This window comes from Toxorhynchites rutilus, chromosome 3, assembly GCF_029784135.1.
Source record: "Toxorhynchites rutilus septentrionalis strain SRP chromosome 3, ASM2978413v1, whole genome shotgun sequence".
NCBI lineage: Eukaryota > Metazoa > Arthropoda > Insecta > Diptera > Culicidae > Toxorhynchites > Toxorhynchites rutilus.
The window spans coordinates 255708373-255780461 of NC_073746.1; the positions used below are offsets into that span (position 1 = coordinate 255708373).

Sequence of the window (72089 nt, forward strand, 5' to 3'; positions counted from 1 at the left end):
TCTCAAAGCCCATCAATATGGGTATCAAATGAAGATGCTCGACTGGTAGAACACAGTAGATCATGAAAAATCCCAACAAACATCGAAACATACTTTTAATTCTACTGTCATTATAAAACTGCGTATTCCATGTTCATGGAAAATTTGATTTGGCCGCCTCTAAAAAATGGCTGAATGGCTTGACTTGGAAAATACACTACACTATGAACAACATAATTTCGAAAAGGTCACCGCTATAAAATGGTCCACTATGTATTTTTTGCAATCCCCTCAATATTAGTATCAAATGAAATGATTTCACTAATAGAATACAGTAAACCATCGAAATATTCCGAAGAAAGTTAGGTAAGAAACAAAAATTGAAAAAACAAATTTTTTGAATGGTTTTAATGTAGAGAAACTAGGAAATAAAATAAGTAAAAAAAACCTTTTTAAGTTAAACGGTTTAATGTACTAAGAGCCAGAAAATAATTTGACAAGTAGCTGTTAGTAATTATCACATCCGTTCTTTCATTGATCTAGGGCAATGATGAGACTAAAATAACATCGTGGGGTATATGATGAAACAACTAACTGTGGATAATGGAAATCCAACGTTTATTTCTTACCTAATTTTCTTCGGAATATTCTCATGATGTATTGTATTCTATTAGTCAAATCATTTTATTTGATACCGATATTGAGGGAATTGCGAAAAATACAGTCGACCATTTAGTGGCGGCGACCTTTTTGAATTTATGTTGTTTATTATGTTTCGTGTTCTTCATGCCAAGTCATTCAGCCATTTTTAGCGAAGGCCAAAATAAATTTTTCAAGGTCATAGAATACGTAGTTTGATAATGGCAGTAGAATTAAAAGTTTGTTCCATATTTCAGATCAATCAGTCAATAGGAACGGGGCAATTTTCTATTAATATGGGACAACCCTACAAACATTCAAACATACATACAAACAGGTCAAGCTGAATGAAACTATTTAAACAGTAATTAGTTGTTTGGGGACTGCGGTCATTTTGGATTTGCATTTTTCATAAATTACTGTCTTCTACTAGTCAATCCCTTTCATTTGATATACATATTGATGGGGTTCTGATAAAATGTGTAATCCGCCATTTTGTAGTGGTCGCCATCATGGATTTGTATTTCTCATGTATAACTGTGTTCTACTAGTTAAGCTCTTTTATCTGATACCCATATTGATGGGGTTTTGAGACAACGTGTAATCAGTCATTTTGTGGTGGCGGCCATTTTTGATTCGCATTTTTCATAAATAACTGTGTTCTACTAGTCAATCTCTTTCATTTGATATCCATATTGATCGGGGTTAAAGAAAATATGTAATCCGCCATTTTGTGGTGGCGGCCATTTTTGATTCGTATTTTTCATAAATAACTGTCAATCCCTTTCATTTGATACCCATATTGATGGGGTTTCGAGAAAATATGTAATCCGTCATTTTGGATTTGCATTCCTCATGAATAATTGTGTTCTACTAGCCAAGCCCTTTCATTTGATACCCATATTGAAGGAGTTTGGGAGAATATGTAATCCGCCATTCTGTAGTGGCAGCCATCTTGGATTTTTAAAATGATGAAATTCCCAGTTTTATAATGACTGCAGAGATAAAGGTGTGTTCCAAATTTTAGATCAATCGGTCAACAGGAAGGGGCTCAAATTTCTATCGATGTGGTAATGCGCTACAGACAAACATGTTACAAACATATAAACGTACAAACATACAAACATGCAAATTACAGGGCAAGCTAAATAAAACCGTTTTAAAACAGTTCCTATCGGTGCTTTATGAGAAAAATCTGTGTTCTTACTGTACAGAACAAAACAAAAAAAACTGAAAAAATATACCTTTCCGCATAAATCTGTACATTTGCCAACACTGGATGGTTCGACGGTACAAGGAACATCAAATTCAATTCCCTCAACGTATACATGGAAGAATCGCCATTCGCGTTGACGGCATTGTGCTTCATGTGTTCGATTTGTGAAGCGAAAATGATAATAGACAATGAAATCATGGAAATATCAGGAAATTTATATAAAAACATGAAGGTTCAGTACGACGTGTTTTAATTAGTAAATTAACAAGAAGTAAAATTTTTCATTCAAATTTTGACAATTTAAAACTGCCTCCGGGCCTACAAAACCGATAAAGATTAGTTTGCCTCCCAAAATGGTTATCGCCACCAGATGTCGCCACTGTCATTCGTCATCGAGGATAAAGTGACAGCCAAGCTGTCCAGTTGCTGAAAATGTGTATTGGGCACCTTACACGATCAAACTGATTGACAATAAGTGTCTTCAATATCGTGACAGCTAGGCTTTCGACATCCGATCTAACCTCAATCAATATTTTGCCACCTTACACGGTCAATATCGCCCTCAACCCGAGACAACGAAAATATCCGCGATGGCTAGTGGCGACATTCGTGTTTGGGATCCAAACTATTCTCCATCAGATTAGAAGGCTAAAAGGCAATTTTCAATTGGTAAAATTTGAATGAAAATATCTACTTGGTATTATTTAATTAGTTGAAGCGCGTAGTCCTAACTCTGACTTAACCTATTTTCTATGAATTTTCAGATATTCCTACTAAAATTTATTATTATTATATAACGTCAGTTTCAGATACAATTTTTGTATGGGATTTTCTCACCACTTGCAGAAAAAAAGTGATTTGCATTCACATAGAATACTAATTTGATTTGGAAAAGTTAATTATCATTAATAATTTACACTTTAAAACTCGTTTTTCCTTCTCAAAAACACATCATAATACTCGCTTCACAAATACAGACTGATCCTTTCAGTTTCAGGGATGCCAGATTATTTTAGATTGCGAAAATATAAAATATATTATCTGCAAGCAAATGTTTTTATTCGATAAATAAGACTATGACAGTAGAACCCTGATTATCTGTATCTGTATCTGTACCTCGATTATCTGTATCTGTATCTATTTCTGTATTGATAAAATATAGTTTCTATGTTTAAACATCATCCCGACTATTCGTGGATAATCGGGATTCTACTGTAACTTCAATTAACACGTGATTTTTTTTCACCTGTGATTTTCCCAGATCTTCTCATTCTCCAAATTTTATAGCGGAGTGTGAAGAAACACACAACTTAGACCCCGCTCGCTAGCGCAAAAAATGACATTCACTCTCTCACCATCACATTGTCAGTTTACTTTGAGGTTTCGATTTGTATCGCGAAAAGTACTGTATTTTGCTATTTTAGGTACAGTAATTTACATTTAATGCGACATTTTTCTAATTGTATGCGACACGTTTAGTTAGACATTTTTGTAAACATCGAGTTCGGGCCCAAATTATGGCCCCACATTGAAATTCGCCGCCAGACGTCGACGCTGTACCACTCTCATCTTCAATGTCCAATTACAGGTCAAATCGCCTCCAATGCGACACTGAGTGGTTCCTCGGCATGTCGCATTAAATGTAAATTACTGTATCAGTTTTCCAAACCGAAAGCTTTCATTTATGATTCCTACAATTTCAGAAGTTTATTAATTTTAATTGCAATCGCAAAAAAGACTAACAAACATTAAATGTCCGCTTGCAAATCTGGCAACTCAGTCTGGAAGTCCGTGAGGTAAAACGTCATCATCATGCATCCATATGAAACGTCACGATATTGATGCCCGAAAATCAGAAAATCCGGATTTCTGCGTTGTCGGCCATGTTCAGCTGTCATTATGCTCTCAAATGTCATCATATTGTCAATAAATTTGACCGTGTAAGGTCCGCTTATAAACGCACAGCACCAGTCAACTGGTGATCTAAATATGGCGTGCCGTTGACGTTCAAGTAACTGGCGCCAATTACTGGTCATTGTGTAAATCAGCTATTATTTTTCTTTTGATAATCAACACTATTAAAAAGGTATTGTTATCAAAGGCAAAAATAATTAAACTTATAAAATGAACAAACTACATTTTTCCGTCAATTTTTTAATTGTCCATTGCATCTCTGAAAGAGCATCTTATATTGCAAGGTATCAGAACCTGACAGAATATAAACAACTTATGAATAACGCTTAGTTCACTCCAAGATTTTAATGTGGGAGCAAAATTCGACATTGGCGAATTTCGATACGTACATACATAGCAACAGTTAAATGTTTTAGAGACGTTTTTCTAACGTCGATGAAAATAGCTTTGCTGGTGAAGCTGACCGAATGAAATCCGCTTAATTATGATCCGCTAGTCCTGGTGATGAATATAACGGTAAAGCAATCTGCGCTTCGTGTTGATGATGGACGTAATCTTCTGAGTCAACTACCGGCTTAATTGTGGAGAAGACATTACGGTTTCTCACGAGGTTTCTATTCCGGTTGAAATGTAATGATGTATTTGTAACCTGTAAATGTGTTTGAAAGGTTTGCTACCCTTTTGGTTTTCAATAATTGAAACCTCGTACTTACTCCACCGATACGGGGACCCTTATTCGGAACTACCCAGCAAACATTAAATCGCATAACAAGCGTATATATAACATCATATGCCCTAAAATTTGGTTGGCATATAATGCGCCTAACTGACATATGCATGCAAAAGTGGAGGCCATATACATACATGGCAAATGCTTACCGAATTTGTTTGGATGAATATGCAACTTTGACCGGCTATAATAGCGATTATGTTGGAATTGAATTGCGATCTAATATGAATATATTCATGAATTGTCAAAGCACCAAATACGACATTTGCCATACTTATATACGATATATTACAGACATAGAAAAAAACTAATGGCGCAAAATATTTTCGTGAAACGTTTATTACAACCTCACGAATCGCCATTTTTACATATGAGTATTTATGTTCGTAGAAATAATAATTGTTTGATTGACTTGTGTTGGGAGTGGAATATGTTTAAAATGCCACAGAATGATGTTTGGTGAAAACTGCTCCTATGTGGGTTCGAACTCCGGTCGTCTGGATTATCATCCACCAGCTATCTCGCGCGGCTATCTGAAATTTAATTCAACGGTTAAACGGTTAAAACTTTCGAGTGCATCAGCATTTCAATGACATTTCAATATGATGTAATATGTTCTTTATTAGGATTTAATATGATTTACTATTTCATGATTTTCTTCAGCATGCAACACGATTTACTGCAGTACTGAATCGATTTAAATTATACGCTTATGCGACACACAAACTGCATCAGCGTAATATACGCATATAATGCGGATTAAATATATTTTACGACAATGTACATCATAAATCTGATGTTTGTTATACCGAATTGCGACTTAATTTGATAATGGTATATAAAATCGAGTTTTTGCATTTTATGCGATTTCAAATATACACGACACATACTTTGATTGATATTATATGCGATTATGATTTATTCGGATTTCTTGTAAGACTTGGCACGTGCAAAATTATACGATTTAATGTTTGCTGGGTAGTTTGTCGTCTCCGCAAAAATCGACCCAGCGCGTCTGTACATACGTTTCCGAGGGTATACGATGAAAGCTAACGCGAACATTTTCACTCGTATTCGGGCAGTCTTTCACTGAGCAACGCATTTTTAATGTCCACTTTCCTCGATATAACATTTCTCCGAACGAAATAAAAACAAACGAAGTCACAGTCACGTAAATGTTTACTCTTGCGATTTGAAAACATTTGATGAAAAGTGGAACGAAGAGTTGCCAGATGATTTTTGAAAAAAGGCTGTAAAAATATGTGAAAGTCTGTTAAAAATGTGGAAATGTCTGTAAAAGTGTGCGGATCTGTCTTTTGACGTTAATTTTCATAGATTCATTAATATTTTGTACATTGCGATGCACGTAAGATTGTCTTTTGTATATTATTGTATATTTTGTATATATACAGTCATTCCATGCCAAACCGATATAGTGGTTCTCAGTGGTAGTTTTGTTCTTTATCGCAAAACATTAGACCCGTATTTTTTAATTTTTTCGTTAGGGTGACCATTTCCATTTCAGGGTGGTCCGTTTTCCAAAAACTGACTTTTTTCAAATTCATAACTTCAGAACCACTGAACCGATTTATATGAGCGACATATCTAAATGAAGCCAATGAGCTAGCTTTTTTATTTAAAAATATTGAACTTGCAAAAAAAATGGATTTTATTTTCGTAATTATCGATTGTATTTGTTTTTATTGTTTTCATGGCTTTTGACTAGAGGGCGCTATATTTTTAATATTTTTCTTGAAAGATGAGGATGTTTCACATAACATATCTCGATTTTAGAGATGCTATTTTTTTCGTTTTTGAGATATGATATTTCAAAAATCATTTTTCCCCTTGAGAACGCATGGAATGGCTGTATATATGTATACTAGCTGACCCGGCGAACTTCGTCCCGCCCAAAATTATTGTTTTGATATGAATTCTTTAGAACGAATTTCTAAACTTTTGACGTAGGACTACGTCTTTCATTTCTATACCGGGGTGTAAAATCAAAGTTTCGAAAACGAAAGCGTTACGCCGGACACCGAGATTCTGGGCGTTAATAGCTCTTAAACAACTGAACTAAATGGTATGATACACACTTCATTCGAAAGACAAAATGTCTACGCGTTCTATACTTGTTACTTTTTCATCCAAAAACTTGTTTCAATAGCATTAAAATTGCTTTCAAAACAGGCTATTGAAATCACCAATCGGTATATAAGCGAGCGCCGCTCGGAAATCCACTCATTTATAATTGAACAGCGATTGGAGCATGTTATCGCTGTTGTGGTGAAGCTCTTCGTTTATCATGAAAGCGCGGATGAACGGTGTCACCAAGAGCCTGTTTGTGCACCTTAGGCCAGAAGAAAATCCATCAGGAGGAGAGTGATGCCACAAACGGTTCCCCGGGAAGAGATCGGAGCAGCCGCCACACACACACACATACACGCGCGGAACTCTTCGTTTGGGTGCCATTCAGCATCGAGAAAATTCCGGAAAGATTCAATCGTTGCTGAAAAATAATCTGCCAGTTCCCCTGGGAACTGAAAAATACATTCATGCGAAAGAGTTTATTTTAATGTTTTCTAATCATATAACACAGCGACCAAATACAATTGGTTTTGTGATTTTTCAATCAAGTTCTATTAACAGGTGGTTATCGAGTTAGCATTAACCACTGGTGGGCTTCGAGTATCGATGAAAATCTGGAAAGAACTAATCGTTGCTGAAAAATACTCTGCCAGTTCCCATGGGAATTGAAAAATACATTGATGCGAAAGAGTTTATTCTAATGTTTTCTATCCATACAACACTGCAACCAAAAACATTTGGTTTTGTGATTTTTCAATCAATCGCAACTAACAGGAAAGCTTCTGAAAATTATTCTTCCCCATCAGTAGAAAATTTTCGTATCCAATATTGTATGCGCGCGCAACGGAAAATGTTTCGCATCGCAAAAATTATATAATTTTCAATCGATTATTGCTCAGTTGTCGAAAGTTTCAAACTCAGAGAGTTCATTCCCCTCTAGTTTGCCTTCCAAATTGCCATCGTAAACCACACCTTCTCTTGATTCAATCACGCACAAAAAGCATACTTAAGCAATATTCTGGTGGTGAAACGCATTCATTTTTCGTGAGGACATCGACAAGACAACATCGTTATCGAGCGAGCTGAACGGCGAGGGATCGAGGGATTCATTACCTGGCCTGACTTGACCTGAAACGCATTCATTCATTCCCTTGGAATTGAAAATTACATTCAAGCGAAACAGTTTATTATGTTTTCTATCCATATAATATTGCGACCAAATACATTTGGTTTTGTGATTTTTCAATCAAGTGCGACCAACGTAAGACCACGTCTTTCGGCAATTTATTAGAGGTGCAATGAATCCTAAAAAGGAATTCCCGTTCTACGCGCACTGGCAAACGATGTTTGCTCAACAATTTCTCAAACGAGAAATATGAAAACAATTTCTCGCAAAAAATATGTAGACTGATTTGATGCAACAGTTATTCTGTCTATTGGAAATGGAATACAAATCATATCACAATACAAGCAATGTATTATGTATTATACAACTTTCGTGTGATTGCTTTTTTGGCTGAATATTGTGCCTTCAACATAACGCTCTCGTTTTCGAAGTCCCCCAGATATTCATATATTCATTCATTCAGAATTGATTCAGAAGCAACTAAGAACGAATGATCACTAAATCAAAGATAGTCATACGTCACCCTTGCGGTTATACCACAGATATAACCCACTTCCTGTTTTTCTCAATATAACATTATTCTATGGGCAGAATACAACAAATACAACGAAATGAAGATGGCTCAAAAGGGAACTTTTCTTCAATGGATTTTGCGATTAACAACACATTTGGTTTTCCATTTTTATTTATATAGATAGACAGATAGAAGATAGCGGAATGCATTGTTCTGCCTGAAAATGCATTTCCACTTTCGAACAAAGATCAACTTCGCTAGCACAAATATCGAATGGCCTAACAACGCTTATCATGATGTAATTTTTGATCATATGCGAATTCAATTCTCCAAATTTTCCGACATTCCTTCAGAGTTTTCCGAAAATTCTCCGATTTTGCTCTCCACTATGTTGATCTACGGGAAGAGATGAATACAACAAAATAAAGAAGGCTGAAATCGGGCCGTCCCTTCTTCGGGTTTTCCGCTTACGAACAGATTCGGCTTTCCATTTTTATATGTATATATGGATAGATAAAGGCTAACAGTGCGATGTTGAAGGGATGCTCATGAACTGGGAGTAAACGATCTCCGTTATCGCTTGGATGTAGTCAATCTTAATACTACTCAAAGATGTTCAGTGAGGGCTCTGAGAATCAACTCATTGTCGTTTACTCAAAAGAGACCCCTCTAGGAGAGTGATTTTTAAGGAAATTAGCGACGCACATGTTGCCGTCCACACGTTTGCTAAAAAATGATTCGCTTGGCGCCGGAGGGCTAATTCGGTTTACTTGGGTTGTCGCCGGCCGTTCTTGACATTATCGGGAAATTACAATCTGTTAAGTTTTACCAATCTCATCGATAGATTCTCATAAGTTCTCGACTCTGTTCCCTCACTGTCATGAAATTTCGAAGTGTAGTATAGTAAATGTATAGTATGTATAGTAAATTAATGCAATTTTCAATCATCGTGAAGAATCGTATTGTCTTTTTCGTCTGCAATTATGTCAGGGCAAAAGTAATTATGAAATCATAAAAAACGTTGACGTGTACAAGTTATTGTTACCAAACAAAACACCAACAGAATGCAAAAGATACTGAAATACTGTCGTCGGCCACTGAGCAATACTATGCTCACGACATCACTGCGGTGCGACATATTTTGCGAACGTAACCACTTTAGTTACGCCGGACGCCAAAGTGTTAATGAATGACTCAAAAAATAGGTCTAACGTCATGTGTATTGATATAAACTAAATATGAAAACGTTTGATATATTAAAACTATGGAAATATGTCATACGGTGAGTCTAATATCATTGATGTGATGAATAGAGCCTCTCATTTTTCATAAACCTGTGAAATATTGTTATATCCAAAAAGTCTGCAGTATTTTACAGATATGTCTGTGAATTTACAAGCATATTTGTAAATCTGGCATCTCTGGTGGTTTGAGAATATATTGCAAGAAATCGCTTGAAAAAATGCACGAATTTGCTTGGAAATGAAGTGAATTGAGTCCGCACCACTTAGGGCAAAACAGTTCACTTTGATGAACGGTTGACTCATTAATCGTTCATCTAAGTGAATCAGTTTTTTTTTAACCGTTCTTTCGCTCTTTCGTTCAGCGGTATTAAGAACAACATAGAATGTTAGCAGGAACCCAACATCAATAGACAGCTATTAATTGAGGGGCTTAGAATGAAAGGGGTGTAAGTGATTTGATCGATTTCTCTACATCGACTCTCTCTTTTGGTCATAACTTAGCTGCAAACTCATTCCGAGCTGTATTTGACAATGTGGAAGGTAGGTCAGAACCTTATCTATCAGATTCTATAGCAAACTCAAATTGGAACGTTTTTGCAGTTGAGTTAGTAATCAAAGAAAAAGTTGACGAAGAGAAATCGATCAAGTCACTTACACCCCTTGCATTCTGAGCCCCTCAATTGATATCGTTGGATTGGACAGTGTACGTATGGGATTTATATTTTTGAAGTTTAGTGGGGAAAGATAAGCTGCTTCTTCTTTGAAAGTCGCTAACTGTATGTGAAAATATGTTTATCGGTCGACAAAAGTTTATGTAATAATTTGATGCGCACAAAATATGTGCAATTTTTCATATTCTCTTTTTGGACAACACACCGGTTCCATGTAAGATCATGTTTCATAATGTTCATTTGGGGGAAAAAATCAGCAGTGATTTTCACTAACAATCAATCATACGAACAATCACGATAACACGTACACGCAATAGGCCAAACAATGAATTGAAAGCAACGAAAAAACGTCCTCACTATGAGATTTCATGTTTACCTAATCCATGAATCGCCCCAGCTTCCCCCAGATTTTTTTTTCCGACAATCAGGAAATATATAAATGTTACGCGGAATTGAAAGAATACATGAAATTGAAAATATATAGTTTTGCTTTTAAAACTACGAAAATCTAATTTAATTTTTAACACAAAATTGAGTATACATTAACGAAATAAACCCTGCATTAGATGCATTTTGCTCACCATGACAATATCGTTTTATTTTCCTTAAGCAGCCCTTATACGATCAGTAGCATTGACATTATCAGTAATGACAATATTGGCAAGAATTGCTCCATTCCGCAATCACCTTATTCTTCAACCTTACACGATCATTCTTATGCCTTGCAGGAATGCAGCAACTCTGGCCTTCATAGTTGTAAGAGAAATCAACACATTTTCGAAATGAAAATTATCAATGAGAAACAATTTATTTTGTCAAATAAACATCCCCGTTAAAAATTTGAAAGGTTTTCTGCAAACAATGAAAAAATCTTAAACGGAACATGTTTCTAATAATGATATCTAATTATAATTTCAACAATTTGATCTGTTCTTGTAATGTTTTTCAGTAAAGCAAGGCGCAAATTAAGACGCATATAGCGCGAGTAACTTGGCGTGATATAGCGCCTGTTTTTGTGGCTAATGGAAACAGATAGAACGGCGCAAATTGGCCAGATGACGCGAGATTGTGGAGCGCTCGTGAGACACGACTCGCGCGACGCTGTGGCTGAACCACAGTTTCTCGTGCTGGTCATGCCGGTTGTGGTAGTTGTGTTGGTGAACAATCATATAGCGCCGTGGGTTTGACACTGTATGGCTGTACTGGTCGGGTGATTGTGTTAGTAAATAAATATATCGCACAACTCTGTGTTAATCAGTCATTGTATGCGAGTGGCATGTTATTTACACCAAACTGCGACTCGATATGCGCTCCATCACGCTACGTTTGTGGCACGTATGAGTCGTGTTGGTAGTCTCGCGTTCGTTTACGAGCGCTATACGCTTCTCAATTTGCGCCTAGCCTAAAGGCCCATTTATACGTTGCTAGTAGCTGACTTGTCAATGAGCAGCTACTGACCCGGTGAACTCGCTTGACAATTGGTTTATTCGCCTTGTCCGTTCACACAGTGTGAGCTGTTGGCGAGAAACTAGATATGACGGCACGGGTTTACCAGGGATGCCAGGCGATTTTTCAAAAGTCCATCAAATAGTCAGAAACAGCAATCAGGTCCGAATTTGTCAGATGATTGATCCGAAATCTATTTCTCTATTGGCAGTTTTCTTCTTAGGTTTTCAGTTGAATGTATCATTACACAATTTTATAGCGAAACAGAAGCTGATCGTGATTAAAAATACATACTTTGTGCTGAATTTCTTTGAACTGAAGGTACTATCCGAAAAAACAGAAAGAAAAAAGGGATTCGGGCCAGGAATTGGATGCAAAGAAAAGGAACAACAAATACAATATTGAAGGAACTCTGCGATGAGGATCCCCGAGATTACAAAGCAGTGTTGAGAATAACACCTGAACAGGTGGAAAAACTATTGGGTTTAATTGCTCCACAAATACAACGCCAAGATACACTCATGAGGGATGCTGTACCTGCAAGAGTGAAATTAGAAATGACATTGATGTGCCTTTTTTCTGGAATATCGTTCAGATTGTTATTGATATTTTTTTAGAATCTCGAAAGCATCCATAGCTAAGATAATTCCGGAGGTATGTGATGCTATAAATGGCAGTCTGAAAGATTTTTTTAAATTTTTTTTTTTTAATTTATTTCGCCTTGCCAGCAGCTTCGTATACCAATTTGTGAAATGAAAATGATAGTAGATTTGCAGTTGGAATAAATATTCATCAAAAATTAAAATAATGAATGAAAATGTACTTTTTTAAATCGAGTAAGTATTCTGTTTCTTAGAACAATACTTTTTTTTGCAAGTTATGAGTGAATTTTGAATGAAAATTGTGCCTGATAATGATTCTATATTAGAGATTCTCAAGAAAACTATCTCAAAAAGAAAGCGTGCCCCGCCAGCGTGCAAAACGAAATAACAACGATTTCATTTAGAAACTATGAGGGTTTTATTTGTTTTTCCAATAATTCTCAAGTCTTTAAATATCTTCGCATATTTTCAAATATCTTAAAAATAGAGACATTTCTTTATATTTGGCATCCATGATTCGAACGCTAAATTCTGTTTTTGACGTTTTGAGGGATGCGAGTGCAAGTAAATTCAAAAAACTTTGAAGTAGCTCGCACGCCGGATTACACATGACACTAACTGGCATGATGTGTTCACACGGTGTGAGTAGCTTCAAAGTTTTTTGAATTTACTCGCACTCGCATCGCTCAAAACGTCAAAAACAGAATTTAGCGCTCGAATCATGGATGCCAAATCTTTACATTGTCTTTACATGTCTCTATTTTTAAGATATTTTAAAATATGCGAAGATATTTATAGACTTGAAAATTATTGGAAAAACTAATAAAACCCTCATAGTTTCTAAACGGAATCGTTGTTATTTTGTTTTGCACGCTGGCGGGGCACGTTTTCTTTTTGAGATAGTTTTATTGGGAATCTTAATATAAAATCATTATCGGACACAATTTTCATTCAGAATTCTCGCTTAACTTTTGAAAAGGTCCTATGTAACAAAAGTAAACAAATCGAGTTAATGGATGCACGCTCTTAGTTTTCAATCATTGAATGCATTACAAAAACAATCGTTCATGTATCTATCTTCTTCATCTTTTTATCGCCGATACAAAAAATATCCAATGTGCAGATTCGTATTTTAAGCACTCGGCTGTTACTTCGGACGCCACTTTCCTCCGACGCTCGGAACGTCCGAAGTAACAAAGCAGTCAAAACAACACAAAGTCGTACTTCGGTCGTTTTGGGTTTTTGTTTCTTACAGGCGTTGTTAGCGATTTCAGTGCAATTCAACGAGTGATAACAACAATAATAAGTCTTTAGAACGAAATGCTGATATTTGAATTGCTGTTTAGTAGTTAGTTTCAGATTCGCATCGTGCAACGTAATATGTCCAATGTGCAAATGCGGGCAGTCAAAAGGTCCAATGTAACATTTTTCGCTCCTAGTCTTCAACTTTAATCTCAAATCACGGAACAACAGTTACGATTGGTTTTTCAGAGTTATTCTTGACTGCTAGTGGTGAAAGTAGCGATAGAGATCGATACCTTTAATACAATTCGCAGATTAATGTTCGGGTCTTCAACTTCGTTTTTCTCGAGTTGACGAAAATGTTACATTGGACCTTTTCAAAAGTTACGCGAGAATTCACTCACAACTTGCAAAAAAAGTATTGTTCTAAGAAACAGAATACATATTCGATTTAAAAAAGTAGATTTTCTTTCATTATTTTAGTTTTGAGGCGTATTTATTCCTCCTGCAAATCTACTATCATTTTCATTTCACAAATTGATACACGAAGCTGCTGTCAAGGGGAAATAAATCAAATTTTGAGAAATCTTTTAGACTGCCATTTGTAGCACCACATACTTTCGGAATTAATTTAGCTATGGATGCTTCCGAGATTCTAAAAAATATCGACAATAATCTGAACGATATTCCAGAGTATTTGTAAACAGGGTCAGCGTGTGTTTCGCGATAAAATTGTGTAATGATAAATTCAACTGAAAACCTAAAGCCGGGTTCAGACGGTGCGAGTAAGCATACGAGTCGGTCTAGTCAGTTACTGCAGTACAGCTACTCACACCGTGTGAACACATCATGCCAGTTATTGTCATGTGTGATCCGGCGTGCGAGCTACTTCAAAGTTTTTTGAATTTACTCGCACTCGCATGCTTCAAAACGTCAAAAACAGAATTTAGCGTTCGAATCAGGGATGCCAAATGTAAAGAAATGTCTCTATTTTTAAGATATTTGAAAATATGCGAAGATATTTATAGACTTGAAAATTATTGGAAAAACAAATAAAACCCTCATAGTTTCTTAACGAAATCATTGTTATTCTGTTTTGCACGCTGGCGGGGCACGCTTTCTTTTTGAGATAGTTTTCTGGAGAATGTCTAATATAGAATCATTATCAGGCACAATTTTCATTCAAAATTCACTCACAACTTGCGAAAAAAAGTAAGGTTCTAAGAAACAGAATACATATTCGATTTAAAAAAGTACATTTTCATTCATTATTTTAATTTTTGACGCGTGTGAATAAAATTTTAAAAAGTCTTCTAGACTATCATTTAAAGCATCACATACTTCCGGAATTATCTTAGCTATGGATGCTTTCGAGATTCTAAAAAATATCGACAACAATCTGAACAATATTCCAGAAGAAAGGCATATCAATGTCATTTATATTATCACTCTTGCAGGTACAGCATCCTTCATGAGTGTATCTTGGCGTTGTATTTGTGGAGCAATTAAATTCAACAGTTTTTCCACTTGTTCAGGTGTTATTCTCAACACTGCTCTGTAATCTCTATAAAATTGTGTAATGATACATTCAACTGAAAACCTAAGATGAAAACTACCAATAAAGAAGTCGATTTCGGACCAATCATTTGACAAATTCGGACCTGATTGCTGTTTCTGACTATTTGATGGACATTTGAAAAATCGCCTGGCATCCCAGGTAAACCCGTGCCGTAGTATCTAGTTTCTCGCCAGCAGCTCACACTATGTGAACGGACAAGGCGAGTCAACCAATTGTCAAGCGAGTCCACCGGGTCAGTAGCTGCTCATTGTCAAGTCAGCTACTAGCAACGTATAAATGGGCCTTAAGACGAAAACTGCCAATAAAGAAGTCGATTTCGGATCAATCATCTGACAAATTCGGACCTAATTGCTGTTTCTGACTATTTGATGGGCATTTGAAAAATCGTCTGGCATCTATGGTGAACCCGTGCCGTAGTATCTAGTTTCTTGCCAGCAGCTCACATTGTGTGAACGGACAAGGCGAGTCAACCATTTGTCAAGCGAGTTCACCGGGTCAGCAGCTACTCATTGTGAAGTCAGCTACTAGCAACGTATAAATGGGCCTTAATGGATGAAGAATGATCAGAATAATATGTTATGAACATTCAATAAAACATTTTGAAATGATTTTCATTGATCTATTAACAATTCAAAACTGTATTTCATCATAGTAATCCTGATAGATTAAGCTTGATTCATTACCATTTAATACCTTCGTAGATGTCGACACCGTATCTTACCCGTGTGAAATGGACAAACTTTTAAAATCAAATAATATAAATGAAAATCACTTTCTTCGCATCAAATATGTTGCTCTATGTAGTAGAATAACAGATTTTCCGCAAATGGTGAAAAAACCTTCAACTAAAATAATATCTGGGTATATTTTTACTTTATAATTATGAGTTTTAGTAGGGATTTCAGAAAAATTATAAAAAATTGATTATGTAAGGTTCAGTGCTACGTGTTCTATGCATTCAAGTAACAAAAAGCAATAACTTTCATTCAAATTTTAGAGATTGAAAATTCTCTTGGGTCCAGTAACCTCATAGAGAGCAAATTTCCTCACAAACATAAGGTGGCCATACACTGTTTGCCCGGAGGTCAAATATTTGATATATTTTGACAGATAAAGTTTGATTTGATATTTGTACAAACACTATTTTGTTTGCCACTCTTAAATATTCAACAGTGTTAAACAATGTCAAACACCGAACATGGATAAAATCGACTGAAATATTCAAGGTAACCTAACCATGTACCGACAGGTTCGAAGAACAGACTAAAAAAGTATTGAATATTTGCTTGTTGTGTTTTGTGTAGCATATATTTGATCAGTACACGTCGACCAAATTTTATCTGTCAAAAAGAGTCAAATATTTGGCTTCGGTCAAACAGTGTATGAGCATCCATAGATTTTAACACAAGATGTCGCACAGTATCCTAGACACCACGAATGATAGTGTCCCTGCTCTATTACAGAAATGATGGAGCGAGATCAGAAAATCCGGATATGCATCATTATTGCCCGTCATTTCAATTTTGTCAACCTTACACGATCAATTTTATTGTCATTCTGATGAAGTAATGTCATTATTATTTATCGTGTACGGGACCCTTTATGATTGATGATAGTATCGTTAGCAAAATCTCATGCAGAACTGTCAATGGGATTCCCAATTCATGTAAAAAAAAAAAGGCAGTGAGATTCTCAATATGTTGGCTCCTGTCAGTTCAATAGGGATTCTCTAAAGACGTCACCCGGGTGGAGTTTTCTGATTTTAATAGCTTGCTTTCAAAGCAATCTTATTATCAAAGCTTTACTTATTGATCCAAAATTTTGTTTTAATAGCTCAAATATTATTTATTGGAACAAGTTTTTGAATCAATAAGTAGCAAGTATATAGCGCGTAAAAATTTTATCTTTTCGTTATCATACAATTTTGTTCAGTTGGTTAGGATGTATTGACGCTCAAAATCTTGTTGTAAAACGTTTTTACATAGTTTGGAATATTTTCACAAAATCAAATATCTTTAAAAAGTCTTCACATCTGGCATCTCTGCTGAAGTTGATCTTCTGAATCTTCTGACACTTGCAGCTGCTCAACCATCTTTTTCTGCTGGATCGGAACACTTGCGTGATAAAATTAGTCTTTTAACAGCCGAGCAAAGTAATTATTTCCGATAGCCTAAATATGCTTTCGAGAGCCGCTGTCCTTGCTGGTGAGTGAATAGTGAATAAAACCGTGAATTCTGAACTAGATTGAGGCAAATCAATGTTTCAATAATCATGAATACTTTTGTCACAGGAAGGTTTATGTAATCGTTTTTCGAATGGCATTAACAAGCATTCGTTACGCGAACGTTAGCATGTTTATACAAAATCCTGTCAACTGATTGGAGAATTGTTCGTTTTTATGAACGATTCTGCAACAATTTTTAAGTGTGCCAAGTTCTAAAACCAATCAAGTGCATTCAAGTTTTCTGACAAAAGCATAACCTCCTTTTTACCTTTCAGCCGCGAAAAAACCAGCCGCACTGGTTCTAGTCCGTGGATCAGCTTCTTCGACGGATCGGCCAGTGAGACCCGAGCATCCAGGAAAAGTACGCCTCGGCTTCTTGCCGGAGGAATGGTTCACTTTCTTCTACAATAAGACCGGTGTCACTGGTCCATACGTATTCGGCGCTGGTTTGTTGACTTATTTGTGTTCGAAGGAAATCTACATCATGGAACACGAGTACTATAATGGTCTATCACTGGCTATTATGGCAATCTACGCTGTTAAAAAATTCGGACCGGCCGTGGCAGCTTATTGCGATAAAGAAATCGATGTACTGCGAACATTCTCGCATTCAGTCGTGTTATTCTCACTGAAGTTATGTTTATTCTAGAAAATTGAGGGTGAATGGAAACAAGGTCGTGAAGACAATATCAAAGCACTTGGCCAGGCTATTGAGGACGAAAAAATTGAACAATGGCGTGCCGAAGGACAGACTATGTTGATGCAAGCTAAGAAGGAAAATGTTGCCCTGCAACTGGAAGCTGCTTTCCGTGAGCGGGCTATGACCGTCTTCAACGAAGTAAAAAAGCGTTTGGATTACCAAGTCGAGCGCCAGAATGTCGACCGACGTATTTCCCAAAAGCATATGGTGGATTGGATTGTGAGCAATGTCGTGAAATCAATTACACCGGATCAAGAGAAAGAGACTCTCAGTCGATGCATTGCTGATCTTAGTGCCATCGCGGCTAAGTCCAAGTAATCAGGGGAAGGAAGTCATATATTTTGCTTGTAGCAAGAGTATAGTGGGAAGTGCGTCATATTAAAGAACAAAAATGTACACTACTTTGTGCTCATTTCAATGGACATACGAATAAAGATATCCACGATGTGAAATAGAAATTTGAAGTTAGTTTTGCATTACTAATAACAGACGATGGCCCTTATTCCCGTATACACTTCACGGTGAAAACGAAATGAACTGCTCGCCATTGAACTTTGTTTTACGAGTTAGTGTTATCACACAATAGCCTACACCTCGCAGTTGACAGTATAACAGTGATGTTATATCATAGCAGCAGTAGGAGGCCATATTTTTTTGACATCATTTCCTCTTCCAGCAGACAACAATCGAATAGGAAAGTCAAACTAAATATTTCCTTCCTGTGCAGGTGATTTCACAGTAGGTTCATATTGACGACATCGAAGAATCCTTTCGGTAATATTTGAATGCTTCATACCCGAAATTCTAATAACATATCCCGCCCATCGCAATCATCCTGCCCTGGCAAGTTTCTGAATACTATATTCGCCATTTATTTGTGACAGTTCGTGGTTTATTCTCGTTCTCCAAACCACGTTTTCCTGTACACCACCATATACTGTTCTGAGCGTTCTCGGCGTTCGAAAACACTAAGGTCCTCTTCGTATCAGGGATTTGTACACTTCGTACGGGATCGGAGTTTGTTGAACGTATTGGACGCATTGATCCCATGCTCAATCAGTCCTACTTCATGTTCAATCGTATGCAGTGGCGCCGACACGAGGAGGGGGGGGGGGGGGGGAGGTGGCGAAGAAGGTGTTACGTATGGACATGTTCTTGAAGGCAACAAAGTTAATAAGTCTTAGTACATTTCCGTTGGTTCACGAACGGGCGCTTACCTGAAAATACCAATTACTGGTCTGAACACCTCCTATTGACATGCATTTTGAGCACTCAAATCTCCGATGACGGTTTTGTTAAAGTGTTTTGGGCAGCGAATTCTTCATTATCATCTGCTGCCTATCGTATGCGTGATAATGTTTGCACCAATGTCAAAATTTTAAAAATTCTCAAAAATTTCGATTTCAATTTTTTTTATTTATTCAAGAAATTGTAAGGGGTTGTATCTAGGACACGACCGCATATTTTCGACGTAGAACTACGAAATTATATTGTGGAATCCACTTGTTTACCACTTCGAATATTATTTTAGAATGCAACAAAAATGTTGTAATAAATTATGTTCTTCGTTACAAATAAATTTGATGAACGTCCGTTTACGTTTGATATGATGCCTAGGACTACCAAAATATATGAACGGAAAATTAGTCAAACGATCAATGTATTTTACATTTCCTTCTGAAATCATTGCATTATCTCATGTTTACGTAGTTCTCGAACCGCGAAAGTTCATTCACCTCTAGTATCTGAAATGACGATTTTCCCAGGCTTCTCATTACAAAGCGAGTACAAAAGTACTCAACACCAAAAATTACCCGACTTGCATGTAGAGACGTCGGTTAATCGTTCGATTAATTCAAATAATCGAATATCTGAAATTATAATCGATTAATTTTGTATCGAATAATTTTAAATCAAAATATAAATACATCGAATAATTGTCACTGTAATCGCATTTAATTAAAAAAGGAATCTATCTCAAAGTTAATGCATTTTTAGGCTAAGAATTAGGCTATATAATTTTTTTATCCAACCATCTAACATCGACAACCCGATAGACCACGCGACCAGAATGACTACGTGATACGTGATTATTTCAAGAAAATAATATTTATTCGATTAATCGAATATTGAAAGACAATTATTCGAATGAAACGAATATTGAAAAATGTCCCAAAGATTAATCGATAATCGATTAAATGAAAAAAAAAATAGACATCACTACTTGCATGTATACAGTAATTTACATTTAATGCGACATTTTTTTAATTGGACATACCTGTAATGCGACACATTTAATTGGACATGTTTACATCTAATTGGACAGAGAAAAATCCGCACTGACAGTGGTTAGTGTCGATGTCTGGTGGCAACTTTCGATTTGGGACAAAACTCGATAGTGTAATCTCTATCAGATTAGAAGGCACGAATCCAGTTTTCAAATGTTAAAATTTGAATGAAAATTTCTACATCATGTTATTTAATTACTTTAAACACGTATTTTTGACTCTTATTTAACCGTTTGTCTATACATTTCTGATATTTTGACTGAAACTTTTCATTATATATAATATAAAATTATCTTCAAACACGATTTTCGTATGAGATTTTTTCACCACCTGTAAAAAAGTGTTTTTCATTTAAATAGAATACTAATTTGATACGGATAAGTTAATTTTTATTCATAATTTTTTTTTTGAAAACATGCTCATTCCGCCTGAAAATTAATTACTATCTTTGACGTTCCCGAAATCGTGACACGAAGCTCAGTGCCGTCATCGCAAATATCAACAAACACAGCACAAACGAAAAACAGAATGTGAAAAACAAGTTAGAACCAGAAAAGAAAAACATCAAAATGGACTCAGATAACATTTTGATAAATCGTGGTGAGAGTGTTCTACAAGTGGCTGACGAAACGGGCTTTCCACCGTCGAGAATTTACGGAATCGAGAAGCAAGAAATAGCATTGAGGCATTGCAAGGCGTTGGCCAACAAAACTATCCACTGATTTCGAGATAGTAATGGGAAATATAAAGGTGAAGAAACCAGATGCCGAAATCGACACAACTATCGTTAAGGAAGGATACGATGTGAAACTTAAAAATACGAATGCAATCGCTCAGCCCATGGCGCCGAAGGAATTAACCAAGAACATTCATAAACTTATCAAAAAAGGTTTAGATGGATATTTTAATGCTATTTCCGCGTGTTCTTATCTATATTAATTCATTACAGCCTCAAAACACAAATCTTATTTATGTTATGGATTAAGGGATGTTCAAGTGCGTCCGCGGAATAATGAAACAGGGTAAGCAATGTGTATATTGTGTGTTGAAATGGGTGTTGCAATTTACAAAAAAGTCTAATAAAGTCATATATCTAATCGGAAGTCTCTAATTCGCATCTCAATTTTTACAGGATTGTTATTTTCGCTGCAGAAAAGTGGAAATCATGTGTCGCTTGCCAACTGTTCCCATATCCCATATTGCTATACGCCGAGTCGGAAAGACTCGGGAGCAGCAATGGGTGTGAAACGAGGCACAGTTACAATGCTAATCCGAGAGCAGCCCTATTATCAAGAACAGTTCGATAAACTAAAAGTGAAAAATCAATGCCGTCAACACGAATATACCATTGTGCGAGTTTTTACAACACGATAAATTTTTAAGAGTGTTTCAACCATTTTTCCAATCAAGACAACTTATGGTGTTACAATCAATTATTTTGTATTTTTGTTATCATGCCATATACCTAATTACAATTCACTATTGTTATTCGCCAAGAAGGCGAATAATTTCATTTTCATATTCGTTTTTCCATTTTTCGACTTCCACTAATTTATGGTCATCACCAACAGCAATAAGAACATTTTTAAGTACATCCATGATGCTGATAGCCTTCTTATAATCATTGCGTTTTTCGGATTGACTGCTCCAAGAGTACATTTAACCCGAAGTACTAAGATCACCCTCAGCACTTTCGTTAGCATCGCAATCTTGCTCTTTATGGTCGGCCTCGAAAAAGTCACCACCAGAGGCAATATACTGGGTCAATTGCTCGTCGGTATATATTTGCGCTACATCTATGTTGTCTGAGTTGCTTAGCCATTCTTGAACTTCTTCTTCGGTCAGTACGTAGTTTGGATCAACGAGTTGCACTACTTTAGAAAGCAACACGCGGGGGTCACTTGTTGGTGATGAAATTGTGAAATCGTTGAACGAGTTATAGTTTTGATCTTGACTGACACTTAAGAGATTGCGCCAACAGTTAGCAATCGTTTCTGGAGTTATAGTGGCCCACGCATCAGTCGCTAGTTGAATAGCGTCATAAAGGCTAAATGATTTGATAACTTCTGTGACTGGACAATCGCTGTCAGTTTCCAACAGAACACGGTGCAGAAAATTCGATTTGTAGATAACTAAAAAATAAAAATAATATTCACTATCTTGGACTCGAAAATGTAATGACATTGTTACCCTTAAAACATTTGATGATGCCTTGATCCATAGGCTGCAGAATGCTTGTCACATTTGGAGGAAGGAAGATCACCTGAATTTCTGCGTCATCCACTTGAAACTTATCTTTACTGCAATGTGCGGTGCAATTATCTAAAATTAGAAGCGCTTTAGCCGGTCTATTCTGTGCAGCTGCCTTCCGTTTGATTTCAGGAACGAAGACGGAGTAGAACCAATCAGTAAACGTCGCACTAGTTTGCCACGCTTTCTTATTTGAAAAATAGTGTATCCCATCAGGCACGCCTTGCGTTTTAAAGCATCTAGGATTTGCTGCGCGGCCAAGCACTTGTAATGGTAATTTGTGGCTACCACTTGCATTGCTGCAAGGTGTAATTGTCAGTCGCTCCTTCAAAGACTTGCGTCCGGGTGCAGTTTTTTCGCTAAAACTAACCAATGACTTTGAAGGCAAGGCCTTTACAACTAATGCCGTCTCATCAGCGTTATAAATATCATCAGCACTATAGTTGTTTGAAGTTATAATCTCCGTCAATTTATTCTTAAACGGTTCAACCGCAGCAATATCCGCGTCAAGTTTCTCTCCAGAGACAGTTAACGTTCTGATCCCGTTTCTAGCTTTGAAGCTACGTAACCAACCATAACTTGCTCTAAATCGACAATCGGGCGTCGTGCACGATGTTTCGTGGAGAAGCTTGCATTTTTCACATAAGAGTGCATCTGATATCGGTATGTGTTTCTGACGTTTTCCGTAGAACCACAATAAGACGGCTTCATTCAGCAATACATGCGTCGGAAGTCTTATCCGTTTGCGAAACTGGATCGTTTTGTTGGCCATCGTCTTGCAATGCCGCAATGCTATTTCTTGCTTCTTGATTCCGTAAACCGTCGACCGTGGAAGGCCCGTTTCGTCAGCCACTTGTAGAACAGTCTTACCACAATTTAGCAGGTCCAAGATTATGTTCTTATCTTTGATGGTGAGGACATTATACTTTCGTCTCTTGTATTTCACTGGACGGTTACGTTTATCGGGCTTGCTGTTAGCTTCACTGGCAGTGATTTGTTCTAAAGCAATAGAACAGCTCGAATGAATGTTGGCCGATAGTACATCTTCTAAATGTTCATCTAAATATTCTGCTTGCATGTATTCTTCACCAATGTCTACGAAAGTTGAGTCCATTTGCTGTTTTTCTTTTCTAGTTCTAACTTGTTTTTCACATTCTGTTTTTCGTTTGTGCTGGTTTGTTGATATTCGCGTTGACGGCACTGAGCTTCGTTTCACGATTTTGGGAGCGTCAAAGATAGTAATTAATTTTCAGGCGGAATGGACACGTTTTCAACATTAAAATAATGAATAAAAATTAACTTATCCGTATCGAATTTGTATTCTTTTGAGATGAAATACACTTTTTTTTACAGGTGGTGAAAAAATCTCGAACGAAAATTGTGTTTGAAGACAATTTCATATTATATATAATGAAAAGTTTCAGTCAAAATATCAGAAATGTATAGACAAACGATTAAATAAGAGTCAAAAATACGTGTTTAAAGTAATTAAATAACATGATGTAGAAATTTTCATTCAAATTTTAACATTTGAAAACTGGATTCGTGCCTTCTAATCTGATAGAGATTACACTATCTAGTTCGGGACCCGAATTGAAAGTCGCCACCAGAAGTCGACACTGACCACTGTCAGCGCGAATGTCCAATTACAGGTCACAATCTCCTCCAATGCGACACTGAGTGGTGCCTCGGCATGTCGCATTAAATGTAAATTACTGTTTTGCAAAGCGGATTCCCCTACACTGGAGACAAACATTAGTAAATGAAGCTACCAAATCTTTAGTAGTTGAAACATTGGTAAAATGTACAAATTTTTTGTACATATTACCAAAATCCGGTAAAACTGATGTCAGATGTAATGTACATCCCTACCAGAGATTCGTACATTTTACTTCATGCCATTTGTAACCTTCAATGTTTTCATTCCTAGCGACTGTGAAGTGCGCACTTCGTAATCGCCATTTTTTTGTGGAAGCGAAGCAATTCGGAGGTAAGCATTTGTTTTTGTTATGTTTCCGTTCTTATCTAATGTTTTCTCTATGTTGGTAAATTCTAGATATTCCGAAATATACTCATTTTGGACAACGTTTCTTCTATTCTACTACTGATAGAAGCATTTCCATTTGCGATCAATCGTAAACGAACATTTTACAACAGCCATGATTCGATGCTAATATTTGGCGATACAAACTAGGGAAAGGAAGAACCAATAACGATTCACCATCGGTCCGTGCAAACGGTATCAAATGAGCGTATCTTTTCGTCGACCAACGGCAGCGACCAGCGAATCAACAAGTGCAGCTGATTCCAGCACGAATAGCTCTTCTGTTTCTTCACTGGAGCATCGAAAATCCCTATCAGGCTCAGGTGCAGGCAAGAATCAATGAAGGAGGAGCAAGCTACGCTACCGCAAGTATAGTCATTTGCTCATAAAATTTACAAGGTATGGCCTTCCGATGAACGAAAGTAGATTTTTCGATCATCTTTTCATTCGTTTTCCAGATGTATCGAAACTCTCCAGGAAAAGTGTCGTTATTCGTTTTTTCTACAAACTGATAACCTCTGCGTGATAATGATGTGTCAGGAAGATCCAATCAACTGCTTTTCTCAACCGGAGGATGACATGGAACATGAAGAACGTCAGAACCGACTACGTGCTCTGTGCAATCATCAGGATCTGTTCCAGGAGGAGAGTGTTGAATTTGATACTGGAAAGCATCGACAAAATCAATGTCATATCGTCACTAGGTTTCATGATTTCCTCCTGGCTAGTGATGAAAAAGTTGGGAGTCGATATCCGGATATCTGTTCCAACTACTAGCGGTTGTCATCAAGGAAAACTCAGTTTGCTAACTCAAATCATTTTAATTGGATGATTTTGTATGTGTTTTGTTCACTGTGCGTTGGTAATGGTCGGTATGGTTGGTTGGTCGGTAATCCTAATATCCTCGTTCATGGTGTTGAGGAATCTAGGGTGTACCAGAAATGTTACTTTGAAATTACTATGGACCATAACGGACAAACGTGCACAAACATGACACCGCGTTTGCGAATTAATTGGGCCAATACTGCTGAATATGTTGAGGATGTAAAAATGGGGCGAAAATGACGTTGGTAATAATTTGCATACTCATGATTCCGGACGTGACAAAACTATTCATCGCAAAAGGAATGGAATTGCATGCTAGATCTCAGCGTCTCGGTGATACGGTTTATGTTCAATGGAGAGCCAATGTATGTTTGATTTTAATCTAACTTGAATGTTTTTTTTTTTCCGGTGATGAGCTGCTCGTCGAAGCTAAGTTGTCAATTTTATTTTGGTTTCCGCGTTTCTGTCTGCGATGTTGAACCCTAAGATGGAAGAATTCGGCGATATGCTGGTCGAGAGCACTCACAACTTGTGAGACAAAGAGCGAATTCAACAAAGTTAAACAAAGACAACGGAAACCATCGTAGCTCCCATTCAGTTCCGTACAGCATATACGGCTATGGCGACTATCAGAAAGCTGTTGATCTATGGATACAATTCGGACCAACAAACTGGTGAGACGAATGAGCCCCTTGCGGCGGAAGCATTCAGACAGAACTTCGCAACCATCAGAACGCACCTAGCGGAGAAGACGTATGCTGTTATGTCAAGAAAGACATACTTTTAGTTTGAGGTACGGACTGTGGGACTGATGAGGGTTTGTAAAAGTAGTTTTTTGTTAACAATCTGTTTGAATTATTTTTTTTTGTTTCAGCAGGACTGCAATTCCGAAACGATGTTGGGGAATGATGATCCATCGTGTGCTTTTGATGGCTACAATATAAGCATGAGCACAAATATCGAATCCGATTGTTCAATACGAGCAATCACGACCCCTCAATCCAATGTAGTCGTTCTGTTACAAGAAAACAAGCCCCAAATTCCTACTGAAGACACATTTCCACTGCCTCATTAAATGGGCAAGTAAACTACACCTGCGCAGGGTCGAAGATTTCGGTAGGCGATACCTGGTCGGAAACGTAATCGTTTTCTTCTTAAATATCCTCGACAAGATCGTAAGTAGACCCATTCTGTAAATCTTAAATTTATATTTTTAATACCATTAATATATCAATATTTCTTTTCTTCTTCAGAGCACGAGAGGAATAAATACGAACTAAGAGTACTGGGTACTGGTGTCATCGACTTCCTGCTAATCAGCGCCCCATTCTCTAGAGACAGCGATGCAGTAGAAGGAGTTATTGCGACGAGAATTATTGTTGTTTTCAAATTTTACATTTTTTTTTATTGTAGAACTATTGAAATTATAGAATAAGTTATTAGTGAAATATTATATAACATGTTATCAAACACAGGATTTTAAATAAAACAAAAAGGAAAAAAAAATATTATTTTAACCCAGATGATTAACTCTTACAATTGAGAAACAACATTTCTACTGATATCGTTCCAAAGGTTAATCAACAAACGCCCTTTATTGAACCGACAAATCACCTTCATTGAGCTGATATTGATCCAACACTGGACCAGTAGTACAGTCCGGATCGTAGTTTCGTTTGACATATAAACCTACCAATCTGTTTTCGTAGAATGTACCAATGATTAGTAGGGTAGAAAATCACTCGGGAATTGGTAACATGTACCAAAAAATTAGTAATATTTACTAATGATTCCTCTCAGTGTAGGCACATTGATTTTGAAGTCCGTGTTGGGGAAACACAGCTCGGTGGGAACAAAAATACCTCCAACTTACATGTATATTTGCAAAACGGATTTCCACAGGTACATCGATTTAGAAGTCTGTGTTGGGGAGACCGTAAATAGGGCCAATCAAAACTTGGCAGTTAGGGTGTTTAGATAACGCTTGACATTTTACAGTTATTCAATTGTTCATCTCATGAAAAATAACATTTTATTCATTGTGACGCGCAGAAATATTTCCTATCACTTTATGCAAACATCTTTCCAATCTGTTAAGAAATGTTCAAGTTATAAGCATTCGAAATACGGGTAGGGTTAGCACACAGATCGGCAGAGCATATGTATGGGAAAATGGAAGTTCTTCCAGTTTTCATGAATTTAAACCGTTTAGAGGTTAGCGAATTGTAATGTATAGCATATCAAACAAATCTTAGAGAATTTCCGATTCGATTGGTATGCAAATCATGAGAATTCGTTCACAGGGAAAATAGTTATTAACGTTAACTTTATTTCATAAAAACGTGACCTGTTTTCTGATTTGCCACCCTTCCTGAAAGACGTAGTTCTACGTCAAAAATTGGAAGATTCTTAGAGTCCTCAACTATTTTATTCATCGATCGAGTTTCCCCTTGCTGCAATTACGATCTCCACATGCTTTCGGAACGCACAGTAGGGACCTAATAAAGTGCACTGGATCCATTTCTCTCTATTTCTCTCGACGGTAAACATGTCGGTAAACAGTAAACAAAACCTTTTTTTCGCTCGAGGAAGTTTAAGCTTTTCTTACATCCGTCGACTCATAGCTCCAGGATGCGGTTGGTAATCATGCGAGTTTTTTTCCGTGCCGTCAACCCGCAATCTACCTTTACGATCTTCTGTGCCGTGAAGTCACTGATGTTCCTTGGCCATTTTTCTCATTGGACGCACTTGATTCGCTCGAATTTTTCTTTTGGCGGCATCGATAACCCTCGGAACCTGTTGACCTGTGATCACCTTCGGGGATAGTTGTCTTTTCTTTTCTCGGCCTAGGACCCTTTTCACGGTCCACCGGGACATTCCCACGACGATTGAAATGTCTTTCTGCAACATTTGCGCGTGGGACAATACGCTGCCACTAATAGCGAATTCGTTTTTAAAACTGAATTAGTTCCAAACTGACTTTGTCGTTTTCAGGTCCACGAATGCGGCGGTTTGTTGATGTGCATGAACATTTTTTTTTTTTTTTTATCTGTATTATAGTGACTTTCAACTCATTTGGCTGGTTCGTCACTTTTTACTTCCATTTTTGGAAGAATGTCGGGAGTGAGAGTTGAACTCGTGACCTTTAGCGTGAGAGGCATGGATGTTACCACTACGCCAGATCGCCTCCCTGCATGAACATGCGGGAAAAGGAATAATCAAAATACGATACAACATCGATGAATGTCGAGAACGACACAACTCTCTTCTCCACCCCATCACAGAAGCAATTAACGCACATTTTCGATGTACCACAATCCTTTTCCGTATGATACCCGTAACGTTATATTGTGGGAAAAGATTTATGAATACCTTCCCAGTCTACTTTGTTGTACCGAATTGGTTACAAAAATGGTGCCGACAACGGTGCCGATACCGTGCCATTTTGCAATGATTTTGTCGACCTACCCTTCGTATTTGACAACAAATTACGAGCCAACACTGTGCCAATCTGGCACCGTGACGACCGAAAACAAAACTGTTCGATTTTTATTATAGTTTCTTGTGTTTACATGATTTATTAAACGATAAAACAAAAACTCACAGAGACCACGGTCATCATTAGTTTTATTTAATATATAAATATACATTATAAATTACATATCATTGTATTACGTGATTGCATTAAATTATAAATTTACTTCATATGATTCTAAATAAAATATTCCTCGCAGCCGGAATAGCGTCCATAATCACAATCAGGTCTAAACCTAAGTGGTGCGGACTCAATCCACTTCATTTTCAAGCAAATTCATGCATGTTTTCAAGCGATTTCTTGCAATAAATTCTTAGACCACCAGAGATGCCAGATTTACAAATATGTTTGTGAATTTACAGACATATCTGTAAAACACTTTTTATTTTTGTTGTAGACTTTGGATATAATAATATTTCACAGGTTTTTGAAAAATAAAAGGGCTCTATTCATCACATCAAAGATATTTGACTCGCCATATGCCATTTTTCCATAGTTTTAATACAGAAAAGTTATTATATTTAGTTTATATCAATACACATGACGTTAGACCAGCGATACTCAACCTGCGGCCCGGCAGTCTTTCTGGTTGGCCCATCTGGTGTGTATGAAGTTTGGAACTCATACACATAAGTACTTTTGCCCTGACATCATTGCAGACGAAAGAGAGGATACGGTTATTCACAATTAATGAAAAATTGCATTCTCTGCAGGTAACGAAAAACCTTGAACGAAAATTGTCTCTGATAATTATTTTTTGTTCTAGATAAGATTGTTTTGCTGAAATGCAAGGAGATTTATTGAAAAATAGTTAAGCTAGGGTCAGGACTTTGTCTTCTAAGTATTAAAACAAAATCGAATAAAAATTTTCATTCTATTCTCAACAATTTACATTCGCTTTCGGGTCTGCTTATGACGAAATATGGGTTACTGTTCGTTATTGTTACCACAGACATGGTTCATGGCCGTGTGGGGATCTAAAACTTGTATAGCCTTGCATGGCGGATGGAAAATATACACTGTATTTTCTTATAAATTTCATCAACGACAAGACCGCAAGCCTTGGTGGATGTCCAATATATCAACGAAGAAATACTGATTTTTATAAAAATTAACAACGCGAATGTATGTGTATGTATGTATGTGTAGATCGTTGAAACATTTAAACACACTTACGACACATAAGTTATTAAGTGGTCCGAAATATCAATTTTTCCACTTTTTCCCAAAATTGACAAATGAAAATTAATAACTTTTGAATCACTGAATCGATTTAGATGATCGACATATAAAATTGAAACTATTGACTTAGCCTTTTATTAAAAAATATTTAACATGCGAAAAAAATAATTATATTGACGTAGGACTACGTCTAACCGGAAGATATAGGGGGTGAAATGGAAATCTAGGCACTGAACAAGAAGGAAAAAATGCAAGATATGGAACGCTTATAACTCGAGCATTTCTCAATAGATCGCAAAGGTTTTTGCATCAATTGATAGGAAATATATCTACGCATCTATCATAACGAATAACATTTCATTTTTCATGAGATAAATAATTGAATAATTGTGAAATATCAAGCATTGCCAAAATGCACTATGTGCCCATTTTTGATTGGTCCATTTTGTGCTCCTCAAATCGTACCGACCAAAACGGGCAACCAGAGCAGCAGCGAAATAGAATGAAGCACGATTGGAAAGGAAAAAGGAAAAAAAGAAAGAAACATTGGTCGCAGTCTCACACATGCGTAATTCTCGAGCCAGCCAGTCAGCTTAAAAATCCCCGCTCCGCTGCCGTAACGATCATTCTCATTCAAACCGTACACCACATCGGTTCGCATCACAACCCATCAACAAACCAACCCAAGCAGCCATGTCTGGACATGGTAAAGGAGGAAAAGTGAAGGAAAAGGCAAAATCCCGCTCGAACCGTGTTGATCTGGAGTTCCTCGCAGGGGTTGCTAGGCCGAGCGCGTTAGTACCAGTGCACCAGTCCACCTAGCCGGCGTTATATAGTTTCGGCCGCCGAAGTGATCGAGTTAGCTGCTCGCGACGATAAGAAAACCCGCATTCGGAACAGAACACATTCGGTTCGGTGGACATCAAGACAACAGGCAGTTGCAGCGAGTGGCGAGTGCGGTTGTCATCAAGGAAAACTCAGTTTGCTAACTCAAATCATTTTAATTGGATGATTTTGTATGTGTTTTGTTCACTGTGCGTTGGTAATGGTCGGTATGGTTGGTTGGTCGGTAATCCTAATATCCTCGTTCATGGTGTTGAGGAATCTAGGGTGTACCAGAAATGTTACTTTGAAATTACTATGGACCATAACGGACAAACGTGCACAAACATGACACCGCGTTTGCGAATTAATTGGGCCAATACTGCTGAATATGTTGAGGATGTAAAAATGGGGCGAAAATGACGTTGGTAATAATTTGCATACTCATGATTCCGGACGTGACAAAACTATTCATCGCAAAAGGAATGGAATTGCATGCTAGATCTCAGCGTCTCGGTGATACGGTTTATGTTCAATGGAGAGCCAATGTATGTTTGATTTTAATCTAACTTGAATGTTTTTTTTTTCCGGTGATGAGCTGCTCGTCGAAGCTAAGTTGTCAATTTTATTTTGGTTTCCGCGTTTCTGTCTGCGATGTTGAACCCTAAGATGGAAGAATTCGGCGATATGCTGGTCGAGAGCACTCACAACTTGTGAGACAAAGAGCGAATTCAACAAAGTTAAACAAAGACAACGGAAACCATCGTAGCTCCCATTCAGTTCCGTACAGCATATACGGCTATGGCGACTATCAGAAAGCTGTTGATCTATGGATACAATTCGGACCAACAAACTGGTGAGACGAATGAGCCCCTTGCGGCGGAAGCATTCAGACAGAACTTCGCAACCATCAGAACGCACCTAGCGGAGAAGACGTATGCTGTTATGTCAAGAAAGACATACTTTTAGTTTGAGGTACGGACTGTGGGACTGATGAGGGTTTGTAAAAGTAGTTTTTTGTTAACAATCTGTTTGAATTATTTTTTTTTGTTTCAGCAGGACTGCAATTCCGAAACGATGTTGGGGAATGATGATCCATCGTGTGCTTTTGATGGCTACAATATAAGCATGAGCACAAATATCGAATCCGATTGTTCAATACGAGCAATCACGACCCCTCAATCCAATGTAGTCGTTCTGTTACAAGAAAACAAGCCCCAAATTCCTACTGAAGACACATTTCCACTGCCTCATTAAATGGGCAAGTAAACTACACCTGCGCAGGGTCGAAGATTTCGGTAGGCGATACCTGGTCGGAAACGTAATCGTTTTCTTCTTAAATATCCTCGACAAGATCGTAAGTAGACCCATTCTGTAAATCTTAAATTTATATTTTTAATACCATTAATATATCAATATTTCTTTTCTTCTTCAGAGCACGAGAGGAATAAATACGAACTAAGAGTACTGGGTACTGGTGTCATCGACTTCCTGCTAATCAGCGCCCCATTCTCTAGAGACAGCGATGCAGTAGAAGGAGTTATTGCGACGAGAATTATTGTTGTTTTCAAATTTTACATTTTTTTTTATTGTAGAACTATTGAAATTATAGAATAAGTTATTAGTGAAATATTATATAACATGTTATCAAACACAGGATTTTAAATAAAACAAAAAGGAAAAAAAAATATTATTTTAACCCAGATGATTAACTCTTACAATTGAGAAACAACATTTCTACTGATATCGTTCCAAAGGTTAATCAACAAACGCCCTTTATTGAACCGACAAATCACCTTCATTGAGCTGATATTGATCCAACACTGGACCAGTAGTACAGTCCGGATCGTAGTTTCGTTTGACATATAAACCTACCAATCTGTTTTCGTAGAATGTACCAATGATTAGTAGGGTAGAAAATCACTCGGGAATTGGTAACATGTACCAAAAAATTAGTAATATTTACTAATGATTCCTCTCAGTGTAGGCACATTGATTTTGAAGTCCGTGTTGGGGAAACACAGCTCGGTGGGAACAAAAATACCTCCAACTTACATGTATATTTGCAAAACGGATTTCCACAGGTACATCGATTTAGAAGTCTGTGTTGGGGAGACCGTAAATAGGGCCAATCAAAACTTGGCAGTTAGGGTGTTTAGATAACGCTTGACATTTTACAGTTATTCAATTGTTCATCTCATGAAAAATAACATTTTATTCATTGTGACGCGCAGAAATATTTCCTATCACTTTATGCAAACATCTTTCCAATCTGTTAAGAAATGTTCAAGTTATAAGCATTCGAAATACGGGTAGGGTTAGCACACAGATCGGCAGAGCATATGTATGGGAAAATGGAAGTTCTTCCAGTTTTCATGAATTTAAACCGTTTAGAGGTTAGCGAATTGTAATGTATAGCATATCAAACAAATCTTAGAGAATTTCCGATTCGATTGGTATGCAAATCATGAGAATTCGTTCACAGGGAAAATAGTTATTAACGTTAACTTTATTTCATAAAAACGTGACCTGTTTTCTGATTTGCCACCCTTCCTGAAAGACGTAGTTCTACGTCAAAAATTGGAAGATTCTTAGAGTCCTCAACTATTTTATTCATCGATCGAGTTTCCCCTTGCTGCAATTACGATCTCCACATGCTTTCGGAACGCACAGTAGGGACCTAATAAAGTGCACTGGATCCATTTCTCTCTATTTCTCTCGACGGTAAACATGTCGGTAAACAGTAAACAAAACCTTTTTTTCGCTCGAGGAAGTTTAAGCTTTTCTTACATCCGTCGACTCATAGCTCCAGGATGCGGTTGGTAATCATGCGAGTTTTTTTCCGTGCCGTCAACCCGCAATCTACCTTTACGATCTTCTGTGCCGTGAAGTCACTGATGTTCCTTGGCCATTTTTCTCATTGGACGCACTTGATTCGCTCGAATTTTTCTTTTGGCGGCATCGATAACCCTCGGAACCTGTTGACCTGTGATCACCTTCGGGGATAGTTGTCTTTTCTTTTCTCGGCCTAGGACCCTTTTCACGGTCCACCGGGACATTCCCACGACGATTGAAATGTCTTTCTGCAACATTTGCGCGTGGGACAATACGCTGCCACTAATAGCGAATTCGTTTTTAAAACTGAATTAGTTCCAAACTGACTTTGTCGTTTTCAGGTCCACGAATGCGGCGGTTTGTTGATGTGCATGAACATTTTTTTTTTTTTTTTATCTGTATTATAGTGACTTTCAACTCATTTGGCTGGTTCGTCACTTTTTACTTCCATTTTTGGAAGAATGTCGGGAGTGAGAGTTGAACTCGTGACCTTTAGCGTGAGAGGCATGGATGTTACCACTACGCCAGATCGCCTCCCTGCATGAACATGCGGGAAAAGGAATAATCAAAATACGATACAACATCGATGAATGTCGAGAACGACACAACTCTCTTCTCCACCCCATCACAGAAGCAATTAACGCACATTTTCGATGTACCACAATCCTTTTCCGTATGATACCCGTAACGTTATATTGTGGGAAAAGATTTATGAATACCTTCCCAGTCTACTTTGTTGTACCGAATTGGTTACAAAAATGGTGCCGACAACGGTGCCGATACCGTGCCATTTTGCAATGATTTTGTCGACCTACCCTTCGTATTTGACAACAAATTACGAGCCAACACTGTGCCAATCTGGCACCGTGACGACCGAAAACAAAACTGTTCGATTTTTATTATAGTTTCTTGTGTTTACATGATTTATTAAACGATAAAACAAAAACTCACAGAGACCACGGTCATCATTAGTTTTATTTAATATATAAATATACATTATAAATTACATATCATTGTATTACGTGATTGCATTAAATTATAAATTTACTTCATATGATTCTAAATAAAATATTCCTCGCAGCCGGAATAGCGTCCATAATCACAATCAGGTCTAAACCTAAGTGGTGCGGACTCAATCCACTTCATTTTCAAGCAAATTCATGCATGTTTTCAAGCGATTTCTTGCAATAAATTCTTAGACCACCAGAGATGCCAGATTTACAAATATGTTTGTGAATTTACAGACATATCTGTAAAACACTTTTTATTTTTGTTGTAGACTTTGGATATAATAATATTTCACAGGTTTTTGAAAAATAAAAGGGCTCTATTCATCACATCAAAGATATTTGACTCGCCATATGCCATTTTTCCATAGTTTTAATACAGAAAAGTTATTATATTTAGTTTATATCAATACACATGACGTTAGACCAGCGATACTCAACCTGCGGCCCGGCAGTCTTTCTGGTTGGCCCATCTGGTGTGTATGAAGTTTGGAACTCATACACATAAGTACTTTTGCCCTGACATCATTGCAGACGAAAGAGAGGATACGGTTATTCACAATTAATGAAAAATTGCATTCTCTGCAGGTAACGAAAAACCTTGAACGAAAATTGTCTCTGATAATTATTTTTTGTTCTAGATAAGATTGTTTTGCTGAAATGCAAGGAGATTTATTGAAAAATAGTTAAGCTAGGGTCAGGACTTTGTCTTCTAAGTATTAAAACAAAATCGAATAAAAATTTTCATTCTATTCTCAACAATTTACATTCGCTTTCGGGTCTGCTTATGACGAAATATGGGTTACTGTTCGTTATTGTTACCACAGACATGGTTCATGGCCGTGTGGGGATCTAAAACTTGTATAGCCTTGCATGGCGGATGGAAAATATACACTGTATTTTCTTATAAATTTCATCAACGACAAGACCGCAAGCCTTGGTGGATGTCCAATATATCAACGAAGAAATACTGATTTTTATAAAAATTAACAACGCGAATGTATGTGTATGTATGTATGTGTAGATCGTTGAAACATTTAAACACACTTACGACACATAAGTTATTAAGTGGTCCGAAATATCAATTTTTCCACTTTTTCCCAAAATTGACAAATGAAAATTAATAACTTTTGAATCACTGAATCGATTTAGATGATCGACATATAAAATTGAAACTATTGACTTAGCCTTTTATTAAAAAATATTTAACATGCGAAAAAAATAATTATATTGACGTAGGACTACGTCTAACCGGAAGATATAGGGGGTGAAATGGAAATCTAGGCACTGAACAAGAAGGAAAAAATGCAAGATATGGAACGCTTATAACTCGAGCATTTCTCAATAGATCGCAAAGGTTTTTGCATCAATTGATAGGAAATATATCTACGCATCTATCATAACGAATAACATTTCATTTTTCATGAGATAAATAATTGAATAATTGTGAAATATCAAGCATTGCCAAAATGCACTATGTGCCCATTTTTGATTGGTCCATTTTGTGCTCCTCAAATCGTACCGACCAAAACGGGCAACCAGAGCAGCAGCGAAATAGAATGAAGCACGATTGGAAAGGAAAAAGGAAAAAAAGAAAGAAACATTGGTCGCAGTCTCACACATGCGTAATTCTCGAGCCAGCCAGTCAGCTTAAAAATCCCCGCTCCGCTGCCGTAACGATCATTCTCATTCAAACCGTACACCACATCGGTTCGCATCACAACCCATCAACAAACCAACCCAAGCAGCCATGTCTGGACATGGTAAAGGAGGAAAAGTGAAGGAAAAGGCAAAATCCCGCTCGAACCGTGTTGATCTGGAGTTCCTCGCAGGGGTTGCTAGGCCGAGCGCGTTAGTACCAGTGCACCAGTCCACCTAGCCGGCGTTATATAGTTTCGGCCGCCGAAGTGATCGAGTTAGCTGCTCGCGACGATAAGAAAACCCGCATTCGGAACAGAACACATTCGGTTCGGTGGACATCAAGACAACAGGCAGTTGCAGCGAGTGGCGAGTGGCAAACGCAATCGCAAAACGGCATCAGGTAGCAGAAGAAAAAAAGTTTGTTCTTTATACAAACTGCTTTGGTGGCAAATCCAGAACAAGGCGGCATCGAGGGCGTTCGAAATGGTTTTTTTCAAAACCACGAGTACAAAGTTTACTAAATTGGAACCTTTCCATAAAACAAGGCGCTTTTCAGGGCCATTAAACCTTCCAAAAAAGAGTTTAGGAAATACAGTTCAATGCTTTCTAAGACATTATCCAAAATAATAATAAAACACAAATTGATTTTTTCATAATTTGTTTGCCAGGATCTGATGAGTATGTGAATTTGGCAGTTGTTCTGAGCTTATTGATAGTTGGGGACTTTCCTGATTATTCAATTTTCACCAATTCTTAAGTTGTTTCCAGATTGAAAGTACAGTAATTTACAATTAGTTCGACATTTAGCTAATTGGACGGACATGTAATGCGACTTATTTAGTTGGACATTTTTGTAAACATAGAGATCCAAATTATGACCCCACATTGAAAGTCGACACTGTACCACTGTCATCGCAAATGTTCAATTACAGGTTAAAATTACCTCCAATCCGACACTGAGTGGTGGTAATGCGACGTGCCATTGAATGTAATTTACTGTAAAATATGTCACAAGCTGGATGGGAAGAAATTTTCCAACTGTGAAAGCTGTGGCGAGTGGCAAATGCAATCGCTAAACAGAAAGGTTTAGCCGAACAAGATGGGGATATCGAGTGATAACAAACAATAAACTCTTTAGATTGAAGATAATTTTGTGATCCTGAAAAGGACCCTTTTTAGCCTGCATGTGAATCCAACGAGCGAACAAATCGTAATGAATGTATTTTTTTGCCATCGCTCCCTTTTAACGCTCATACGTTCGTCTCGTTTGATTCGCCCCTCTGGCTGAGTCTGCCGATTTGTCTCTATCCTGTGAGTGTGTACCGCTAGAGTATAAAACACGCGGACCACAAAAAAATATCTTATTTTCTTTCAAACCGTAAACCCGTGTGGTTGTACGGTATCGGCATCGTGGATGTTACAAAGGAGGACAAGTTAAGGGAAAGGCAAAGTCTCACTCGAACCGTACAGGTCTCCAGTTCCCTGTTGGTCGCATTCACTGATTGCTCCGCAAGGGTAACTAGGCCGAACGGATTGGTGCCGGAGCACCAGTATACCTAACAGCGATTATAGAGTTTCGGCCGTCGGAGTGCTCGAGTTGGCTTGCAAAGCTGCTTACGACAATCAGAAAACCCGCATCAAGAACAGAGCAGCTTCGGTTCGGCGCTCATCAAGGCAACAATCAGTGAGTGACAAAGTGTTTCTCCGGCACGTCGCATTAAATGTAATTTACTGAACAACATGTCACAAGCTGGATGGGAAGAAATTTTCCAACTGTGAAAGCTGTGGCGAGTGGCAAACGCAATAGCTAAACAGGAAGGTTTAACCGAACAAGATGGGAATATCGAGTGATAACAAAAACACAACACCAAAGGTTCTTTTCAGAACCATCAACATATTCATAAAGAGTAAACAGTAAACTAATCCATTTTTCAGGTAGATAGGTAGGTATTCACGTAGGAGAAGAAAATAAAACAATATATTTAAAATATATATTTAACAAAAGCTGTCCCCTTTGTATAGTCCTACGTCACTTCGGTTATGTCCCCGACATTACCCACCCGTCTTTTGTATTAATTATTGATCGTAGTCGTTTTTTATTTTTTTTATGACTTTGGACTAGAGGGCGCTATATTTTTATATTTTTTCTTGAAAGCTGAGGATTTTTGCATAACATATCTCGATATCAGAGATGCTATTTTTATGTTTTTTAGATATGATGTTTCAAAGTAATGGTGGTTCGAAAAATCATGTTTCCCCCTTTGTCCAATTACTTTCTGCAAAAAATCGTAACATTTGAACTACTGAACCGGTTTTGATGATCGATGTATTAAATTGAAGCCAATAAGCAAAATTTGAAAAAATATCACACTTGCGGGAAGGATTCTAGTAGCATAGTTCTAGTTTAGTCACATATGAATATTGATCGAAGACTTAAAACATGTTAAATTTACAAATTTATAACTTAAAAACGATAATTATAACATCTCTGATATCGAGATATGTTAGGTAAATAATCCTCAGCTTTCCATAAAAAATATAAAAAAAATATAGCGCTCCTAACTTTAAACGAGAAAACTATGAAAAAATAAATCAATCAATAATTACAAAAACAAGAATTAAATTTTTTCGCAAAAGTAACATTTTTCCAAAGAAAAATAACTCGTAAGCTTCAATTTGATATGTCGATGATATGAGTCGGTCCAATAGTTCAAGAGTTATATTTTTGTAGTGGGAAAAATGGGGAAAATTTGTTTTTCGAAACATCGATTAGTTTTGAAAAATCATATTTCAAAAACGAAAAAAATAGCATCTCTGATATCGAGATATTTTATGTAAATAATTCTCAGCTTCCAAGAAAAAATATAAAAAAATATAGCGCCCCTAGTCCAAAGCCATGAAAACATTAAAAAACGACTACAATCAATAATTACGAAAATAGGATCCATATTATCTGCAAGTTCAATATTTCTCAATTAAAGCTCATTGGCTTCAATTTGATATGTCGATCATCTAAATCGGTTAAGTGGTTCGAAAGTTATAAATTTTAGAAAAAAGTCATTTTAGGAAAAAGTGGAAAAAAATAATGATTTTTTGGATCACCCTAAAATGGAAATGGACACCCCAATGAAAAAATAAAAAAATACGAGTCTAATGTTTTGCGATAAAGAATAATATTACCACTTTTGACGAAGATCTGAGAACAAAATACAATCTTACGTGCATCACGATGTACAAAGCATTCATGAATATGTGAAAATTAACGTTAAAAGACATTTCTATAGATCTGCACACTTTTACAGACTTTTCCACATTTTTAACAGACATTCACATGTTTTTACAGACTTTTTTTTAAAATAATCTGGCATCTCTTCCTTCCACTTTTTATCGAATATTTTCAAATCGCAGGAGTAAACATTTACGTGACTCTGACTTCGTTTGTTTTTATTTCGTTCGGAAAAACGTTATGTCAAAGAGAGGGGACATTAAAAAGGCGTAGCTCAGTGAAAGGCTGAGATGCTCTTTCAGAGATACAATGGTTAATCAAACAATTGACGGAAAAATGTAGTTCGTTCATTTTGTTATTTTAATTTTTTTTTGCCCCTGACAACAATACCTCTTTTATAGTGTTGATTATCATAAGAAAAATAACACTCCTGATCGTTGGATCTCTTTTGACATTTCAATTGGATATTTTTTGACAGCCGTTTTGATTCAGTCCGCACTACCTAGGTCTAAACTATCTTCATCCTCTCGTATTGAATTGTGAGAAATGCAATTTTTCTTAATTCTAAATCGTTAAAAAAAACCTGAGCCTAACCTGCGCTGATTGAATTATTTCTTTTTGTCTGTTTCTCTCTTTCTGGAGTACTTTACGATACTTTGTCTATAAGAAAATGCTTGGAACTTGTGTATATATTTACACCAAAAACATCCTGTATGCATTGCAAATGGACTAGCTGGCGATGATCGTATTGATGAAATTGAACAAATTTCGCTGAAACAAAACATTAGCCCGTTAGTTTTCTTACTTCCGAATAAAAATACAATGTAAATACCTTAAGTTGTGATCCTTGATGAGTGATTTGTAATTAAATCCTCCCCAGTAATGGCCATATTTATGCCGTGTATTTGCCGTGAAGAATCTTCAGATCAAACAGATAGGATATGATATCTCCTACACAATCCATTATCAGCCAATGAGACATTTCATTTCTTTTTGGGGATCTATTCACATAGTCACAAACTGGAATTACTCCGCTGGCATTGTTTCCTATTATCGTTGCCAAATCAACACGTTTCTCAGCACCATTCATTTTGTCTGCAGCCGCTGCTTCTTCAACTCCTGCTTTTTTTTTGTTTCCTCCAAAATCCGACTAGGAAAGAGCCGGCGATCGAATGTGTCCTGTTTTATGTTTGACGGCCAGCTGTTCATAGAGCTACTGAGCCCTGCCTACTGCAAATGTATTCAGTTCCGTCATAATGTGGGGGATCCTCTCTGGTGGAAGCGCTTTAGAATAGCTGGAAATTAAACATAATTGATGTTATTCAATGTAACGGAAACATCATAGAATGAAGATTAGTATCTTGTAAAGTTTTTAATTATTTAAATAAACTAAATAAATAAAAATTAATGATACTTACATTCTGGGTTCTTCCTCTGTTGTGATTTTTTTTTTTGGCAGTTGTGGAGCAGAAAAGAAGATATTCAATACCAAGGGATTGCTAAGATGGCCGCCTTTTTGTAGCCAGCATAGAAAATCATGAGCATAAAAATCATAACCTGAAATTAAAATTGAAATGCTCCGCATAATGCTTTAGCAGTTATTTTAATTGCAAATCGCCAAGAAAGCTTCCGGATGGGTATCCGAACATCGCTTGCCAAAGGAAACTATCCAACTTAATCAAATATTAACATATATGACTCCAAACATTAAATACGTGAGCCCCCTAAGCGCGAGCCCTGTTTTATGCTGCCTACGCTCAATTTGCATTGGATGGGATAGGGTAGCCAGAGCCCCGTTCAATACAGTGATGCCGTTTCGTTCTAAGCAAGTTATACTATAAAACATGAAACTATAGGTACTGTTGCCTGCGGGGGGCAAGACGGGGTGCCATTCCATCACTTTTGTAGCACTTTTAGTCTCTCGGTCGGCGTTGTGTCTATAACCGCTCGAAAGTATATGAAACTGGGAATTGGCGTTCTTGAACGAGGGTGCATCTGTAACTCTAATTGACAATTCGTTGGCCGAAATGCCGAAATACCGGGTGCCGAAGGAACGAAGGAAAGATTGACTATCCAATGAACGGTCGATAAAACGCGCGTAGGATGAATTTGCTGATTTCAGGACGAAAGTTCCGAAAAATATCAGTTCGGTTAGGACAGTAGAAGACTTGCTTTTACCGAAGCAATCCATAAGCGCAAATGAAATCAGTTGGCGGATGAAGAACCTTCGTGGACTACCGATAGCGTCCTACGAAAATCAACGCCCGGGGTCTGTACCTGAATAACTTAAATGTGATCGCACCACTGTAACTGTAGCGTAATCCGCCTCCTCAGGGTGCAGTCTGGGTAACGCTAAATGGACTATCCGCGCCCCCAATTCCACGGTTTGCAGTAACCATGCCAATGGACGAATGAGGGTGATATAAGTACGAAGTCGTGAACGGTACCTATGGGGTACCAGGGCACTCCCCGACGTTGCCCTTACCGTGTTACTGCAGGGCCCTGACACAGTGGACCGGTGCTCCCCTAGTGACTCCTGGGTTTCGAATGAGTGTTTCTATTGTATCAAAATTCCAAAAGAAGAAGACAATCTATCCCCAGAGGATAGAGAGTAGTGCGAATTCGGTGTGCGTTACCACCATTCTGTTCCTAGAGGCCAAGAATGGGGAGGGGCTTCCTCGGAACCCCTTTACGATCAGTAAGTCACTGGCCCACTTCAGCGAGTATATCGTTGGAGCTAGGGCCAGTGACTGTAGGCAACACTTGCCTGAACGCACATTCCAATCAGATCAGACTTTGGCCAACACGTACTTACAGTGACAGGTAGACCAATACGTCACTGGATGAGTAGAAGCAAACAAAAAAATTGTAATGGGTTGTATCTAGGACACGACCGCAATTTTCGACGTAGAACTACAGAATTATATTGTTCAATCCACTTGTATATTATTTTAAAATGCATCGAAATTTTTTAACGTAGAACTACGTCTTTCAGGAAGGGTGCCAAATCAGGAAACAGGTAACGTTTGTGTGAAATAAAGTTCACGTTGATAACTATTTTCACAGCGAACAAATTCTGATTCTTTGCATACCAATGGAATCGGAAATTCTCTAAGATTCGTTCGAAATACTATACAGAGCAATCCACTAATGTCTAAACAGTTTAAATTAATGAAAACTGAAAGCATTCTAATTTTTCCATGCATTTGTTCTGCCGATTTGTGTGCATTCCCGTACAGGGCTGTCAATAACGAGCAACTGATACATTCGTTTCTGGCCATTTTCAACATATTTGGTTTAAAAAGCCATCCGCGATTTGAAGCAACACCACTTCTCGTTCGATGGTCATCGAAGCAACATGGTTGCCGCTGAGCGTCGAGCGGGAGAGAATTATTTTCTTGTCGGGTGAAAGAGGAGTATGGAATGGAGTTCCTTTCCCCAAGGGCCCTTCTCAGGGCTAGCGGCGGAAACCAAGAACAGAATAGAATGAAAGCACAGATTCGAGTGAGCTAGCATAACACAACGAGCAGATATCATTCATGCTTAATGCTGATTTCACACACATAAACACACAGCTCGATACAAGGAGAGGATGCTCTCTGTATCGAGGTGCGCTACGACAAAGAAGAGCAGCATACGAGAGTTTATTGTGCTAGTGCGGATATGGAAGAGTATCCAGAATTTTGGAATATAGATATACACTGTAAATATTTAGATAAACGTATATTTCATGAAAATATGCTTTCAAATTTCAGCAGGGTAACCTTACTGTTGCATGTTGGGGGGTTCGATCACTTCTCAAGCGGAATATAGGAGCAAAAGGGTCCATAGTTTGTGATCGATATCTGAGTGGGAAGGAGAAAGTCTGATGCGAGTTGAACTAAATAATCTTACTAATTGAACTTGAAATCTTATGAACTGTTAAGTGCTTATATTCTATTAATATTAAAACTACATCTTAAATTTAACTATCTAAAGCGTCTACTATAGGTAAGAGATGAGATTTGTATTAAAAGATACCTAAACCTAAACTTAAACTAATTAGGACTAGGGCTTTTTACATAATTACGAACTACGACTACGGACTACGACTAAGAACTACAATTAGGAACTACGACTAGGGTATACGACTAAGCCTACCGAAGATCTAACATTCGGAAACTTATTAAATTGGGAAAAGGGAAAACTAAACGTAAGTCTAAATCTAGTACTAGTACTGCAGGACCTGTTGAACAGAATAAATTCGGAAAATTCCCGTTGAAATTCATTTCAACAGTGATCACGGGCGGAAATAAATTGTCGAGGTTTCCAACAGGAGCCAATCTGAAAAGCTTGCGAAAGTTGGTAAACTAGGGTAAACTTATCAACAATACAGAGGTCATGTGGTCATTCCACCCCACCCTTAATACGTCCAGGGGGGTGGTATTCTGTCGCGATGCGCGCGGCGTCGGAAGGCGACTTGGAGAGGAAATTGAAACCTCAACAAGTCGTAAAAGTTAAACGAGTTACCAGAAAAGCAGACGAAGTTGTTATGAACACTCCCCTACTCATCCTGACGTTCAATACGTCAATTTTGCTAGAGAGTGTTCGTTTGGGTTTTCTGATCATTAGGACCAGAAAATACATCTCCAAACAAACACAACGTTACAAGTGTTACCAATTCGGACACATATCTGAGAAGTGCGGAAAAGAGGCGGTGTGCTGGAAATGCTTGCAAGAGCACCCAGAAGTCGAAAAGTGCGGAAATGATTTGTTTTGCAGGAATTGCAGAAGCCACGGCCACTGCTTAAACAGCAGAAGTTACCCTGTTTTTCTGAAGGAACAAAACATAAGGATTTTGCGGATGCAAGATGGCATTGCTAGCATCGAAGAATTGCTAGCTTTCTAACCGACAGAACTTTTAAAGTAGCAGTTGGGGATATCCTCTTTAGCGAGAAAATTACTGAAAACGGAGTTTCCCAAGGTCACTATTTTCCTGGTAAAGGTAGGTTTAGAGTTTCCGTGATCGTGAACGCGGAAAAACACTTTTTTGTTAATAATTCATCAGTCCATATATAAAACGCGAGGAAAACATCTTGAAACGATAGGAAGAAACATTTTTTAATTGAAAAACATGTTCAAACACAATTCATATTGATAAAAATGAATTAATTCAATATTTCACAACAATTCTGAATTTTTACCGTAGAATCGAGATGTTGGTGAACTCACCATAGTTCACCCACTTCGGTGAACGTGAACTTGAAAACAGTGGTGAATATAGACGTCAAAATATTTCCACGTTCATGTTCACGTTCGAATGTCCCAAGGCATTCTGAAAATTATTTCACCGCGAACTGTAAAAGGATATGTTTAGCAAGTCTCAAGTTTTCAATGAAATTATGATATGGATGCAATTTCAATCAATCGGATCTCTGCGCAGGTTAAAAAACTTCGTTGGTTTGGGTTGATTCGTGAACAACCGTATATTTTACCCGAATTACTTTGTTGAAGATCGATGTTTATTTACTTCACGTTCACTGTCGAACTTTTAAAATGAACGTGAACGTGAACAAAATCATTCTATTCACCACGATTTTTTGAATTGTTTGTTCGCAATGTAGTTCACCGTGAAATGATCGTCCTATTCCACCGCCTGTTCAAGTTCACGTTCACGGGTACTCTAAACCGGCCTTAAGGTGAAGGTGGAAGCTAGCCATTGTAGTAGTATAGGTAAACCCTCGTGTAAAAATGGGGTAATAGTGTTTGTGAGAGAAGAGCAAAGCACACGTAAATAGATCAATTCACTTATCAGACTGTGTGGCGCTTCATTGACACGAGTCTTTGAATACATTTGAAAAAAAAAACAAATAACAATTCAATACTAAAGTAAAATGTATGAACGATATGTTCCGATGAACAATTGCAAATATAAATATATATAGAAGGTGCATTTGCATATGATTCTGATTATACGCGAGCGTAACATGAGCAAATTTATAACACATGCGAATTGGGGCACTTTTGGTATTAACAAGTTCTTCCGCATAGTAACTCGATGTTGATAATTCCTTAATATTTTCCTTCGTTGATCGTATTGTTTTCACATATTCACGTTGGAAAGCCTTAACCCTTCTCTTCGTTGGCCGAGGCATTTAGATTGAATTTAATACTTTTCCGTTTACTGTTTTTGAAAGCATAGGCAGCCGTGGCAGTGTTCCGAGCTCTACAATACAATTTTCTTACCCAATGTTAAAGTTGCTAAAACTTACATTATAGACCCATTAAACGTAAAAATAATAATTGTATTGATATCAACACAATTTTATTCTATTGATTTTCATGACATGGGTCGCTATGACTCCGGAATAACATTTTATTGAGTGGTTTTTATAGCTGTTTCGATGATGTTGTTTGGCATCAGTGTCGAAAAGATAACGATGCTTCCACCAATACAAACAAAACCATTGCAGAAGATTGAAAAACGAAAATTTAACTTTCAGAGCACTTGCTCGAGTTTTCCGACGTTCTTCACTATACGGTGCGAAAGCAGATGAAAATTTAATATCTTGTGAGTAATCGATTAGAGTTTGGTTGATATTACTTGATGGGAAGTGTGCGAAAACGATCATTTTCTTCACACTGTTTCGCAAAATTATTGATTTTCGGGCGAGAGGTGAGGGAGGGAGATGAAAGAAATGAGCGCCATTGTGGCAGCCATTTGTGGCTAGCTTCCACCTTCACCTTAACGATGAATTCGATTTTCGATTTCATCCCTGATGGAGTGAAGGTTATCCTCTATGCAGTTGACATACTTGTAAAGGTGGGTTTAGAGTTCCCGTGAACGTGAACGCGGACAAACACTTTTTTGTTAATAACTCATCAGTCCATATATAAAACGCGAGTAAAACATCTTAAAACGATAGGAAAAAACATTTTCTACATTGTTGTATAGGAGAAATATTTTCCAAAATTATAAACTCAAACAACGATTTGGTTGTGTAACAGGAGTTATAATTTTTCTGCAATTACATTTTACAAAGTATTATTTTCAATAATTTAGACTCACGTTTAGTTTCAATTTTATAAATTTCATATAAGAACGCGCGGAAATTTTATAAAACTCTTTGATTCCTGTAACTTCTATTGTTTCGTATCCAATTGTTTATTCCTACTAATTATCTTTTTTCTTATTCTTTGCTCATCTTCTTCCCTAACGTTCACTCTTACCAAGGTTGTTCTATGCGAGCGTTGTTTATACTGTGGAGCCAAGTTCATAAATACAGGTGCGCGTTGCGTTGGTACGCAACATACATGTTTGAATGCAATTAAATTGATAAAAGTGGATTAATTCAATATTTCACGATTCTGAATTTCCACCGTGGAATCGAGATGTTGGTGAACTCACCATAGTTCACCGACTTCGGTGAACGTGAACGTGAAAACAGTGGTGAATATAGACGTCAAAATCTTTCCCCGTACATGTTCACGTTCGAATGTCCCAAGGCATTCTGAAAATTATTTCACCGTGAACTGTAAAAGTCTATATTTAGCAATTCTCAAGTTTTCAATTAAAATTTTGATATGGATGCAATTCCATTCAATCGGATCTCTGCACGGGTTGAAAAACTTCGTTGCTTCGGGTTGATTCGTGAACAACTGTATATTTTATCCGAATTACTTTATTGATGCTCGATGTTTATTTACTTCACGTTTACTGCCGAACTTTTAATATGAACGTGAACGTGAACAAAAACGTTCTATTCACCATGATTTCTGAGTTGTTTGTTCGCAGTGTAGTTCACCGTGAAATAATCGTACTATTCCACCACCTGTTCAAGTTCACGGGAACTCTAAACCAGGCTTAGCGTGGAAACACACTAGACGGCTCTCCCGCGCGATTCTCGCAATGACAAGTCGCAGCAGGAGCTCGATGAAAAACACATTCAGCGGCTTTCGACGGCTTCACTAGCGGCCATTATCATATTTTTATAGACGGATGCAAGACGAGTCTATGGTACAAGGTACAACTGTTTGGTCAGTAAGCGGATTAGAGGGGAGGTATATAAAGACAGAATGGTGGAAAACGGAAGAGGGATGTTTACCTGAGCGAGAGGGAGAAAGAAGTTGATCGCACACGTCTGAAATATTGCATTTCGCGATAATTTGGGTAGTATTCGAGAATCCGCAGCTACATGACCGCAGAGTGGTTTTCACGTATTGGCTCACCGATAGTACATTAACTATTACCTTGCTTCATGTGCACCGCATAAACACTAATACTATCACAAAACCGTTGCGGCGCATCATCTCCATCGAGCCACCGCAGAGAATGAGGAACCTTACAACAGTGACTTTAGAACCGGCCGTACCCGCTCCGCCTTGTGTGTTTTATCTCATTCACATTCCATTATCGAGGCCCCGCGGCGGTCTGTCATTGCAAAATCCGCGCGGGGAAGCCGTCCAGTGTGTTCTTACGCTTAATATCATCAGGTTTATGGCAGAAATCCAGGAATCGATTACAAATCGCACTCAAGAGTGTATCAATGTGGGCAGACGAAGTTGGGATCACGATTTCTAGTGAGAAATCAAGTATTTCAGCAATAAGACGACGGGCCAGGGGTGCACAAAGAGCTCGCATGTTTATGAAAGGCAAAACTATCCCCGAGGAATACAGCTCTACACTCCTTGGAATCATGATTGATAGAAACTTGAAGCTCAAGCTCAATGCAAAACTGATCAAGAGAAAGATTGCGGATGACCATCTGGTTATAGTCGCTTATACAAAAAAAAGAAACAAAGTTACTGTTGGAAACTCTTTACTCCATCCGTAAATATTATCAGTCAGGCCATCAAACATAGGCCTTTCGAGGTTACTAGCTTTCGGTTGTTTATATTTACAGGTTTATAAAAACCGATTCTACAAGTTACAATAAAAGAAAGTGGGCTGGCACCATAAGCTCAGGCTGTCCGACATCGCGATTATAGAAAACGTATTTTTGTTCCACGTGTAGATACAGCCTTCCAATGCTTTTTCCACAGTTCTATGCAGAAGAAGAATAAAAAAATATTAATGAAAAAACTATTACTTGAAAAATATTAATCAAAAATTCTTGAAAATCTTCGTCTCAATGATTATTTGTCAGTAACTTTCAGTGACAAAGAGATTCAGCAACCAGTTATCTCTTCCTTAGCGGTTATACGTGATTCCTGCGCCCAACAATCTGTAAGTTTATCGAACTGGTTATGCTTACTGCTTAAATGGTACGGCATAATACCCACATCGCGACTGCGATACTACTTGATCTGCTGTGCTGACGACGGAGGTGCATGGGAAGGTTGCAAAACTGATTGAAAGCTCGCTTTCATTACTCGCTATCTTTTGGCTTCTCCCTGGCATGTGTCCGACTGTGTTTTTTCAGCGCTGAAGAGATCTTAAACGCTTTGGAACAATGTGGACAGGAATATGGACGTTCTCCTGCAAAGGAATGATCCTGTTGAATGGTTCTTCATGGTAAAACTTTCTTTACTCACCCGTATGGACTCGAATGTGCACTTTAAGCGCTGGTCCTTGTGTAAACTTCTTCGGACACTGTGGACAAGAATAGGGACGTTCACCTGCGAATGAATAACCCTGCTGAATGGTTCATTATAGTGAAACATTCATTACCAACCCGTATGGATTCTAATGTGCGGCCGGAGTGTATTTTTATTGCCAAACTTTTTCGGACAATGTGGACAAGAAAAGGGTCGTTCACCTACAAATAAATGACACTGCTTAATAGTTCATTGTTGTAAAACATTTCTCACCAACCCGTATGAGTTTGAATATGTGGATTGAGTGTATTGGGAGTCCTAAAAGTTTTCGGACAATGTGGACACAAAAAGGGACGTTCGTCTGCAAAGAAATGATTCTGCTGAATAGTTTGTTGTAGTGAAACATTCTCTACCCACCCGTATGAATTCGAATGTGATGTTTGAGTGTTGTAGGTTGCGTAAACGCTTTTGAACAATGTGGACAAGGATATGGACGTTCACCTGCAAAGGAAAGACTCTGCTGAATAGTTCATTATAATTGGGTATTCTTTACCAACCGGTATGAGTTCGAATGTGTTCTTTGAGCGTTTTACGATTATTATACGCTTTTGGGCATTGGGGACAAATATAGGGACGCTCACCTGCAACGAAATGATGTAATTGTATTTTGTAGTAAAACTTTATTTACCCACCTGTATGAAGCTGGAGATGGGCTATGAGCGCTGACTTTTGCTTAAATGCTTTCGAACACTGTGAACAAGGATGGGGACGTTCACCTGCAAAGAAATTACCCTGCTGATTTGCTCATTCTTGTAAAAAAGTACTCACCTGTATGAATTACACCGTGGTCCCGGAGTGCTGAAGAGTGCTTAAACGTTTTCAGACAATCTGGACACGAAAAGGGACGTTCGTCTGCAAAGAAATGTCCCGCTGAATAGTTTATTATATAAAAACATTTTTTTACCCACCCGTATGAGTTCGAATGTGATTTCTGAGCGATCCAGTTTGTTTAAACGCCTTCGGACAATGTGGACAAGAATAAGGACGTTCACCTGCAGAGGAATGATCCGGGTGAATAGTGTATTAAAAAGAACTTTTCAACCAACCCGTATGAACTCGAATGTGCACTTTTAAATCGTATCTAGTGGTGAATTTTTTTTCACACTTTTCACATTTGATCCGTTTCTTTCCTGGAATAGATTATCAGTCAATGAGAACAGAAAAATTCACCACATTCTCACCTGTGCGTAAGCGTATGTTGTCTTCCATCACCAATTCATCCGCTGAGTATTTGTTTTGACGATCTGAAGTTGAGTGAACTTCTTTCTGCGAGGTATCCAAAGCACATTTTCTTCGTGGATTTCTTCTAGCAACCGGAACCTGATCTTCTCTTTTGATTTGCATTTCAGCTTTCTGTTTAATTGGCTGAATGTCAGCTATTGAGTCTGTCTCTAAACTGTTATCGTTATCCAACAGCTCGTGGTCATCAATCATTAACTCTGGCTCGATCTTGATGTTAGTCGGTTCGGCGCTAAGCAAAATTTGGAAGCAGCTCTCGGGAATTTTGTGGACGGTTATAAACTCTTGGCGGCATTTGTCGCACGTAGGATAACTGCTCAATTGGGCAGAGAAACTGCTCAACTTTTCCAAGATAATTTTTAGCTTCTGCTCTTCATGATGAGTGGGGATCAGCGCGTGATGAAATTTCTTATTGCACAGATCAGAGCAAAAGCTACATCGGTCACTGTTGAAATGGAATGTGGTCTAACATCAGTGTTATATAGGATATCACCAAAATCTAAGGATGGGTTTAGACTAGTGATATATTCATGTGAAGAAATATGATGAGATTTATAGAAATCGCATCAACCGTTTACACTAGCGTGAACTTCTATAATGAATATATTCATATTTTCGGTGAATTTAATCATCTGAAGTAGAACTGCATCCAACTTTAGTGATTTCTCACCAGTGAGAAATTCACAAGCGTTTACATATGCTAAATTAATTCAAGTTAAATATACCTCGAATAAGTGTATCATGTTTATTCTCACCCGTTTACACCTATTTTCACGTGAATAAATCCATCTATAGCTATAGTCCCTAATGTAAACCCGCCAGAACAATTACGATATGCATACTGATATCAAATGTTGGATCGATTATGAATAAATTATTAGTTAATATACATCGAACCATGCTTTGTTCTTAAACCATTATAGTTCCTGATGATGCATAGTATCCTCATACATCAGCCGGATTAAAATACAGGGAGGCCACGTCGTTGTGAACGTTTCTATTTCCTCCATTGCAAGTTAGCATTGGCTTGCAATGGAGTGGTTTCTTAAATATTTTCTAATAAACTCACAGGTTGTTTCTAACAGGAGCCATTTACTCCCCCAGTAAATCTCGATTTATCCTAATGAATTCAATTATGACACAGAAATGATAGAAATGCTGAAACTATATTTATATTTCAAACGCAAACAAAACTTGATAAACAAAACAAGCTATTTTGTGTATAATCTGCGATGACAGCTGTACAGTGTCGACATCTGGGGGCGACTTTCATTTAGGGCCTATAATTTGCAGGGGTATGACTAATGTGCGATTCACATAGAACGTTACGGAAAAGAACGTCTACGTTCCGTCAACGTCTCCACCAGTTCACACAAGCAGTCAATGCTTCCACCAGCCCGACCCGTCAAATGTCAAACGAATGATTTATTGAATGGTGTCGCCACCTACAAAAATTTTCAATTGCAATGCCCTCTTCCGAATCAGCATGCCTAGAAACAGTTCTAAATTTTGAAAAATTGAATGAAAATCATTGAATTTTAATGCTTGAACCCCGTAGTCCGACCGTTATTCAACAATAATAATATATAGACTGTTTCTTTCAGCTAGTCGCGAATGATTTTCACTCCTATATTTGGATCATACGTACAAAGTACAGTAAGTTACTTATAATGCGACATGCCGAGGCACCAATTAATGTCGCATTGGAGGTGATTTTGACCAGTAATTGGACATTCGCGACTGGTGGCGACTTTCAATGTGGGGCCATAATTTGGACCCCGAACTCAATGTTTACAAAAATGTCCGATTAGAGGTAAACATGTCCAATTAATCGTGTTGCATCACAGGTCTGTTCAATTAGCTAAATGTTGAATTAGATGTAAATTACTGTACAACCAAAATCAAAACAAAAGCCGAGACACAAAGCCCAGACAAAAACCAAACGAGCCGTCCGTCTCCGTCAATTATTCTTTTCTACAAATCCTGCCGGTCGTTTTCGTTGAACGTATGCTGACGGGTCGTTAAGTTGCTGGTGTATTTGAATGTTTTCATGAGAATTGCATGGTAGAATCATTGACGTAACGTGACGTGACGGGACGTGAACGTAACGTGGATGTTGTATGTGAATCGCACTTAAAACGTCAAATCCCTCATATTGCCAGTGTACCCAATATTGCTGCGGTTCGCTGACATTTTGGTTCTGTCAATTACTGTTGTTTACAACTCGGTCTCGTTATATAGTCGAAAAGTGGCTAACTTTAAACTCCATGTTAAATGTGAACATCTCCATTTGAAACCGCAGTTAGATGCAGTTAGAAATAAAGCAGCGCATTTTTCTTTATTTTTACTATCTCCGTGATTTCAACGATTTCAATCCTCGCAAATGATATGTTGGTAAACAAATGACGCCATATTGATTTTTATTTTGTGTAGCCTATATTCAATTGATGTCTAACCCCTGATAATTTGGGTTTCAAATTCGTCAGTGTAATCTGTATCAGATTAGAAAACACGAAGCCAATTTTAAAATGTTAAAATTTGGATGAAAATTTTTACATCATGTTATTCAATGTACATGTTTACAAAAATGTCCAATTAAACGTGTTGCATTACAGGTTTGTCCAATTAGCTAAATGTCGCATTAAATGCAACACACTGTATTATGAATTGAACATTTTCATTCAAAACTTGAACCAGAGAAGAGAAGTGGAACTTGAGAGAAAAAAGTGGCAACGATTTGTGGCAAGAAAATGTAAACAGTGAAAAAATTGACAGATGATTTACGCTCTAAAAATTGAACATAATGTTAAGATGTCTCTAAAAGGGTGGGAGACATCATATATAAAAGGTGGGAGGTTCGTATATAATGTTATTAATGTTACCATCATCATGATAAACACGCGAATGGGATAGAAATTACGAACTGAAAATTGAATAAAATATACATATAGACGCTGAAACACTGTGGATAAATATTATAATGCATTTTTATCGGTTTATGTATAATGCATTATCAAAATAAACCCATATGTATTGTAATCATAACTTGCTATGCTATTCATAACAACATTCATGGTCGTATTCCACCAATAATGACAAATGTGAAATTTACGAATGAAGCTTCGCCATAAAAACTGAACGTTGAATGAAAAAATTAAAATGTGGTAAGAGCATCAGTTGAAATATTTTAAAGCATTCTCATCGGAATAAATTGAATGATACAATAATTATACGACTAAATAATGTATGTGCGCTTAAAAAACAACATAAAAATATTATTCCTGAATAAATTTCTTTTTTTTTCCAGTTTCGAACACACCCCGTAAAAAGCCATTTTCATTTTTTAAAATAACCTATGTTGGTATTGTATCTAGAATTTACGAGGTAATGAAACGTTAACGTCAATCAGTTTCTAGTAATCAGCTTTTTAGTTGCCGGGGAAATTAACACCAAACTATATTTTTTTAGTAGTATATATATTCCATGCCAAACTGACATAGTGTTTCTCAGATTTTCGTGTAAATTGGTATTTTTGTTCCTTATCGTTAAATATTAGATCCCATTTCATTCTAGGGTGGTTCGAAAATTCATATCTTTTGAACTACTAAACCGATTCAGATGAAAAAATAATATACTGGCAAATAAAAATATTTTGTTTTCTTAGTTATTGATCGTAGTTGTTTTTTATAGTTTCATTCAAGGGCGCTATATTTTTTTATATTTTTTCTCGAAAGCTGAGGATTTTTTAGATAACATATCCAAAAATGTGTTCTTCTTCGTTTTTAAATTATGATTTTTCAAATTGGTTCAAAAAATCATTTTCTCCTTTTTTCCAAAAATAACGTTTTTCAAAAATTCATAACTTTTGATCTACTGAACCGATTCAGATAATCGACATACTTAACTTAAGTCGATAATTTCACAATTGCAAAAAATTTTTTTTTATTAATAAAAAACAGATACAATTATTAATCACGAAACCAAAATTAATTTTTTTCCAAAAAATTCTAGGCTTTAATTTGATATAACCATCATCTGAATCGCTCTAGCAGTTCAAATGTTATGAATTTTTGAGAATAGGAACAAGGGGAAAAAAATAATATTCCGAACTATCGGTTAACTTTAAAAAATTATAACTCAAAACAGAAAAAAAAGAACACACCTGATTTTGAGTAAAAAATGTAAGTGTGTAAAAAATCCCCAGTTTTCAAGAAAAAATATAGAAAAATATAGCGCCATTGGTCCCTAAACCATGTAAACTATAAAAACGGATACAATCAAGAATTACGAAAACAAAATTCAAATTTCTTGCAAGTTTGATATTTTTCCAAAAAAAGACTAGCTAATTAACTTCAATTTGATGTATCGATCATCTGAATCGGCTTAGTGGTTCAAAAGTGAGTTTGTGAGTGAGTTTTTGATAAGTCATTTTTGGGAAAAAGTGAAAAAAATCGAATCACCCAAAAAAAATACAGGTTCAATGTTTTACCATTACGAAAACAAGCTACCAAATTTCACGAAAATCTGAAAAAAATATACAATCGAAGACTCTTTTTGTCGTTTATGAGTTTGGTTTATTTAAGTTACTAATAGGCATGTTTGCGGATTAATGGAAAGATATGATATGTTGATCCTTGAAATAAGTTTGAAAGTTAAGAATTGGAAAAAAAATATAAAATTCATGTGAATGGAGACGTCTTTTGTGTACAGCACATGCCACTGGGGCCTTTTGCTGATTAAGTAAGTAAGATTTCTTCCAAAACATCATAACTTTACAACCATTGAGTCAATTTCAAAAATCGTCATATCAAATGAAATCTTATTCTTCTATGAATCAACTTCAATCTGTCATTCAAACAAACTCAAAAATTAAATACTACAGAAAAACTTTAATTATAAAGCTTAGAGAATTTGCGACTAAATTTTCCACAATTCACACTTTTACACCAAATTTCTATCTTGTCGCAATTTTAAACCTCTCAAATTGAACTGTCAAAATGATAGGCCAAAGAACGAAAAGCAGGAAAAATTAACAAACAATGGGGGGTAAATAATAAAGCAAAGGTAATCATGGATTTTTAATAACCAATAACCAATCTCGGAAAAATATTGAAAAAAACATTCCTTTTTTAATTTCTCTTTCATGTTTTGATAAAATTGCACTGAATAGTTAAACAAGGACAATATTAATACTTGAATAAACTAATGTAATTATAAACATGTTTATATAAACCTTCCCATCTTCTCATTCTTCATTAAAGACATTGCGTCAAGACAGCTAGAAATCCATACACTCTCAAATCAAGTGTGCCTGAAGAAAATATATTCTTCACGTAAACAAGCGATGAAAATGTGGACACTTTTTAGTCAGTGAATTGTATGGAGTTCCATTGCTGTGACTTGAACCATTCAATACTGCCTCCGGGTCCGCTAATCGAATAGGGAAGGACGAGACTTCGTTTACAGTGCGCTACACATACAACGTCCCGTCACCGTGAAATCAATGCAAAGGAATGAAATGTCAAACATTCTCCCATGGAAATCGTATGGTAGCATTCACATACACCATCATCGGCAAAATAAGTCCAAGAGAATAGTTGACGGTACGGTGACGGTGACGCTATATGCACAGCGAACTTACAAGTTTAGGGGAACGTCAAAAAATAATTAATTGTTATTTGATTACTTGAAACACGTATTTCTGACTGTTATTAACCTAAGTGGTGCGGACTCAATCCACTTCATTTTCAAGCAAATTTATGGATTTTTTCAAGCGATTTCTTGCAATAAATTCTCAGATCATCAGAGATGCCAGATTAACAGATATGTTTGTAAATTTACAGACATATCTGTAAAATACTTTTTATTTTTGTTGCAGACTTTTTGGATACAACAATATTTCACAGGTTTTTGAAAAATGAGATCTCTATTTATCACATCAAAGATATTTTAATCATCGTATTACATAGTTTAGTTATCATAGTTTTAATACATTAAAAGTTTTTATATTTAGTTTATATCAATACACATGACGTTAGATCTATTTTTTGAGTAATTCATTAACACTTTGTCGTCCGGCGTAACCACAGTGGTTATGTGCGCAAACTAGCGCCTAACTGCCGGTGTCACCACAGTGATTACGTGCGCAAAATAGGTCGCATTGCAGTGATGTCGTGAGCATAGTATCGCTCAGTAGCCGACGACAGTATTTCAGTATCTTTTGCATTCTGTTGGTGTTTTGTTTGGTAACAATAAATTGTACATTCGTCTTCCTAAGTTCGAAGCCGCCGGACGCATATATTTCGTGATCGTGTATCGTTGAAGTGATACCGTTATTCTCGTGACTGGTCAAGTGAGTGTGCGCAATAACGGGATTCCCTAGATTGTAACTGGATTGCATTGAAGCGGACACAACAAGCAGGATGAAGAAGGCCTGCAGCGCGGGCGCTGTGTGCTGGTGAATTTATCGCCTCTCGTCATCGACACCATTATCGTGCTGTGGTGCGATACACCGGTTCAGCTGCACCGAAGGATTGATACGCGTTGGAGATTATCCGCACTGGTGTGGTGTGCATTATAAGTATAAATAATTTTATTAGGTTAAGAAAAAAAAAACAAAAAAAATTTGAAAAATTAACTAAAAAGTGTACATCTGCCACATTAAATGGCAGATGAAGAAGGAACCGTTGACATGGAGATTGAATCCACTGTCTACCCCTCCATATCTACGGGAGCTGGAAAGTCGCTTAAACGCGTTCCCCCCTCGGATGTCTCTTTAGAGGGAGAGTTAAGTCACCTAAACAAGCCCCCCTCAAGAAAATTTGCAAACCTTTCCTCTTCACCCCCTCAATCTCCTGCTCCCGCTTCCGATCAACTCCCGAACTTGCCTCCCAGCCCTACTGTTCCTGATCCCGCTCAACAATCGACCTCGTCCTCCCCCTCAGTTGTTTCCTCTCCTCGTGTCAAGGTCTATCCAGAAGATTCACCTGGATCTGGCCCATGGGTTGTTTTCTTCCGGCCCAAACCAAAAGGAAAATCACTAAATGTCATTCAAATTTCTAAAGATCTGGCAAGATATTATTCCTCCGTGGTCGAAATTAGAAAGGTTAGACCGAACAAACTGCGTGTTGTCGTGGCTAATCGGAAGCACGCTAACGATATTGTTGTCGACAATCGTTTTGTAATAGAATATCGCGTATATGTGCCCTGCCATAACGTAGAAATTGCGGAGGTGATTACAGAAACGGGTCTGACGAGCGAAATAATAAAAGAGGGAGATGGCAGATTTAAACAGCTCCCTTTGAAGCAAATTAAAATTTTGGACTGCCAGCAACTAGGAAAAGTTTCCCAGAATGGGGAAGAAAAAAAATTCACGCCGTCCGACTCGTTTCGAGTAACTTTTGCTGGTTCCTCCCTCCCTGACTACGTTATGGTGGATAAACTAAGGCTTCCAGTGCGACTCTTCGTGCCAAAGCCCATGACTTGCAACAAATGCAAGTCAGTTGGTCATACAGCAGATTATTGCGCCAACAAGGAGCGCTGTGCCACTTGCGGAGAGCAACATGAGGGGAAATCCTGCAGTGCGAGTGAGCATAAACGTCCATATTGCGTAGGATCCCCACATGAGCTCTCAACTTGTGAAACTTACAAGAGTCGCTGGGATAAACAGAAGCGCTCTTTGAAGGAACGCTCGAAGCGCACTTTTGCGGAAATTTTGAAGGGCGCTTCTCCACTGGCTCAAGAGCAACAACCAATCAACACACATAATGTTTTCGCTACGTTGCCAGTTGACGAAATAGAAGCGGACACAGCTAGCGGGGGCACAACGGTTATTTCCAAAGGGAATCCCCGGCGCAAAAATGTGACCACTCCCAAAGTTCAAGGACAAGTCCCTCCGGTGATACCCCCTGTTAGCTTGCCTAAAAAATCGAGTGCAGCGGAAAAGCAAAATCAGGTTCCTCCTGGTTTCCGTGGGAATAGTTCATCTTCGAACGACCCAGCACTCGAGGGGACATCAAAAACCCCAACTGTCCCTATTTTTCCGTCCAGCTCAACTTCCCAATCGGGATTTATAAAGTTGTCTGACCTTTTGGATCAAATCTTCAAGTGTTTTAATGTTTCCGACTCAATCAGAACCATTATCATCTCAATGCTTCCAGTATTGAAGACAATTTTGCAACAATTGATGCAAACATGGCCCCTCCTTGCAATGATTATCTCTCTTGATGTCTAATTTAAATAGAGAGGTCGGAGATATCACTGTTTTACAGTGGAATTGTCGTAGTCTTATCCCTAAATTGGATACATTCAAATTTCTAATTCATAAAGTCAATTGTGATGTTTTTGCACTGTCCGAAACCTGGCTCTCTTCTCAAAATGATCTCTCTTTCCACGATTTTAATATAATACGCTTGGACCGCGATGACAGATACGGAGGGATACGGATGGTAGAATTCTCTCTTGCTCTCCTTTCATGTAACAATTCTGCGCCGGGATCGGATAGAATTAAGTTCAACTTGTTGAAAAACCTCCCTGATGTGGCGAAACATCGCTTGTTGAATTTATTCAATCGGTTTCTGGAGAATAATATTGTTCCAGATGATTGGAGACAAGTACGAGTTATAGCTATTCAAAAACCCGGAAAGCCCGCGTCCGACTTAAATTCGTACCGCCCAATAGCAATGCTGTCTTGTATACGGAAATTGCTGGAGAAAATGATCTTGTTTCGCCTTGATCGTTGGGTTGAAACGAATGGCTTACTCTCAGATACACAATATGGGTTCCGCAGGGGCAAGGGGACGAATGATTGTCTTGCGTTGCTTTCTTCAGAAATTCAAATGGCTTACGCCGGAAAAAAACAAATGGCTTCAGTATTCTTGGACATAAAGGGGGCCTTTGATTCTGTTTCAATAGAGGTTTTGTCAGACAAATTACACTCTCGGGGTCTGCCGCCTCTATTTAATAATATGTTATATAACTTGCTTTGTGAGAAACATTTGAACTTTTCTCAAGGAGATTCGGCAGTAAGTCGGTTCTCTTACATGGGCCTCCCCCAGGGCTCATGTTTAAGCCCCCTTTTGTACAACTTCTATGTAAGCGACATCGACAATTGCCTTACACAAAATTGCAGCCTAAGACAACTTGCAGATGATGGAGTGGTGTCTGTCGTAGGATCAAACGAATCCGACCTGCAAGGACCCTTACAAGATACTTTGAACAATTTTTCAACCTGGGCCATTGGGCTAGGGATCGAGTTCTCCACGGAGAAAACAGAGATTGTGGTTTTTTCTAGGAAGCATAGACCAGCAAAACCAAAGCTTCAACTTTTGGGTAAACCGATCACTCATGCTATGTCATTCAAGTATCTTGGGGTCTGGTTCGACTCCAAATGTACTTGGGGGGCCCATATTAGGTATCTGAGTAAAAAATGTCAACAAAGAATAAACTTTCTCCGTACAATTACCGGCACCTGGTGGGGAGCCAATCCCGAAGATCTTATTATGTTGTATCGAACAACTATTCTCTCAGTGATGGAGTATGGCAGTTTCTGTTTTCAATCAGCTGCCAAAACACACCTCATTAAACTCGAGCGAATTCAGTATCTTTGTCTCCGTATTGCGTTGGGATGTATGCCCTCAACGCATACCATGAGCCTCGAGGTTTTGGCAGGTGTACTCCCACTAAAAGATCGCTTCAATTTAATATCTCTTCGGTTCCTCATCCGGTGTAAGGTTATGAACCCATTGGTGATCGGAAATTTTGAGCAGCTGATCGGGCTAAATTTTCATTCTGGATTCATGACTTCATATCATGAATTCATCTCCATGCAGGTTGATCCTTCTTTGTATATTCCCAACCGTGTTTGTTTTCCTGACTACATCAATTCCTCTGTATTTTTTATCTGTTCATGAAGGAGAAAATCCATGGGATTCCAGATTATCATCGATCGGGGATCGTTCCTACGATCTTCAATGCAAAGTATGGGCGTATCAATTGTGATAATATGTACTTCACTGATGGGTCCTCTATGAATGAGTCCACAGGATTTGGAGTGTTCAACGAATTTTTTAGCACCTCCCACAGTCTTCAGAATCCTTGCTCAGTGTATATTGCTGAATTGGCAGCAATACACTGGGCGCTGGACAGCGACGCCTCACGACCTGTTGAACACTATTACATTGTAACGGATAGTCTTAGCTCTGTCGAAGCTATCCGTTCAGTGAGGCCGGAAAAGCACTCGCCGTACTTCCTTGAGAGAATACGAGAAATTTTGAGTGCTTTAACCAGACGCTGTTATGTCATTACCTTTGTCTGGGTCCCTTCACATTGCTCAATTCCGGGTAATGAGAGGGCTGACTCATTAGCAAAGGTAGGTGCAATTGAAGGCGAAATTTATCAGCGTCAAATCGCCTTCAATGAATTTTATTCTTTAGTTCGTAAAAATACCATCGTTAACTGGCAACACAAATGGAACGAAGATGAATTGGGCCGGTGGCTCCACTCAATTATCCCTAAGGTTAGCCTCAAACCATGGTTCAAAAGTCTGGACTTGAGTCGGGACTTTATTCGCACCTTCTCCCGACTCATGTCCAATCACTGTTCGTTAAACGCGCTACTCTTTCGTTTTGATCTTGCCGACAGCAATATCTGTGCCTGCGGCCAAGGTTACCACGACGTCGAACACGTTGTTTGGTCGTGCGAGGAGTATCTTGTTGCCAGATCGAATTTAGAAAACTCTCTTCGGGCTAGAGGAAGGCATCCCAATGTGCCGGTGAGAGATGTGTTGGCTGGTTTAGATCTTGATTACATGTCCCAAATATATGTCTTCCTAAAAGTTATCGATCTTCGTGTCTGATTGTCCTTATATCCTTATATTCTCCTTTTCCTTTTCCTTCGCGAGAAATCAAATCCCTTCTTATTAACAATAGAATAAGGTGAAATGTAAAAACATATTAGATATAAGATAGGCTTAAGAATTGAGTGTAATGAATGTGAGTGTGAATGTGAGAGTGAACATTGTCAACATATCCTTTTATCCCTTCCTTTTCCTGAAGAAAATATGTCACCCTTCTAAACTCGAGTAGACCGCGAGTAATCGGTTTTCTACACCATTAACATTAGAATTAAGGAAAAATGTTTATATATACTTGCAACAATACAGTCAGGAGTTTGGCTCCTTTAAACTTATGTAACTGAGCCTGTAAAAATAAACGATTTAATAAAAAAAAAATCAAAAATAAATTGTATACTGTGGGAAATAAAGCTGACATAAAATAATATACAGCTATATATGACAGCTTTAATAATTAATTTCTTCAGTTTGCACTGAAATTAACCCATTTCATGTACACTCTAAATAACAGTGTCGGAAACGCAGTTTCTTAAACATAAAGGCCCATTTATACGTTGCTAGTAGCTGACTTGACAATGAGCAGCTACTGACCCGGTGGACTCGCTTGACAATTGGTTGACTCGCCTTGTCCGTTCACACAGTGTGAGCTGCTGGCGAGAAACTAGATACTACGGCACGGGTTTACCAGGGATGCCAGGCGACTTTTCAAATGTCCATCAAATAGTCAGAAACAGCAATCAGGTCCGAATTTGTCAAATGATTGGTCCAAAATCGACTTCTTTATTGGCAGTTTTCATCTTAGGTTTTCAGTTGAATGTATCATCACACAATTTTATAGCAAAACAAACGCTGATCGTGTTTAAAAATACATACTTTGTGCTGAATTTCTTTGAACTGAAGGTACTATCCGAAAAAGCAGAAAGAGAAAAGGATTCGGGCCAGGAATTAGATGCAAAGAAAAGGAGCAACAAATACAATATTGAAGGAACTCTACGATGAGGATCCCCGAGATTACAGAGCAGTGTTGATAATAACACCTGAACAAGTGAAAAAACTGTTGGATTTAATTGCTCCACGAATACAACGCCAAGATACAGTCATGAGGGATGCTGTACCTGCAAGAGTTAAATTAGAAATGACATTGATGTGCCTTTGTTTTGGAATATCGTTGGGATTGTTGTCGATATTTTTTAGAATCTCGAAAACATCCATAGCTCAGATAATTCCGAAAGGATGTGATGTTATAAATGGTAGTCTAAAAGATTTTTTTTTTTAATTTTATTTATTTTGTGAAATGAAAATGATAGTCGATTTGCAGGTGCAATAAATACGCTTCAAAAATTTTAATAATGAATGAAAATGTACTTTTTTAAATCGAATATGTATTCTGTTTCTTAGAACAATACTTTTTTTTGTAAGTTGTGATCTGATAATGATTCTATATTAGAGATTCTCAAGAAAACTATCTCAAAAAGAAAGCGTGCCCCGCCAGCGTGCAAAACGAAATAACAATTATTTCGTTTAGAAACTATGAGGGTTTTATTTGTTTTTCCAATAATTTTCAAGTCTATAAATATCTTCACATATTTTCAAATATCTTAAAAATAGAGACATTTCATTACATTTGGCATCACTGATTCGAACGCTAAATTCTGTTTTTGACGTTGTGAAGCATGCAAGTGCGAGTAAATTCAAAAAACTTTGAAGTAGCTCGCACGCCGGATCACACATGACAATAACTGGCATGATGTGTTCACACGGTGTGAGTAGCTGCACTGCAGTAACTGACTAGACCGACTCGTATGCTTACTCGCACCGTCTGAACCCGGCTTAAGATATACCGGAAGGAGAGAAGTTCGAAGAGAACGATGATTGCCGAAGGCCGAGCCGAAGAGAAGAGAATGATTCTCTTTACTCCGATGTGAGAACAGAGAGTTCAGATTTTGACGGACTTTCCCCATAGATGTTAAAAATATTGAAAATGATGAACGACAAGGGTTTCAGAGAGCTCCATTTATGTTTAGAAAGGAATTTTATTGGGTACGAAGATAAACGAAATAAAATCCCGTGCAATAAAAGGAAAACACAATAACATTGAAGATTGTCTTCAAGTACCAGCTTCTACAATATACGGTCACATTTCGAATATTTACGAGTTGCCGTAAATCTGGCATCACTTCAGGAAAACGAGAGCCCTGAGAGATAATTAAGCGCGAGAGAATTTGATTCTCGAGGTTGGATGATGCATTGCATCGAGTTGAGAATTCATTCTGTGTACGATTTTTGGTGTGGAAAGTGCCTTTCAGGTCGAAGCAACCTAAATTTGAAGATGGCGTCCAAATTGCGGGACCCTGGTCACGACAATGGCGTGGTCGACGCTCCTCCGAAGTAAGTATGCTGAAGAGATGAAAATTAAATATTGTGGTGAAAATGTGACACGGTTACGATAGCGGTGCAGTTTTCTGGCGAGCAAGAGTAACGTCGAAGTACGTTAAATATGAATAGACAATAGAAATTGGCAAAAGAAAAGGTAAGCCAAGATCACCTTCGGCAAAAAAAAATGGAGGTAAGCCGGAAGGAGAGAAACTATAACAGCATGGTAAGCATTGTTGGCAAAAAAAAGATACAGGAGGGTTGTGTCCGAGACACGACCGCATAGTTGACGTAGGATTCCGTTAGGCTATCTGTTGATTTTGGATATGTTTAAAGAATTACATAGTTAAACTCTTTGATAATGATTTGGTGGCCCTGAAAACGGTCGTTTTGTTTGGTTGTTGGGTATTGTTTGTTCACTATACCAGTGTTTACATGAAGGACAGTAAACCGTCGTTGGATGGTGCGTATCAGATGAAAGATACCAAAGTGGAACGAGATATGATGAAAACCACCCTCCGTGATCTTAGACGAAATGCCTCCAGTGTTATGTATGGATGACATAAAGAAAAAAAAATCACCAATGTATGATAATTGCCAATACCGAACACAATTATCAATTTTTCTCATCAGTAAAAACATATTACTTTAATATAGAGAAAACATATTTGAAATAGAAAAGGTAATTTTCTGTTATAATTTTTACTTTCTGAGTGTTTATTCAACCCAATGCGAATTTTAATTGGACTAACAACACCTAATACTATATGTAGAAATCACATCACGCTTTTATTTATGAAAATTAAATTTTCATATATCAAGTCATTTTTAACACAACTGTGACAATATACAATTTTACATTACACTTGTGCTGAATTTTCCACAATACACGATCGGTCATTGATGTGAAATTTCTCGAAGCAACAAACATTCAAGTTCCAAATTTAAATTTTATTTGCTAGAATTAATCATATCACTCACCTTACTTGCAATATAAAAAAATTAGTGGGTTATATCTATGATATAACCGCAAGGTTCACGTGGAACTACCTTAGCTTAGCAATCATTCGTTTGTATTGATTAAATTCTTGATTGAATGAAACAGTTTCCAAATTCAATTGAGTTCAATATATTTGCTCTGTGAGTGAAAAAAATGAACAAATGCCGTGTAAAGTCAATTCATTTATTGTGATTGATGGTTCTTCGTTACAAGTAAATTTAATGACGGACCTTTTACGTTTGGTATGATGACTAGAACAAAATATACGGAAGAATTATTAAACGTTTGATGAACCAGCCTAAGGCTGAAAATCTTTCCAATAAAGACAAAAAAAAAATTATCAAACGATTATTTTATTTTACATTTCCCTCTGAAGTTTACATCCCAAAAGTGTACATACTTCTCGAATCTCGAATTTGCTTGAAACTGGGAAGTTCATTCGCTTCTAGTGGCTGCACGATTTTCCCAGGTTCCTAAGTTTAGAAGATCATGTTAGGACAGACATATTCCACTCTGCACAAAGGCAAGCGAGGACAAAAGTACTCGCAGTTTGCATTTATTTGCAGAGCCGATTTCCCCAGAAACCTCGGTTTTGAAGTCTGTGTTAGGGAAACACATTTCAATCGGAACAAAAATACTCCCGATTTGTATGAATTCGCAATGCCGATTTCCCCACGCTTCATGGATTTGAAGTCTGTGTTAGGGAAACACATTCCAGTCGGAACAAAAATACCCCCGACTTGCATGAATTTGAAATACCGATTTCAAATTCATGCCGATTGTGTTCTTTTTCTTCTTTTTGGCTTTAAGAGGGTTTAAACTTTTCAGTTCACTCGCCTCTAGGCTCTTTCGTGTGTTTCTTCTTCTTCTTCTTTTTCTTTGTTTACGGAGACTTTAAATCTAACAATTCATTCGTCTCCGATCGTGTGTTTGCAATGCCGATTTCGCTGCTTGGTTTTAAAGTCTGTGTTAGGGAACATTTTTCGATGAGAACAAAAGTCCCCCTACTTTCATGTATTTGCAATGCCGATTTCCCCAAGGTTGCTTGGTTTTGATGGCTGTGTTAGGGAAACCGTAAATCGGGCCAATCAAAACGATGCAGTTAGGGCGTTTAGATAACGCCTAATATTTTACAGTTATTCAATTGTGTATCTAATGAAAAACAACATTTTGTTAGTTGCGATAGAAATATTCCCTATCAAGTGATGCAAACATCTCTCCTATCCAGTACGAAATGTTCGAGCTATAAGCATTCGAAATCTTTCATTTTTTCCTGCATGTTCTGTGTTTAGTTTTTCATTTTACCCTCCATATATTCCGGTTAGACGTAGTCCCACGTCAAAACTATGGATGGATTATACCTATGATATAACCGCAAGGGTGACGTAGGACTGCCGTTGGCTTACTAATCATTTGTGTTTTTTCAATTAGCAATGATCGCACTTCGAATGTTCCTCATTGGGTACGATATCGCCGCTGCGCAAAGCTGTTGGTTAAATTATTGATCAAACTAGCGAATGAATGAAACAATTCACGAATTCAATTGCAAACAAATTCAAATTCAAGGCTATTTGGAAAAACGCAAGCGAGTACAAAAGTACTCGCAGCTTGCATTTTATTTGCAATGCCAATTTCCCCATGCCGATTTCCCCAGGCTCCATGGTTTTAAAGTCTGTGTTAGGGAAACATTCCTATTTGCTAAAACACAAACGAGTACAAAAGTACCCGCTGCTTGTACCTATTTTGAAATACCGATTTCCCCAGGCTCCATGGTTTCGAAGTCTGTGTTAGGGAAACATCCATTCATTCCTGCGATGGTACCTCAATCGCTGTTCAATTATAACTGAGTGGATTTCCGAGTGGCGCTTGCTTATATACCGATTGGTGATTCCAATAGCCTGTTGTGAAAGCAAATTTAAGACTATTGAAACAAGTTTTTGGATCAAAAAATAACAAGTATATAACGCGTAAACATTTTATCTTTCAAATGAAGTGTTTATCATATCATTTCGTTCAGTTGTTTAGGAGCTATTAACGCACAAAATCTCGGTCTCCGGCGTAACGCTTTCGTTTTCGAAACTTTGATTTTACACCCCGGTATAGAAATGAAAGACGTAGTCCTACGTCAAAAATGCCCCCGACTTGCATATATTTGCAATGCTGATTTCCCGCAGACAGCTTGGTTTTGATGTCTCTGTTAGGGAACCGCCGCATGTGCCGTCAATTTCGACCAATCAGAAGTGGGTATTTCCGTTAGGATAGGGGTTGAGATTTTTGAATTGTTCGATAGTTAGTATCATGTCATATATTATTTTCTTCAATATAAAATATTGTTATGAAGTGCAGAAATCGATTAATGCAAAAATTTCACCAATCCATCATGAAATGACTGAGCAATAGGCGTTTGAAATTGGACAATTTTCACGATGTGCTCGATTTTCGATTTTCAATTTGTACCCCAATATGTTCCCGAAAGACGTAATCCTACGTCAAAACCAAGATAAGCCAAAGAGGAAGAGAAAATGACAAAAGAAATTGAAAAGTCATCAAAGAAACTGCATCTGCTATGGTACTCCGTAACCACATAATGGCCATGTGACTGAAAATATGAGTGGCTAAAACGAAAAAAAAACACATTACAGAAAGAAGAGAAGCTCAAAATTAGACACGGTGATGAGGCAACTATCCGAAGCCAATTCCAGTAGAAATTAGTTTACTGAAGAGCTGATGAAAGCGCAAGAGACGATCCGCTCACTGCAAGCTACCTTATCGTCGGCAAGAAGCGAATTTGAAGATGTCAATAGCGTTGAATTTGAAAATGACCTGGGACCTTGCAGCACCGAGCACCCTGTTGACCAGCGAGGTGAATCATCAGCTGATTTATCGCGCTTTGTTTCTTCTTTAAATCAAATATCGCTATCATTAATAAACGTTCCCGAATGCAAGCCAAGTATGGATGGAGAAGAAATTCCAAGGCTGGATTTTGATGCATGGGTGGATCTTTTTGAAAGCTCATTGGTGTTAGCAGGCATCAGCGATGAAGCAACAAAATATATGGTCTTCAAAGTTAGAGCAGGACAAAAACTCCTCGAAGTTTATAGAGCGACGCCCCTTATCAAGACATTCAACCTTTTTCTAACGCTCTGTTCCGTCTGAAGAAATACTTTGCTTCAACCTCGGATGTCATGCTGCAGCGCAGAAAGCAGAGGAGTCGGATCTGGGGTTTATACGACGAGTTAGGATAGCAGCAAGCCTATGCGAATACGCGGAAGGCAAACAATTTGAAGAAATTCTAAGTACCGTGGCAGAGCAAGCGAAGCACAAAGAGGTGAGGATTGCAGCTCTTAAAATGATGAATCGTAAATGATCCATCGCGGATCTCATTAACAAAATACGGGAGATTGAGACAATACGTTTAAACGAGGAATACGTGTCTAAGCAGCAAGCCGTTACAGGGATACCAGTGATTGCAGTGAACGCTGTTCGTACTGTAGCTGAAACACCACGGTACGGTGCTCGTAACACAGCCTCCATATACACCTCAAATCAAAGCTTCAATCGACGGGGTGGACGTGGGCAACGTGTATTCAGAGGAGGTATGAATTGGCGAAATTCGAACTCCAGGTTCCGGAGCGCTGTACTCGATGCAACAGTATCTACCATTCTGCTGAATGATGTTTTGCTATCGAAATGATCTGTCACAACTGCTGCGTCAAGGGTCATTTGTTGAGGGCGTGCAATTAACCAGTACCACCGAAGGGCGGACAACTATCGGATTCCCGAAAGCGAATAATGGATTCTTCAGAAGTAGCGATAGTCAGCACCAAACCAGAAGCAATGCCTAACGAGGAAAACACTGAGAGAACTGCAACGCGAAGATTGGCCCAGTGAATTGCTAATGTACGAAGCACATAAGAAGAACATCCACTGTATCGGAGCGTTACTGTGCAAGGGGGATCGAATCATCCTACCAAAAGCGTTGAGATCGAAAGCCATAGAATCAGCCCATAGCGGACACATTGGCGAAATTGCCATGAAGCGCATAATGAGGGATTTTTTCTGGTGGCCAAGAATGTGTGCTGAAACAGAAAAATTCATTAAAAATTGTGAAACTTGTGCGCTGTTATCTAAAAAAATCCTCCAGTACCATTAGTATCACGTGACCTTCCGGATGGTCCATGGGAAATTATTCAGATAGATTTTCTCATGGTTCCCGAATTTGGATCAGGCGAATTTCTCATGATGATTGACACATACTCCAGGTTTTTGTTTGTGGTTGAAATGCATCGCATAACGGCGGACGCAACTAATTCGGCTCTACATGACATTTTCAAGTGCTGGGGATTGCCACTTGTGATCCAGAGCGATAACGGGCCACCTTTCCAAAGTTCAACATTTTGCAGTTCCTGGCAGGAGAAAGGTGTCAATGTGCGTAAATCCATTCCCTTGAGCCCCCAGTCGAATGGACTGGTTGAAAGGTATAATCAGCCAATTATCAAAACATTGTCGGCTGCGAAAATCGAGGGCAAAAATTGGAGGAAAGCTTTGGAAACATTTGTGCACAATAATAATACGCTAATTCCGCATTCACGATTAAAAGTAACTCCTTCCGAACTTCTCGTCGGTTGAAAGTTTAGAGGTACATTTCCAAGTCTTTGGTCTAGTTCGAGCGACAAGAAGTTGGACTGTGAACAGATTCGGGAAAGAGACACCGAACAAAAATTCATCAGCACTAAACACGCGGACCTTGCAAGAGGAGCCACATTTTCGGACATTCAGGTCGGTGACACGGTTTTGGTTAAGCAGCAAAAGAAATCCAAAGTAGATCCCACATTTTCTTCCGAACGATATACCGTCGTAGCACAAGAAGGATCAAAGATGGTAGTTGCAAGTAGCAACGGAATTCAATACGCTAGAAGCGTTAACGACCTTAAGAAGGCTCCGTCTCAGGTACCACCTGGCGATGCAACAGCTCTGAATTCGGATGACACCGCATCAGATATCGTGGCAGAAGAGAAACACCTGGAAGATAATCGACCGACACTTCGTCAGAGAGCAGCTATGAAGAAACCGGCAAGATTCGATGACTTCGTCTACAGAATTTTCCAGTGAGAAATTTTCACTCAACAAAACTACTAATGAAGCTGAACTTAAAAAAAAACACGAATTTAGAAAAGCTGAACACTACTTTATTAATCATTTCATTATTCACGTGCATTTACATTTGTTCTTTTATTTTCTATACTATTATTTGGCATGCTTTGTTTTGAAGCACAAAATAAATTTGCACGTACAGAACTACAAGTAAACAAATTAAATATACACGATTGACAGTTGATAGTTTAAACGTCACAAACGTCACCTTCTCTTATCTAGACAAGTGATTCTCAGGAATGGGCCTCTAATAGCGAATTCGTTTTTAAAACTGAGTCAGTGCCAAACTGACTCTGTAATAAAAAAACGTTTTCAGTTTCACGAATGCGGTGGTTTGTTGGTGTGCGTTATATAGTCTGATTTGTTTATATTTACGACGGCAAATGTACAGTGTCGACGTCTGGTGGTGATATTAGTGCTTGGGAGGTAAATTGTTCTCCATCAGATCAGAAGGGCCAAGTGCAGTATAAACATATAAAAGTTTGAATGAAAATTTTTACTTAATATTGTTTTATTACCTAACACATGTAGTTCTGACACTCACTTAACCATTTGTCGATGCATTTCCTGTTTGTTCCACAAATAATTACTATTGTAATATAAAACCATCAATAGACACAGTTTTCGTTCAATATTCTGCGATATCGAAAAAAAAACTTTTATTTAATCACATAAAATAAATATTCGATACGTTAAAGTAAATTTTCATTCATAATTTTGATTTTGAAATTTATTCCACCTGAAAATTCCATCATTATTTTCACCTCCCAATGAAAGCACACGTAGCTTAATGCCGTCTACTCTACTCTTCAAAATCAGAATCCGAATTGGATTACGATTCCAATAATACAAAAGCAAAAGCAGCAGGTTTTCCATTTTCATAGTCTTTATTTTTAGATTTTCCAAAACAATATTCGGAACTTGACAGTTCAGTATAGTTGTATTGGTGAACCCGAGTGCCAACCCGTGAAACATCTCAGTGCGAAACTAACAGCTTTCGGGGCGAACTAGTGCGACACTGAGTGCGAAATTGAGTGAATAAAAAAAACGTTTTGACAGCAGTTAGTGCGGCACTGAGGTTGAAACTGAACAAAAACGAATTCGCTATAATGCAATGTGGAGCAAGAGTTAAAGAGTCAAGGTATAGTGGTGGTAATATATTTACGTTTTATATACACTCAACATTCGCTACTTAGTGTAAATTTCCAGTTGAAAATCAATTATGTATAATTACGATGATTTTGGACGTTTTCAGATGTACTGAACTGAAACATATGCATTATTGTGCAAATGGTTTGATACATTGTTATTATGAAAAAAGAAACCCGTTAAACGTGCTAGAGATGCGAAACTTCTAATAAACGTGAAACAATGATAATTTGCAGAGATTAACCAACCTTTGGCTGAAAATCTCTTTAATAAAGAAAAAAATGGTAATTTATTCAACGGTAATGGGGAGAGTAGAGAAGGGAGGTATTGTGGGAAATAAAGCTGACATAAAATAATATACAGCTATATATGACAGCTTTAATAATTAATTCCTTCAGTTTGCACTGAACATAACCCATTTCATGTACACTCTAAATAACAGTGTCGGAAACGCAGTTTCTTAAACGTAAGATATACCGGAAGGAGAGAAGTTCGAAGAGAACGATGATTGCCAAAGGCCGAGCCGAAGAGAAGAGAATGATTCTCTTTACTCCGATGTGAGAACAGAGAGTTCAGATTTTGATGGACTTTCCCCATAGATGTTAAAAATATTGAAAATGATGAACGACAAGGGTTTCAGAGAGCTCCATTTATGTTTAGAAAGGAATTTTATTGGGTACGAAGATAAACGAAATAAAATCCCGTGCAATAAAAGGAAAACACAATAACATTGAAGATTGTCTTCAAGTACCAGCTTCTACAATATACGGTCACATTTCGAATATTTACGAGTTGCCGTAAATCTGGCATCACTTCAGGAAAACGAGAGCCCTGAGAGATAATTAAGCGCGAGAGAATTTGATTCTCGAGGTTGGATGATGCATTGCATCGAGTTGAGAATTCATTCTGTGTACGATTTTTGGTGTGGAAAGTGTTTTTCATGATTGCATAAGTACTTTTGCCCTGAAATCATTTCAGACGAAACAGACAATACGATTCTTCACGATGAATGATAAATTTCATTAAATGTATCTATAATATACTTCTAAATTTCATGACAGTGAGGGAACAGAGTCGAGAACTTATTAGAACTATGAGATTGGTAAAACTTAACAGATTGTAATTTCCCGAGAATATCAAGAACAGCCGACGACAAACCAAGTAAACCGAATTAGCG

The 72089-nt window shown here is 37.7% G+C and overlaps 3 protein-coding genes, 2 long non-coding RNA genes and 1 pseudogene across 9 annotated transcripts; 4 read left to right on the top strand and 2 right to left on the bottom strand.

Moving 5' to 3' along the window:
* The first annotated feature begins 17034 nt into the window (after nucleotides 1-17034).
* On the top strand, nucleotides 17035-18372 carry LOC129776920 (ATP synthase subunit b, mitochondrial). Its single transcript, XM_055782863.1, has 3 exons — nucleotides 17035-17194; nucleotides 17490-17803; nucleotides 17864-18372. Exons 1-3 carry the CDS (start codon nucleotides 17167-17169, stop codon nucleotides 18230-18232), a joined length of 711 nt encoding a protein of 236 aa, XP_055638838.1. The 5' UTR covers nucleotides 17035-17166; the 3' UTR covers nucleotides 18233-18372.
* Nucleotides 18373-20654: 2282 nt separating this feature from the next.
* Nucleotides 20655-23099, top strand: LOC129778558 (H/ACA ribonucleoprotein complex subunit 2-like protein; annotated as a pseudogene).
* LOC129774146 (jerky protein homolog-like) lies at nucleotides 21862-23566 on the bottom strand. Its single transcript, XM_055777843.1, has 2 exons — nucleotides 22393-23566; nucleotides 21862-22334 (listed from the first exon to the last, which is right to left on the bottom strand). Exons 1-2 carry the CDS (start codon nucleotides 23564-23566, stop codon nucleotides 21862-21864), a joined length of 1647 nt encoding a protein of 548 aa, XP_055633818.1.
* Nucleotides 23567-24221: 655 nt separating this feature from the next.
* On the top strand, nucleotides 24222-26815 carry LOC129776548 (uncharacterized). 4 transcript variants are annotated; one of them, XR_008743117.1, is made up of 5 exons: nucleotides 24222-24442; nucleotides 24509-24895; nucleotides 24955-26138; nucleotides 26196-26496; nucleotides 26575-26815. It is a non-coding gene; the product is annotated as an uncharacterized LOC129776548 (long non-coding RNA). The 4 variants fall into 4 exon arrangements; XR_008743118.1 differs by having other exon boundaries at nucleotides 24223-24442; nucleotides 24955-26114; XR_008743115.1 differs by having other exon boundaries at nucleotides 24224-24442; nucleotides 26199-26496.
* Nucleotides 26816-31000: 4185 nt separating this feature from the next.
* LOC129776621 (uncharacterized) lies at nucleotides 31001-32536 on the top strand. 2 transcript variants are annotated; one of them, XR_008743131.1, is made up of 3 exons: nucleotides 31001-31859; nucleotides 31920-32217; nucleotides 32296-32536. It is a non-coding gene; the product is annotated as an uncharacterized LOC129776621 (long non-coding RNA). The 2 variants fall into 2 exon arrangements; XR_008743132.1 differs by having other exon boundaries at nucleotides 31001-31835.
* Nucleotides 32537-48413: 15877 nt separating this feature from the next.
* On the bottom strand, nucleotides 48414-51599 carry LOC129777292 (gastrula zinc finger protein XlCGF57.1-like). The gene is made up of 13 exons (XM_055783502.1): nucleotides 51454-51599; nucleotides 50327-50829; nucleotides 50192-50275; nucleotides 50054-50137; nucleotides 49914-49997; nucleotides 49778-49861; nucleotides 49643-49726; nucleotides 49503-49586; nucleotides 49363-49446; nucleotides 49223-49306; nucleotides 49083-49166; nucleotides 48831-49026; nucleotides 48414-48772 (listed from the first exon to the last, which is right to left on the bottom strand). Exons 1-12 carry the CDS (start codon nucleotides 51474-51476, stop codon nucleotides 48917-48919), a joined length of 1392 nt encoding a protein of 463 aa, XP_055639477.1. The 5' UTR covers nucleotides 51477-51599; the 3' UTR covers nucleotides 48414-48772; nucleotides 48831-48916.
* Nucleotides 51600-72089: the final 20490 nt, after the last annotated feature.

Bases quoted from the DNA above. Each gene is read 5' to 3' on its own strand.
- LOC129776920 (XM_055782863.1), top strand. From the start codon at position 17,167: ATGCTTTCGAGAGCCGCTGTCCTTGCTG. The intron at 17,195-17,489 runs GTGAGTGAATAG...TTTACCTTTCAG, and splicing joins GAGAGCCGCTGTCCTTGCTG to CCGCGAAAAAACCAGCCGCA. The intron at 17,804-17,863 runs GTACTGCGAACA...TGTTTATTCTAG, and splicing joins ATTGCGATAAAGAAATCGAT to AAAATTGAGGGTGAATGGAA.
- LOC129777292 (XM_055783502.1), bottom strand. From the start codon at position 51,476: ATGGCTCCTGTTAGAAACAACCT. The intron at 50,830-51,453 runs GTGAGTTTATTA...CCATTTCAACAG, and splicing joins GCTCCTGTTAGAAACAACCT to TGACCGATGTAGCTTTTGCT. The intron at 49,447-49,502 runs GTGGGTAGAGAA...ATTTCTTTGCAG, and splicing joins TCACATTCGAATTCATACGG to ACGAACGTCCCTTTTTGTGT.
- LOC129774146 (XM_055777843.1), bottom strand. From the start codon at position 23,566: ATGGACTCAACTTTCGTAGACATTGGTGAAGAATACATGCAAGCAGAA. The intron at 22,335-22,392 runs GTAACAATGTCA...TTTATTTTTTAG, and splicing joins CATCATCAAATGTTTTAAGG to TTATCTACAAATCGAATTTT.